Source organism: Rhinolophus sinicus, linkage group LG11, assembly GCF_036562045.2.
Source record: "Rhinolophus sinicus isolate RSC01 linkage group LG11, ASM3656204v1, whole genome shotgun sequence".
NCBI lineage: Eukaryota > Metazoa > Chordata > Mammalia > Chiroptera > Rhinolophidae > Rhinolophus > Rhinolophus sinicus.
Window position 1 is genome coordinate 4,182,780 of NC_133760.1, and position 68,517 is coordinate 4,251,296.

The 68,517-nt window shown below is 52.1% G+C and overlaps 6 protein-coding genes and 1 long non-coding RNA gene across 12 annotated transcripts; 3 read left to right on the top strand and 4 right to left on the bottom strand.

Annotated features, from left to right (window-relative positions):
- Positions 1-1,868: 1,868 nt before the first annotated feature.
- On the bottom strand, positions 1,869-18,284 carry A1BG (alpha-1-B glycoprotein). Of its 4 annotated transcripts, none has more exons than XM_074315514.1 (10): positions 18,249-18,284; positions 11,950-12,073; positions 6,204-6,353; positions 6,085-6,120; positions 5,683-5,961; positions 5,005-5,277; positions 4,429-4,725; positions 3,490-3,786; positions 2,387-2,674; positions 1,869-2,045 (listed from the first exon to the last, which is right to left on the bottom strand). In XM_074315514.1, exons 1-10 carry the CDS (start codon positions 18,267-18,269, stop codon positions 2,038-2,040), a joined length of 1,773 nt encoding a protein of 590 aa, XP_074171615.1. In that variant the 5' UTR covers positions 18,270-18,284; the 3' UTR covers positions 1,869-2,037. The 4 variants fall into 4 exon arrangements, with proteins under 4 accessions (XP_074171615.1, XP_074171614.1, XP_019567153.2 ...); XM_074315513.1 differs by having other exon boundaries at positions 18,228-18,284; XM_019711594.2 differs by lacking the exon at positions 18,249-18,284 and adding an exon at positions 17,120-17,245.
- A 1,007-nt stretch (positions 18,285-19,291) lies between these two features.
- On the bottom strand, positions 19,292-25,710 carry LOC141567607 (uncharacterized). Its single transcript, XR_012490399.1, has 2 exons — positions 23,119-25,710; positions 19,292-22,289 (listed from the first exon to the last, which is right to left on the bottom strand). It is a non-coding gene; the product is annotated as an uncharacterized LOC141567607 (long non-coding RNA).
- Positions 25,711-25,739: 29 nt separating this feature from the next.
- Positions 25,740-30,397, top strand: RPS5 (ribosomal protein S5). Its single transcript, XM_019711629.2, has 6 exons — positions 25,740-25,895; positions 26,678-26,786; positions 28,938-29,147; positions 29,300-29,428; positions 30,101-30,199; positions 30,277-30,397. The coding sequence occupies exons 2-6, from the start codon at positions 26,679-26,681 to the stop codon at positions 30,343-30,345; spliced, it is 615 nt and encodes a 204-aa protein (XP_019567188.1). The 5' UTR covers positions 25,740-25,895; position 26,678; the 3' UTR covers positions 30,346-30,397.
- Positions 30,398-30,406: 9 nt separating this feature from the next.
- Positions 30,407-36,399, top strand: RNF225 (ring finger protein 225). The gene has a single exon (XM_019711625.2). It carries the CDS (start codon positions 31,778-31,780, stop codon positions 32,762-32,764), a length of 987 nt encoding a protein of 328 aa, XP_019567184.1. The 5' UTR covers positions 30,407-31,777; the 3' UTR covers positions 32,765-36,399.
- A 1,992-nt stretch (positions 36,400-38,391) lies between these two features.
- Positions 38,392-44,763, top strand: ZNF584 (zinc finger protein 584). Its single transcript, XM_074315870.1, is given in 4 exon segments — positions 38,392-38,897; positions 43,063-43,183; positions 43,983-44,507; positions 44,509-44,763. Coding segments are annotated over 4 exon segments (963 nt in total). The 5' UTR covers positions 38,392-38,835.
- A 4,019-nt stretch (positions 44,764-48,782) lies between these two features.
- ZNF132 (zinc finger protein 132) lies at positions 48,783-54,735 on the bottom strand. The gene is given in 7 exon segments (XM_019711577.2): positions 48,783-50,328; positions 50,330-50,467; positions 50,469-51,111; positions 52,520-52,572; positions 52,574-52,677; positions 52,792-52,907; positions 54,160-54,735. Coding segments are annotated over 7 exon segments (2,214 nt in total). The 5' UTR covers positions 54,212-54,735; the 3' UTR covers positions 48,783-49,220.
- Positions 54,736-58,364: 3,629 nt separating this feature from the next.
- Positions 58,365-65,005, bottom strand: LOC109434553 (uncharacterized). Of its 3 annotated transcripts, none has more exons than XM_074315578.1 (4): positions 64,613-65,005; positions 63,090-63,171; positions 61,977-62,098; positions 58,365-61,335 (listed from the first exon to the last, which is right to left on the bottom strand). In XM_074315578.1, the coding sequence occupies exon 4, from the start codon at positions 60,686-60,688 to the stop codon at positions 59,729-59,731; it is 960 nt and encodes a 319-aa protein (XP_074171679.1). In that variant the 5' UTR covers positions 60,689-61,335; positions 61,977-62,098; positions 63,090-63,171; positions 64,613-65,005; the 3' UTR covers positions 58,365-59,728. The 3 variants fall into 3 exon arrangements, with proteins under 3 accessions (XP_074171679.1, XP_074171678.1, XP_074171677.1); XM_074315577.1 differs by having other exon boundaries at positions 63,090-63,213; XM_074315576.1 differs by lacking the exon at positions 63,090-63,171.
- Positions 65,006-68,517: the final 3,512 nt, after the last annotated feature.

A 68,517-nucleotide genomic window follows, 5' to 3' on the forward strand; every position in this document is an offset into this window, starting at 1 on the left:
GGACACTTGGGTTGTTTCCACTTTTTGGCTACTGTGAATAATGTTGCTATGAAGGTTAGTAAACAGGTTTCTCTGTGGCTGTATATTTTCATTTCTCTTGGCTACATACCTATGAGAGAATTGCTAGGTCATATAATAACTCTACATTTAACATTTTGAAGAACTGCCAAACTATTTTCCAAAGCAGCTGCACTGTTTTACATCCCCATCAGCAGTGTATGAGGGGTTCAACTTCTCCACATCCTCACCAACACTTGTTATTGTCTATCTTTTTTTTTTCTACAACCTAGAGGAAGTGAAGTGGTATCTCATTGTGGATTTTTTGTTTGTTTGTTTTCATCTTTATTATCAAAGTTTATTGTTGGGGTCAGTTCCTATCTACTGGAGAGTTATTGTGGTTTTGATTTTGACTTTGATTTTTTAAATTCAGTTTATTTAAACTGAAAAAAAAAGTTCACCCATTTCTCTCACCCCCCGCCTCTGGTGTTCTTCAGAAGAGACACACCTAAAACAAGGACATGGAAAAGTTGAAGGATATACAAGGCAGGAGTGAAGCTAAAGAAAGCCGATGGAGCTGTAGTAATTTCAGATATTAATGGGGACATTTAAACTCGTAGACTTGTTCACACACACAATATATAGATCTTGATTATGGTCATGGTTACATGGGTGTAGACATGTGTCAAACTCCATTAAACACTTGAAAGGTATGTATCTTATTGTATATAAATTAAACCTTAATAAAGTTGATTTTTAAAGAATAGGCTTGTATTCGGTTAAATCATAGGAAATTATTTGTGTTTTAAAAAAGGTCAAATAGTGGCACTTTCATAAAAAAGGTCAAATAGATCAAATAGTGGCAATTTCATGGCACTATTTGACCTTTTTTATCCACAAAAAATTTCCTATTATTTAAACGAATACAAACCTATTTTAACAACCTAATATTAAGCTGTTACTGATATCTGCCTCTCAAAATCAGTGATATAACTTTCCACCTGAAGTAAAAACAAACAAAAAATTAATTTGGTCGTAAAAAGAAGGGAATAGTGACACAAGTAGAGAACCACAAAATAGAAAAGACAGGAAAAAATGAGTAAAGGCAAGTTTGTTTTTTGAAAAGATTGACAGAAAGGGAGAAGGGGTGGGGACGAAGGGACACATCAGGCATGAAAGACGTGACATCACTATCCACCCTACAGGTTTTAAAAACTACACGAATATGTAAATCAGACCACAGAGATGAAATAGGCAAATTCCTTGAAAAACACAGCTTATTAAGTATTGGTTATATGTAGTTAGCATATTAGTTGTATACGGTTAGCCAGTACCTGGAGGGCCAAGCTCCAAGAAGGGGATGGGCAATGGTCCAGAAGGGTGTCTGTGGGGCAATGAGGGCTCAGAAATGAGGGACACCAGGGAAGAGCAGGAATGAGTCCCACCCTACCCACAGCTTCAAGCTTCGATGGTGGAGACCTGGCCTTTGGCTGGAGACACAGTCCAGCACCACCACCTGTTGGCCACTCAGACCAGGAGGACAGACTACAAAATGCAGCCTCTGAACTGCCTCCCAGTGTGGGGATCAATTTGGTCAAGGTGGGGGTTGAGTGTGTCTGGAGCCTCAAGCTACCTACCCATTATCTGATGGGGCCAGGCACAAGTGCCTGGGGAGTAGGAGGCTGCTTGATGGAAAAAGGCAGAAGAAGGGGGGGTCTTCAAAACTATGGCCCCAGGAGCCAGTCCTTAGCCCCTCTACCCTCAGGACTCAACCCAGAGTCCATCCACCTTCAAGGACACTATCCTAGCCCACTTCCCTCAGCCTTGGGCATCCAGCTCCTGCAGCAGGACTGCCATCAGCAAAAGAAACATTTTAAAGTCTCTCATCACATTTATTGGTTCCTAGGAGGAATTAGGGAGAGCCTTCCTGCCTCCCACCCCCAGGGGGGAGTCCAGCCTCTGGCTGCAGCAAAAAGGATCAGAGCCAGATGAGGAAGTACTTCTCCAGGATACCCTCAGCAGCCTGGGTCTGCAGCTCCATCAACTTCCTAGCCGAATTCAACAAAAGAGAAATGGTAGGGGAAGGAGGCATCCTGTGCGCAATCAGGGCAGACCTCACTGAGGCCCCACAGGAAGGAAGTGGCTTAGTCAGCTGCCAGCCAAAACCCCCCACACCCAGGCCTCCCTGGGTGCTCCAGCTGACCAAGCCACTCTGCCTCAGGTCCTATGCATGTGTTTCCCTGCCTGCAATTCTTCATGGACCTGGCAGAGGCTGGGCATACTAACCAACATGCTGAGAATAGGTGCAGGAAAGGGCACTCCCAGTGGAGGTCAGTCTAGGCAAAGGCAGGGGGAGGAACCCAGCCCTCAGAACCAAGAGGAACTTCACCTGCCACCTGGACCTCCACCGGGTTGCTGAGCTCGGACAGAAAGAGCTTGGGCCACCAGGAACGGTAACGACAGCTATAGTTGCCAGCATGTTGGGGTCCCACGTAAGTCAGCACAAGGTCCGCAGAGGGGTGGGCGACCCAGAGTGTGGTCGAAGCCACCGTTTCACCCACCCGCAGCAGCTCAAAGGTGACCTCGGGCACATGGCCCTCGCAGTGCAGGACAGCATCATGGCCCGGACTCACAGCCCCACTCCACAGGGGCCGGAGCTGCGGCCTGGGAAGGGGCCCTGGGTGGAACAGAGGGTCAGGCAAGTGAGGCCCTCCCTTCGGGCAGCAGCTGCCACCCCACACACACACACACACACACTAAAGCCCAGGCCTGCTGGCCTTTGTCCTCCACACCTTTTCCCCCTTTCTTGGCCCTGAGCGGAGACAGCTGCCATCACATCATGGCCACGACGCTGTAACTGTCTGTTTCCCTGCATGACTCCCTTCCCCTGGACCTTGTGTGTCCCCAGGCCAGCTCTGAGACTTTTTGGGGTCCCTGGTATGAGGTACATTGGGCCCCAGGACAGGTGAGGGGAAGGAAGAAATGACAAAGGTAAACGGTGTTCCCTGCAGAGCGCATGGCCCAGTCAAATGTCTGGAGGCAGGACCTGTGTGCCCATGGCCTCTGCCCCGTGGGGACATTGATGAGGAAATCAGATCAACAAACAGTCCCCAGGGATAGGGAGGGGTGGGGGGATTACACATTAACCCTCCACCCCTCAGGACGGGGACCCAGGCAGGGCAATAATCCCTGCCTGGGCAATAATCTGATGATGCAGGGAAACTGAGGCACAAGAGGGAGCAAAGCCTTCAGGGATTTGAACAGCGCTACACGCAGCCTACGCACTCACGTCGCAGGGAAATAAACCCGATGCAAGGCGTCCTCAGCACGGCCAACCCCGCATTCCCATAAGGAGTCGTGTACGTGGGCAGGACGCAGGACCAGAGCGCATCCCTTTGGCACCAGGAAAAGCAGGCATCTCACTGTACACCAGGCAGGAGGAGGCTCCAAAGTGCCTGGCCCGCCGGCGTGGACACAGCCTGGTCCACTTACCGTCCACCCGCAGCTCCACGCGCGCGCTGGGCGCCGAGCCCGCGAAAGGCGGTGCGGTGTCCACATAGACGCAGCTGTAGTTGGCCGAGTCCACCAGCGAGACGTCACGCAGCTCGAAGCGGGCCTCAGCCCCGGCGGGGCTCTGGAGACTGTGGACCCGGCATCTCGCATCGTCCTCGCGCAGCAAGGCGAAGCGCAAGCCCGCCCGGGGCCCGCGGCACCACAGCTGCACCAGTGCACCGGGCGCAGGGCGCAGGGTCGCTGGCTGTGCCGAGAGCTCGGGCACCGGCAGCGTCTCTACGGGGAGATGAGGGTGACCCTGGTGGCCAGGGGAGTCTTGGGCCGCACGCGCGATCTTGGCCGGGGCTGAGCCTTCTGCCCAAAATAGTCAGCTCTGCTCCCTCCGCCCCCGCCCGACGCCCTGAGGGACCACCCAGCTGAAAGCAGGGTCTCGCTCCCGACCTCTGGTGCCCTTCCTCCTTGGATCCCTTCCTGCACTGTTCCTTGTTAATTTGTCCATAAGAACAGACGGAGGGAGGGGGACGTGTTTTGTCATGGAGCCCGGGGCGGCCCTTGTACCGGCCCAGGGTCCTCTTCCGGGGTTGAACGCCCTGTGTGGGTCCTGTGCATATCCTGCAGCCCAGCCCGGTTGCCCTTTACAGGCAGGCCTCTGCGCCCACCTGCCCCCAGGAGCTGGGGGTGGGCTTGGGGGAGAGGTCCCCGGGCACGTGGCGTCCGCATGGCCTGTGCCAGGCTTGAGTGTTGACCCAATTATTCTTCACGGGGCCTCGAGGTTGCTGAGCTCATTGTCCCATTCTCAACCAGGGAAACTGAGGCCGGGCACATGAGTCGGGACTGAGCCCTGACTCACAGCCGTGCAGTTCTGGGGACCTTCCCTGGGTGTCTCCCCGGCTGCCCAGGGCGCAGCGCCAGGCTCACCATCGCTCAGTAGGAGTTCGACTGGTGAGCTGTCTGCGGACCAGGGCGTGAGCTCGTCGTTCAGGCGGTAGCGACAGGTGTAGAGTCCGCTGTCCCCCAAGGCCAACGCGTTCAGCTGGAAGAAGACGCGGTCTGGGCTGGTGCTGCTCATGGTCACGTGCAGCTCCTCCTTGCCGCGTCGCAGCTGGAAGTTCACGCTGCTCAGGGGCGCCTGGCAGACCAGGGTGACTCCCTCATCAGGGCGCAAAACTTTTGCAGACTCTCTGTTGACTCTCAGCGTGGGCGGTGGCAATGCCGCTACAAGGCAGAGGGTGGCTGGCACGGTGGACGCTTAACTTCCCTTTCGCTGAGAAAGCCCAGCCTCCGGACCTCCGCCCTGCCGATGGCAGCCCAGGAAGCCCCATCCCCAGGCCTCCCGACAGCACAGCAGTGTGGTGCTCAGGCCCCGCTGTGATCCAGGCAACTGTTTCCCAGTCCTGGGCAGGGGTGTCCAGGGTTGGGAGACAAGGTAAAGGCGGCTCAGTCCTCCAGGAACCTCTTTCCCCAGGAAGCCCTCCGGATGGTCCACACACTCACCCAGGTCCTCCACGGTCACAGTGGCACTGGGCTCAGAGAGGGTGCCAGCTGCATGGGTCCGGTAGCTACAGCTGTAGTTCCCAGCCTGGTAAACTGAGAAGGTGGCCTCCACGTCCTCAGGGGCCTCAGCCACCTCCAGAAACTGGTCATCACCTGTACGCCTCAGCAGGAAGGTCACACCCCGAAGTCCACCACGGCACAGCAGAGTCGTGTTCAGGCCCGGTGCGATCCAGGACACAGGCTCGCTTGACAGCAGGGGGGCGGGCAGGGACTCTGCAGGTGGGACAGGGTCGATGGTGGGTCTGCATGACTTGGGAGACATGGTGGATCACACTCATGAAAATGTGAGAAAGTAAGGGGTGGGGGTGAGGGGTGGACATGGATATAAAATGGGAGGAGGATGCATTAGGGAGTCTACTCTGTGCTATGCCTGCCCTAAGCACTTTGTGGGGACTCAGGCATTTCTTCCTCACAACCTTCTGGGTTCAGTACAAACATCACCGTCACTTTACAGATGGGGAAACTGAGGTTCAGAGATGTCAGGCGACTTGCCCAAGGTCACCTAGCTGCTTGGGGTGGGGGTGGAAGAGGAGGACAAGGAGTGAGGAGTGCAGGAAGCGGGGCCTCTCCAGCAGCCCCCTCTCCATTGCTGCTGGCCCCACAGAAGCCCCTGCTCACCTGCCCCAGTCACCTCCAGCAGGTTGCTCAGCTGGGTCCATCCACTGCCCAGGCCAGAGCGGCAGCGGTAAAGGCCCTGGTTGTCACCCGTCACTGCTCCTAGCGGGTACTGGTGCTGCATGGTGATTAAATCAAGGTGCACATGCTCCTGGGGCACCCCATCCCTGAACAGCTGGAAATCTGTGGTCCCCAGGCGGGCCCGGCATGTCAGTGTCACATTGGCCCAGGGTTCCAGCAGCGATTCTGCCTCTGCCCACAGGATCGGCTGTGTCTCGATTACTGTGTGTGGGGGGATTCAGAACTTGGCACCACTTGCATGTGCCCACTGTCCCCAGAGCATGCATGCGCACATCATGCAGGCCCCACATGCACCCACCATCCCCAGGCCTGGCCCAGGCTCACCTACAGCTGCTTGTGGCGCTGGGCTCAGGGAGAAACCTGTGGAGACGTACCTTTGAGGCCCACATTCTTGCCCCTTCCTGCCCTCCCACTCCAGGGGACCCAGGCACAGGATGCCTCACCCCAGAGCAGCAGGAAGGCCATCTGCATGGACATGGTGGTCAGCCTCAGTCCAGCCGGGTGAATGTCTGGGTGATAAGGCCTCAGTGACACTGCAAGAGCAGCGCTGGACACTGACCTCTTACCGCTGTTTGTCCTTGGGAGGCGGGAACCTGCAGAGGTTGGGGACAAAGGGCAAACGCCCACGGCTTCAGGAACCCCAGCAATAATGATAATTAGTATCATAATTAATAAACTAAATTAATAATAAAGAATAAAAATGATATAAAAATTAATCAGTAAAAATAGAAAACAATAACAAGTAAAGAAAATCAATAAATAGTAAAATAATTTAAATGAAAAAATTAAAAAACACAACTTAAAAAATAAAATAAATATTAGAACAAATAATGTAATAACAAATAACAAATAAATTGAAATAAATAAAATATAATGGAATAATGAACACAATTACTAATAAGTAATAAAATCATTAAAGTGAAAAAATTAAATAAAATTAATAATACTAGAAATAATAACACTAAATATTAAAAATAATACAATAAATGACAACAAATTAATAACAAAATACTAAATATTAAAAATAAATGATATAATGAATATATGAAATAATAAGTGAATATTAAAATTAATGGCTTGCTTATGGATAATAGTTAATAGTGATAAGATAACAAGCAATGAATAAAAGTAACTGATACAATTCCAAGGTACCTTCTGCCACATGTCCGCCATGTTCTGGATGGACAAACTTAGGGAGTAGGTGGTGTTGCCATCACACCTGTGTTAGGTGGGAAGGAGATGAGGCCCGGTATGCGCCTTCTTTGCATACTCCCTCATTTCCTGAACAGCGCTGGGACCCTTTTGTCCAAGGAGACCCTGAGCCCCACCAGTCACGGAGTGGCTGAGGTCACATGGGCAGAGAGCCCACCTCATTCATATCTCACATGTAACAGCCAAGTGGGATTCACCTGGTCTGGGTTTCCTATAGTTGACATGTCACAGCTTTCTGGAGGCATATCCTGGCCCTTCTGGGAGCTGTAGTTCCTTCTTCTCCATCACTGGTTAGTTCTGCACTGTGTGACCCGCTGTGGGTTTGTAGTCGATTTTGCACCCAGGATACTCAGTTCAGACCTGTGCTTCTGGCCCTGACACTGGACAAGCGCTCAGGCTGTGGACAGTGGCTGAGTTGCCTGTGATCACTTGTGTAGGTGTAGCCTCGGGGAGAGGCCAGGCCTCCCCTCACCCTGGCCTCCCCTTCTTGCTATCTACCCATGGCCTCCTCATCTCCCAAAAGCACAGCCCCATGGGATACAATGGGAGGGGTGAAAATAAGGTTTCCTCACACTGGACCTCTGAGGAAGTCCTATCATCCCACCCCTGGAGATCTGGTTTCCACCATGGGTGTCCAGGCTCAGGGCCCATGGAAACTTCCCAGCTCTCACCTCCCACCTGAACTGCCTTCCTCGTCACCCAGTCATTCCACAAGCATTTATTAAGCATCTCCTGTGTGCCTGACACAGAGAAGACAGTAGAACAGTGTCAACCCAGCCCTGCCCACATGGAGCCCAGACTGGTCGGGGAAATGGAGAAAGCAGAGGGTCGGCATTGGGAGGAACACAAATCCCCAGGACGTGGGGCTGAGGGGCCAATGTGGCATTGGAGGGCCAATGTGGCATTGGAGGGCCAATGTGGCATTGGAGGGCCAGAGAAGACTTCTCGGGAAGCAGAGAGCTGAGGAGGCAAGCAAGGAAGATGAGCCCTGTGGATAACTGGGGGAGGAGCATTCGGGCAGGGTGTGGGGCAGGATGTCGGGACTGGGGGAGGCAAGGGCCAGAGGGCAGGAAGAGAGCTCAGAGCTGTAATGGAGAGCAGTCACATTGGGCCTTTGGCTCTGCTGAGTGAGACGGGGATCTGGAAGACTCCCGATAATGTCTGGTTTCCTTTCCACATTTGCTAAGCACCTGCTGCACACTCACCAACCACAGCTCCAAGCCAGTGCCTAGAAGAAGGCTGCATGTTCCAGGCAGGAGCTGGGGAAGTCAAGGGCATTCCTTGCAGAAGGGACCACTGAATGCCAAGGCCTGAGGCACCCAGACAAGGACTGGTGGCCAGGCCAGAGTAGCAGAGCGGAGACCATCAAACACTGGCTGAACCTCAGGCCACGGGCATGGGACCACTCAGGTGGGCAGGGCATGGTCAGGTCAGAGGTTTGCAGAGATAAGGCTGGTCGCCGAGAGCAGGGAGCCTGTGAGTTTCTTTCAGCGCTCCCAACACCAGCCTCGCTGCACACTCCTGTTGGCCTCATGATTCTGGTGTCACCATGTCTTCCCTTGGGGTCCCCTTATGGGTGGTGGGGACTCCCTGAAAGTATTGATCTCTGAGTTTCAGCAACATCCCACATCTTTTGAGCCTTGCAAATCCTGCATAACCAACTCCCTTATTTAGTCCTGTTTGAAATATTTAGTGCAGTTTGTTTCCTGCCTAGACCCCAACTAATGTGATACTTAGTGTCAAGAGGGATCCCAAGAAACACACCCTCAAAGTTGGGATTCTGGGTTTGATTTGGTTCTGGAGCACAGTACCGAACTCCTTGCCAACACAATGGGGTGCTGGCAATCCATGGTAGGTGGGGGTGTAATTAAACTGTCACCTGTGGTGGCTTGAAATGAAGTGTCAGTTGAAATGAAGTGCCTTGGGAAACCGAGTGGCCACTGCACTGGGGAGTTGATGGCAGCATTGATGACTTTATGACTACTGCAGAAGTTACAGAAAGAAAATGACATGTTCAGGGCTCTAAATCCTTAGCAGGGAGAATCAGAGAGCTTCTAAGACCCTAAAAGAACTGACTCATTGTAGACAAAGGGAATACATAGCTGAAACTTAAATACAAAATTTAATTGCACGTATTTCAGAATTGCAAACTGGATTACGTCAAATTGTCATATGTGAAAATTAGGGCACTTCGTGGAAAGGAAGGGGACCCTGAGGCTTGGAACAGGGTTGACTAGGTGGATCACATGAAGCCAGATACCTTATGACACTTGTACCCGGAACTGAATTGACTTGCCAGATAAGATGACATATGTGGTACAGCTCAACAGCTGGAATCAGCACCTAGTAAGCTTACCCACTGTCATGCTCTAGGACCCACCGACCTTCTGCAAAGGCGGAACAGGAGGGTTGACTGACAGGGAGTCCAGTGGGAATCACCACCTCTGCGTCTTTCAGGTCCTCGATGGTGGCACTGATCTCTGCAGTTCTCCCCGGGATGTGGTGTTGCTTCTGCTTTGCCATCTTGGCAGGGAGGGAATGTTCGAAGGGGTTTCTGCTTGGACCTTCCTACCTTAAGGGTCCCCGCAGAGCCTCAGTGGGGATTCTACCATCGCTGAATATGTCTCTTCCAATTACTTACCCAGGAACTGGGGACATGACCACATGGGTGTGCACAGGGAGACAACGAGCCCAAACTCACTTTGTCATCTGACCACAATGAAACTCTGCTCTGTCCAGTGAACCACCGAGTACTTGAGGATTAGCCTCAAGATACTAAGTCTCTCTCCATCCCTGATCTGGGTATTTCCTCCCCCCACAAAAAATGGCACAGGCCCTTTGAGGAAAATCTGTTTATCCTTGTGGCAGGGCTGGTCTTTCCTTAAGAGGTATTGGTCTCCTTTCAATACAGAGACATTGCATCTGGGAACAACCTAGGTCTGGAATCTGGGTGACAAAATGAATCTTTATCGTCACATTTCAAGTCAGGCTTCTGAACACCAGATCTGGACAATTTGCCACATAGGTCAAATAGCTTTTTAGTAAGTTGACCATCAGTTTCATTCCTAAGTACATCCTTATCAATAGGCCACCACTTGAAGACATGTCTCAGCAGGGATGCACCCCTCTCAGGACAGTGAACCACCTCCTGGCCACACCTGTCCCCAGCCTGGCCCAGGATCACCAGCGGGACTACCATCGTAGGAAGTTTCTCCAGCCGTGATCCTCTGCACCGGATGTAGTGGCCCCTGCGCTCCCAGTACGTGCAGCTCCCATGGGGCCGGGTCCTAGGCCCATTGCCGCCCAATACAACCTCTCGCTCAGGGGCGTCCTCAGGTCAGGGCACAATAGGATGCCCCTTCTGGTGCTGGTTGAGGTTAGAGTGCTCGCTGAAAGCACGGCTGTACTGGGCGCGCGCGTAGGGCCGCTTGCTGGTGTGCGTGCGCCAGTGACGCACAGGGCTGCAGTTGCGCACGAAGGCTTTGCCGCACTTGTCACACATGCACAGCCTTTGGGACAAGGACCCAAGGCCAGGCCACACAGAGGACACACCAAGGGGACCTCGCCATCTGCTGCTGCTCGTCGAGGTCTAGGGGCTACTCTGCCGCCTGCCCCAGGTCCTGCGGGGCCAGCGGGGCCCTCCAGGCAAAGGCCTCACTACACCGTCCTGCGCCAACTACACCGTCTCGCACCAGACAGCCCTATCAGGGTGCTCTGGAGAACAGTAGGATGCAGGGTCCTCGGGAACCTCTAGGCGCCTGTGCCCTGTTTGCCAGACGGATAGTCTGTGTAGACCGGGCACAGGTGAGCCCAGGAGCAGCTCAAGAGCAACGCCTGGCCCCAGATTGGTCACACATGGGGGGCTTCTCCTCAGGGGGCGCTCTGTGATGCCAAGCCCAGCAAGAACTGTGGCTGGAAGCCCTGGCACCTTCTGGGCTCCGACAAGGGCCCTCCCCAGCATTCGGCCCCTGGGGGGTGACCAGGTCAGGTTCTTGAGAGGAGGTGGGGCCATGTCCCTCCTGCATGATGGGTCCAGCTCCTGCAGTCTGATGGGTTTCTGAGCTGGGACTCACACCAAGGCCCCAGCTCCCGGAGCCCCCACCTGGGGAACTCATCCTGCCGCCTGCTGTTCTTCCACGTAGGTCTCCCTCCTGAGAGAGGCATCTCTTAGCTAGGTCCTCTGCCAGAGGCTTCAGCTCTGTCTTGAGTCTCTCCTCTTGGCCCCTGGGGATCTGCCTTGGGAATGCCTCCCTGCCCAGAGTTCTGAGCCCAAGTCTCCATCCTGGGGCCAGCCCCCAACATGGTGTCCTGCTGTAGGATCTGGCAGAGCAGAGAAAGGGAGGTAGACAGTTCCCAAGAGGGAAGAGGTGGAGAACTGGGCCAAAGAATGAGGACCCCAGGACTGATGCTTGCTGGGTGACCCCCAGCTCTCCACAACCTAGGGAAAGGGAGAAGGAATGACACCAGGAAATGGGAACCCTGGAGCCTCCCACCCCTAGTCTCGGGTTGGCCATGCCCGAAACTGCCACCAAGGCACCAGCTTCCTTGCCTCTCTCTGGTCCCCAGCATCATCCTTCCTCTTCACCAGCTGCTGAACCACCATCACCCCTTGCTTGGGACTTCAGCAGTCCCCTCCTCCAAGCAACAGGGACATCCCAATTACTCAGCCACCCACCCCAGAATCCCCCTCCACTGCTGACCTCCAGCCTCCTGACAATGTGCTCTTCTGGGAGGTGAGCCAGATCCACCCCTCCCTACCTGTGCCCAGGAGCCTGGACTCTCAGCTCTGGTGACCTCACTGCAAATGCAAACAGCTGAGCGTAGGGCCCTGATCATTCCAGCAAGAGCCAACACCACGAAGGCCTGATAGCTACCATCTCAATTTCCATATTTCACTGTGACTGTTAGTTTCCTATTGCTGCTGTAGCAAACTACCACAATTTAGTGGCTTAAAGCAATGCAAGTTTATTGTCTTACAGCACTGGAGCTGAGTCCTAAACCAAGGCAGCATCGCTTCCTTCTGGAGGCAGGACCCACGTCTGCCAGCTTTAGATGCCACCTCTTTTCCTTGTCTCCTGGTCCCGTCTTCCATCTTCGGAGCCTGCAGCAAAACATCAAGTTTATCACTCTCTGCGTCTTTGTCACATCTCCTCCTTGGACTGAGCCTCCTCCCTCTTCTTGTACGGACCCTGGGATTACACAGTGTCATCATGACTAACCCAGGATGACTTCCCACATTGAGACCCTTAATCACACCACATGACCCCTTTTGCCGTGTGAGGTTACATACACACAGGGCTGGGGATGAGGGAAAGTGTGGGTACTACTATCCAGGGAAAGGATGGGTACTACTCTGCCTGCCACAGTTGCTTTTTCTGGCTTGCTGGGAAAACAAATTATGTGTGCCAAGATACCATTTAGGTGAAACCAAACTATAAATATTTAGCCTGAGATTGTGAAGGCCATACATTCGGCTCAGAATTGTTCCTTCTGGGTGGGGCTTGCTCGGTGGGGACAGCTGTACCACGCAGACCAGGGACGGTGACTCTCATGTGTAATCAACACACATGCAGGCGTCAGACAGAAGAGAAGGCCCACCTAGTGGTAGGAAAATGGAAAGGGAGAAGAAGACAGGACTTGCATGTGAGTCACGTTACTGATCAGTGATAGTCACTGATTTCAGAGAGCTGACCTACCATATTTCCCCAAAAATAAGACCGAGCCGGACAATCAGCTCTAATGCTTCTTTTGGAGCAAAAATTAATATAAGACCCAGTCTTATATTATGTTAGATAAGACTGGGTCTTATAATAAGTAAAATAAGACCAGATCTTATACTAATTTTTGCTCCAAAAGATGCATTAGAGCCGGTTGTCCGGCTCGGTCTTATTTTTTGGGAAACACGGTATTAAGGAGATCATGATTAAGAATGAGAATTTTCCCTTGGTTCTTGTTACTTCCAGAGCAAAGTTGGATCTGTCCAGCACAGCCTGTGGGACATGAATATGCGACCACAGAAAATCACCACCTCACTAAGCACAAGGGTGCAAGTTCTACTCCTTCTCTGTACAGACATCCTTTTATAAAAAATTCCACAAATCTGAGCATATTTAGTGAAATTGCTTGCTCCAACTCTCCCCTGACTCATTGTCCTTTTTCCGTCAGTTTTGCAAATTTCTAATAAACAGTTCCCCTGGGTCACCCAGTGGCCTGAAATAACATGACCAGGAACTAAAAGAATAAGGAAGCATTTAACTAAGACCCTCTACCCGTTTTCAGCAAGGACACTTCAGAGTGGGTGGACATGGTGCTTTCCAAGTTGCTGCTACTAACCATCTCTGGTGGATTCTTTTACCCTTGGACATCACAACCACAATGGCAAAGATGCACCAATGGTCAGTGCTCTGGGGGCAAATGTTTTTGAGTGGAAATAAGACACACTGGATTGTTTAAAGGTGAAATGCAGAGGTAGACACATCCCACAGATTGTGACAAGCCATAGAAGCAGCTCAGCTGTCGCTGCCATACTCTTAGGAGGCTGTTTTTCTGAGTGTGGGAGGTGAGGCTGTGACCTGAGGTTTCTCAAACAGCCCTCACTCCAGTCACACATGTGATAATTGCACAACCCGCCTGTCCCCTCCGGGCCTGTGGGAGGCTGACCTTCAACCATGGCAGGTGAGGCCCGCCTCGCACCTCACCCCCACCCCGTCTGCACCTCAAAGTCGCTCTCAGGGTCCGGGTTGACTAAGACTTCATGGAGCCACGAGGGCATGGATCCGTGCTGGCTCTCTTCCCTGTGGGTGGCACTGATCAGGACTTATTCCTTGGAAAGCCAACACCTTCCCACACTGTGGCAATGGCCATTTTGTGCCTTGGTTTCTCCACCTGACAAGCTAGCAGCTGGAGCTTAAGACCCAAGGAGAGGGGTGCTCAGAGCCCCTAGAGTTAGGAACTTCTCCCAGCAAATGTGAGCACATCTGAGTGACAATAAACACTAGCATGTCACAACCAATGCCAGACTGTCCACGGGACCCTTAGAGAGTGACCCATCACTGTGTGGGCCTGTGGGGGGATATGAGAGAGGAGCAAACATTGTGGATTAGAGTTCAAGGACATTCTTTCCAGATGGGAAGTGAGCTGGCTGCTCTCCTCACCTGTTTGTGTGTTTGCTGTCCACCCTAAGGTGCTGACGGTGCAGCTTCCAAGAACAGGGGTGGGGATGACAGGGTGTACTGGGTAGCTAGCAGCTGAGGGTCCCACCCCTACCAACGCTGGCCAGCCCAACAGTAGGTGCATATAAATCTAACCTACAGTGGAAACCATGCCCAGGGCTGATGGGCAGGCTCAGGGGCATGACTCCTGAGGGGTCCTCATGGGCCCCACCTGGGGGAGGTCAAAGGAGGTACTTGCTCTAGAATATGGAGCATAATACGGCAATTCTATTCCTAGGTTCTACCCAAGAGAAATGAAATTTGAGCAAAAACTTGTACACAAATTTTCATAGCAGCCTTTTTTATAATGGCCAAAAATGTGGAAACAACACAAATGTCCATCAACGATGAACGGATAAACAGAATGTGGTCCATCCATATAATGGAGTACTACTCAGCAAAAAAAAGGAACGAAGTACTGGTACATGGTTTGACCTCAGAAAACATACTCAATGAAAGAAGCCAGACACAAAAAGACCACATATTGTACAATTCCATTTATATGAGAAATCTAGAATAGGCAAATCCAAAGACAAAGAGTAGATTAGTGGTTGCCAGGGGTTGAGGGGAGGAAGAATGGGGAATAACTGTTTAGTGAGTATGGAGTTTAATTCTGGGGTGCTGAAAATATTCTGGAATTAGATAATGGTGATGGTTGTACACTTAGTAAATATATTAAAAACTAAAAAATATACTAAGAACCAACCTGAATTGTACACTTTAAAATGGTTCATTTGTTATGTGAATTGTATCTTTTTAAAAAATGGGATGCAGCCATGGCACAGAGTTCCTGCCGTAAGCGTGCCCTGCTGTGTGTCCTAGGGCAGCCTGGATGAGCGCATCCAGGATGTCATGTGGGCCCCGGCCACAGCAACAGCACTACATAGGGTGAACAGTTGTGTGTGTGTGTGTGTGTGTGTGTGTGTGTGTGTGAACAACACTTTCATAATAAGAAAAACAAGGTCTTTAAAATTGCCAGGTAAAAATATAACATTATCTTGGCCAAGCGGACTGCACACCAACCAAGCAGAATCTTCACATCAGAAGCTTAAACTCTAGGTTCACAGCATTCTCCCCCCAGGACACAGACTTTTCTTCAACCAGGTATCTCTTAAACCACTAATCTCAAGAAAGAAACTCTTTGTAGGGAGCTGGACACGCCTGCTGGGAATAACAGGCAGCATGCAGGGGCACAGGGTAATACCTTACAGTGTCCCGAGCCCCAGGGCACTGCTGGTACTGACTTACAGATAGGAAGCTGTGACTTGGCAAGGGCAAGACTCAGGCAGGACACGGGGCATGGGTACTCATGCCCCATTCCGTGTGACCATGGAACCCTGTCCTCCACCCTCAGGTTGCCCACTGCTTCCACAGAGAGCTGTGCAGAACAGGCCCATCCCACTCACCTCCCCAGTCTGCCCTGCACCCCAAGCCTCTGCTTCTGGGCATGGGAGGTTTTGCAGAGGCCAGGCTGACCCTGTGGGGGACCAACTGCACACCTGCTGGGGAGACTCCCACGACTCTCTACTAAGGGGATCAGTCCAGGGACACTACCAGGCTGGGATCCAAGATCCCCATACACAGGGAAAGGGGCTCCCTAGCCACGAGCACTGATGTGGGGATCCTGTCACTCCCTTCCTCCTTGTATAACTGTAACTCCAGGGCAAATTCGGGCCCCTCACACAGAGGAAAGGGCCCCACAGTGAGTGCTAAGCAGCAGGACGGCAGGCACCCGAGTTTCTGTGCATCATCCCTAGGGAAGGACCAGGGCTTCTACAGTTGTGCATCCCTGAAGCCCCACAGCTGGGATCTGGGTCCCTCTGACAGCACACAGGGTGCTCTGTGCCAGATGTGAGGGACAATGGAACCTGCGTGCCTGCCACGCTCCTGTCCCAGGGCTTCTAGTGTATGCAGGGTCATGGCTGCTGGCCTCGTGCCCTGGTTTGCATAGTAGCTGGCAGCCAGAGCAGGGCCCCAGGCCAACATTCAGCATGACCTCCTGGACCCCTAGGGGTCTGGAGGCCAAGGACCTATCAGGGTGGGAGAAGACACCCAGGATGGCCAATCACCATGGACTCCAAGGACAGGCCACAGGATGGTGTTCTAGGCATCTGGTCACCCACAATTGAGCAGGCTCCCCTGAAGGAGGTGGTAGTGGCTTGAGTGGTACCCCCACCCCTCAAAAGATACCTATACACCCTAATCTCCAGAACCTGTGAATGTGACCCCATTTGGGACAACTGTATTTGTAGATGTAAGGATCTTGACCTGAGGTTTTCCTGAATTCCCCGGTGGGGCCTAAACCCAATGACAGGTATGTTTATAAGAGGGAGGCAGAGAGAAGAGGAGGGGGCAGGGACTGGAGGGCAGTGACCATACGCCAAGGAACACCTGGAACTACCCGAAGTTAGGACATGGCATGCTTTCTGCCTCAGAGCTTCAGAGTGTCACTCTGTCAACACCATCATTGCAGACTTCTGGCCTCCAGAGCTGAGAGAATCCATTTCTGTTATTTTAAACCACCAAGTTGGTAGTAATTTGTTACAGCAGCCACCATAAACTGAGGAAGAGACTGGTCCAGACCCTCGACAAGATGGTTTGGTTGACAGGGACCTCCTGGGCCCTGGTCATGTGGAGTCAGATGCCTAGGCAGAGGGTCAGAGAAGACTGGACATTCCCAGGAAGAAAAACCAGCCCCCACCTGGCAGGAAGCGACATGGGCCGCGGGGTACCCGTCAGCCATGTACACAGGGCATCTCCAGAACTGTCACCAGATACCGTATGCCCACAGGTAGCTCCTCTGCTCATCTGCTGGGACAAAAACCTGCCTCCCAGCACCAGACACAGCAGGTGGAAGCCTCCAACGATGGCTGCGGCTCTGTCCCTCCCCCACCTGGCCCCATCCTGCTTCCAACCTGCACAGTCACACTACCTACCTGTACCTGGATGATCTGGAACCATTGGAGCAGAGCATGGCAAGGGACCCCAGGGGCATGTCCCAACCCTGCACTGCATCTGTCCCAGGTGTTCTGACAGTGACCTCCCATCTGCTCTGTACCCTGAGCTGCTAGGAATGGGACACAGAGCAGCCATCTTCCGGCAGACAGGAGGGCTGAGAAGTTAACGTGTCCCAGACTGAGCCCTGCAGAACCACATGGCAACAGCACACAGGAAAGCGGCCAGTGAGGCTGAACGTCCTCAGACCTTGGACTCAGCCTGCTGAAGCTGACAAGAGGATGTTGGTCGAGGTCAACATAGGCAGCTTTGAGGTGTGGAGGATGGACTCCATGCGAAGCCCAGGGTGGCTTCACCTCTCTGGGTCACAGACCAACTTTCACCCCCACTGATAGCCCCAGGGACACAGACCCTAGCCTGTCTGTCCTCTTTTACAGTACAACTCCCAGTAGGACAGGAGTGCCCTGAGTGCCAGCACAACTCCTTTCTGTGGCTACTGGTGCGTGGGCCCTGCTGACGAGCTTCAGCACTTGCAGGACGTCGACTGTGTCAGGGTGGGGCGACACAGCGGAGCCAAACCAGGCGCTTACAGGGAGTGACTAAGATAAGCACAGGCAAGAGAGGAATGAGGAGAAAATTAAAGAAAGTGACGTGAGAGCATGAGGGAGGGAGGCAGCGGCTTCTTCAGCCTCTTCGAGGAGGGGACATTGGGACTGAGGAGGAGCCGCCGGGTCTGGAGACAAGGGAATGGCAAGTGCAAAGCCCGGGGGGCAAAACCAGAGGCAGCGGGGAGGCCAGTGTCAGCCACGGGAGAAGATGGTCTTGATTCCGAGAGTCGCGACGAGGGGTCCTGGGCCTGGTGCCTCCCATCGTGGGCCTCATCTCCACACTCAAAATGCGGGACATGGGAACCAGAACCAGAATGATCACACCCGCCCGACGTGCCATGGCCAGCCGGAACCCTGAACATGAAGACCGAAGTGCGCGCGGGTCAGGCCTCGGCTCCGGACCCGAGCGCGGGGGTGGGGAGGGAATGGGCGTAAGCGCCTAACAGGCTGGGATAGCGGCTAGGAGCAGAACGCCACTTACTCGCTGGGGGCGGCCACTTACTCGCTGGGGGCGGCCGTACATGTCCTGGTCCCTGCCCCTCAAGCCACGCAGAGCCTTCCTCGCTCCTCCTCCCAGCTGCAGCGGCACTGATTTGGTACCGCCTCAAGAGTAGGCGGGAGCCCTCGCCGAGCCCTGCTGGGAAGCGCAGTCCCTTGGCACTCCGAAAGCCTGTCAAAGCAACTGAGGCAGTCTACACCCAATTAACGAGGCACAAACCTGTGTCGTCGCCAAGGAGACGGCATCCGGATGAGGAAAGTCCCGCCCACGGGACCCTGGCAAACCGGGTGATTGGCCATTACCATGATTCCTTGCTTCCAGTCAGACTTCTGGGAGATTCGGACCCAGAAACGATCGGCCCTTCTCAGCCTTGCTGGGGTGGAAAAAACCTGGAGGGCTTTGAAATGTTCCGTTGAGCGTGCTACTTGCCACACCGCTGGGAGTGGAGCTTGAGTGTCAAAGCTCCACTGTTGATTCTAATATTTGCAGCCCTGTTTGTGAACTACAGCCCCCCTAACCCCAAAGGTGATGTTAACCCCACTTGTTCATCGGGGTAGAATAAGCTGGTCAGGTTTCCCACCCTCATCTGTGCCCATCTATTCCTTGGCTCCTGCCCCACATAAACACACTGAGTTTTGTCAGCTGGTTTAGCTCACCAACCCAGCATGTGACGCTGCCCAATTGCTCCCATTGTGTGTCTCGGAGGCGTTGGGACTGTCCGGCTCCCTCTCTTGATCGAATGCCCTGCCTTGGGGTTTGTCTCCCTGTCCAAGGACAAAGTAAGGGCTTGGTTTGAAACTCTTGAGTGGGGCTTGCCATACTCAATGAGGTTGGAGGGAGTGGTGGCTGAAGGACACTCGGAAGGCCGCTTGCCCATGTGCCTACCCTGGTGCCTAATGAGGGCCTCGCCACAGTTGCCGCAGAGAACCAAACGCAATTGCTGGCTCTCTGTGTGGGTGTGTGTCATGCAGGGTCTCTGGTCCCGCTCCCCGCACAAGAACGCAGGATATGGTGAGGCCAAAAAGGAACACTAACGGAGTCATGGGTAGAGGGTTCATGCTACTACTTCTTGCTGGCAGCTGGGTTGGAGACACAGGAAGCAGGAGCCACACAATCCGCAATCTGTCATCCACTTCTCTGCCAACCAACCAACCAACCTGCTGGCGTAGCCACGGCAGTTATATCAGTGGCTAATGGCTAACCAGTAACAGCTGATGGCCCTCTACTACCTGAGCCAGCACCTTTTCACGTGAGGCCAACAGCCTGGAAACTGCTCTCTGGGACTCTGTCCCCACACTCCACCCCTCCAGGGTCTTGCCTCACAATCTACATGACAAGCGTCTTCCGCAACAGGCCGTGTATCAGGAACCCAGCTCATGAGAAAAAGTTTCAGTCCACTTCAAGTAATGTCCCAGGGGGTGTCCCTCGATGTCCACCTACTTTCTGGGCACAGCCAGGGTTCTCAGGGTACCACCAGTCTTTCTAGGCACAGCCAGACTTCCTGGGCACAGTAAGGGTTTCTCAGGGTACTGTGCTGGAATAATAGTGGCTCACAGCCAAGGTGTTTACATATTCTCGATGGCGGCCGGTCGCAAACATCCTCCTGCACCCCAACAAGGGGTCTTCCTGCACCACAGTCTTGCTGGCGGCCAGGCGAGACACAGGAAGCAAACATCCGCCAGTTCCACTACATGGTGTTATGTTCCCAAGCAAACAGTCAAGCGGTCCATCAAATCAGGGATGGAAAGCAATTCCCCATAGTCCACAGTTATTCACCAGAGCTGTGCATTGACCTCACAGTGTGTGCTCTCTCTGCAGGGTGAGGGCTCCAAGTCCTCCCCAACCTGGGGGTGAGGGACGACCTTGACCTCACCCGCATCCTCCACCGAGGACTCAGCAAGCATTTTTTCCTGGGACTAAAAGTCCCGCATCTGGGCTGCCTCAGCAAGCACTTCCCAGCCCACAGGGCCGCAACGACCTTTGCTTTCTCCAGCCTATGCTGGCTGGAGAACCGTCCACATCTTCCCACCCCTCCACAGGGGTCCAGCTCATGAAAACAGCGGCCACCGGGCACCACACACTGTGTGGGGGCCACATGTCCTCCTGGCCAGGGGCAGATGACTCTGTTACCTGACTGAGAGAACCCTGCTCACTGCGCCATGTGTCATGCAGGGACTCTGGTACCGCTCCCTGCACGAGAATGCAGGATATGTCTAGGCCAAAGGGAACAATGGAGCCATAGATAGGGGAGTCATACCACTATATTCTCGATGGCGGCTGGTCGAGACACAAAAGCAAACATCGGCCAGTACCCCAACAAGAGGTCTTCCTGCACCCCAGTCTCGCTGGCAGCTGGGCGAGACACAGGAAGTAGGATCAACACAATCCGCAATCCACAATCCGCTTCTCTGCCAACCAACCAACTCCCTAGCGTAGCCATGGCAGTTATATTAGAGGCTAATGGCTAACTGGTAACAGCTGATGGCCAACTAGTCACAGCTGACAGCCATCTACTTCCCAAGCCAGCACCTTTACATGTGAGGTCGAGAGCCCGGTAACTGCTCTCTGGGACCCTGCACCCACAGTGTACCAGTATGTGAGCAGATTCCACCACTGGCTGAAGGTTCAGTGTACTACCTGGGGCTTCTCACTGCTGGGTCCTCTGGTGCACAACAAGGCTCACCAAAACTGGGACTTCTCATGCCTGTGCGTGCCCTGCTGCTGGAGGATCACTGAGTTCTTCCAAAAGGAAGAGCTCTCTGGGTGCATACAAGGGGCCTCTCCCTGGAGTGAATTATCTGGTGCTGCCACATGGCTGCCCATCACACAAAAGCCTTATTCTGTCCAGGCAGGCGTGAGGTTGCTTGCACTCAAGGAGGTTGGAGGTCCAATTGAATGCAGGCACTGGTGTGGGGGACTTGTCTGGGTGGGGGCTGGCTGCAAGGTCTGTGGAAGGTCAGCATACCCTCTCCACTTTTATTGAAGTCTGTTCACTAAGTGGATCCTGCTCCCTCCCCAAGGCTAATGCTGGGAGTAGCAACAAAAACACCCCCACTACACTCACTGGTCACATACAGGGGGCTTCAGGAGCGAAACCCTTGGTCACACATGTACTGGAAAGGAAGTGGGGCTCCCACATGAGGAATCCAGCTCCTGCAAATTGTCAGGTACCTGGACTGGAGCTCATGCCAAGGCCACTGTGGGGACAGAACCCCAAAAAGCAGTTTCCAGGCTCTCGGCCTCACATAGACAGGTGCTGGCTCAGGTAGCAAATGGCCATCAACTGTGATTGCATGGCCATCAGCTGTGGCTAGTTGGCCGTCAGCTGTAACCAGTGAGCCATTGGCCACTAATATAACTGCTGTGGCTAGGCTAGCAGAAAAAATGGGGGCTAGCAAGAAGACGGTGGCTGAGCTAGCAAGCGCAGATTGCGGTTAGGATGGCGGGTTGTGGACAGTGTGGATCCAGCCTCCAGTGAGACTATAGTGCCGCTAGCAAGAATATACTAGTATGACTCCCCTACCTATGGCTCCGTGGGTGTTCCTTTTTGGCCTCACCATATCCTGCGTTCTAGTGTGGGGAGCAGGAGCAGAGACCCTGCAGGCCGCCTTGCAGGACAAATAGCACAGCGAGCAGGGTCTCCCGCATGACAGCCACAACCCTGGACGCCTGTGCCCTGGGGAAGTTGTCCTGCTGCCTGCTGTCCCTCCACACCCGTCCCCCTCCTGAGAGGGGGGGTTTCCCAGCTCTGTCCTCTGTGGAGGGTGCTCAGTTCCACCTCAGGCCTCTCCTGAGGGCCCAGGACAACTCAGTGGGAATCAGCCTAGGTACTCTTCCATGGTCAGCGTTCTGGGCTGCTGGAACTTCCAAGTAGAGGCTGGCCTCCAACTCAGAGAACTGGTTGCAGGATCTGGACAAGCTGAGTAAAAATGGAGAGGCCAGTAGTTTCCAGGAGGGGAAAAGGTAGCAGGAGCCATGAAAGCAAACCCCAGCAGCTGAGGCGTTCTGGATGGCTTAGCCAAATTTGGTCAAGAGTCTTGAAAGCTGTAAAAAGGGCAGAGACATAAAGGAATTTCAGCAGGAACTGAAGGCAGCCAGCTAGCTCAGTGGGTGAGGTGGTCAGGGAGTGACCTCCTTGCCTCTCCAGGCTTGGTTCCTCCCCTCTCCTCTACTGTCCTCTATCATCTGTCCTGGAGTGGGGGAGGGGGTTAGGACAAAGTCCAGCACTTGACCTAGCTGTCGAATGTGGCTCTGAGTCTGGCTGCATGGATTCAGCCTGGGATGCATGGTTTTCCTGCCTAGGCCTGTTTCCCCACCTGTAAAGTGGGGAAACATGGGCAACCATCTCATGAGGGGGTTGTGAGCTCTAGCTCTTTCCAGGTGGCCTCAATCTGCATTTGAAGCCCTGCAGTGGCTCTGGGCGGTAAAATGTCCAGATTCCTGAAGAACTGAAGGCTTCCTCTCTTTGAACCCTCATTTCCCCACCTGTAAAATGGACGGGATGCTGCCGCCTTCCTAGACTTGGAGTGAGGACAAAATGAATCAATCTGTTTAACAGTCTTGGCCCAGGGCTGGATAGTGCCTCAGAAAATTGTAGCTGCTTTTAGCTAATTTATAAAATGGTTGTCCATTGAGCAGACATTTATGGAACGCTACTGGGTGCCAGGCTCCAGACACTGCCTCAGCCATCTCCAGCTTTTGGAGCTACCCCAGCTGATTCTCTTGTGAGTATAGAGCTTTCTCCAAATCCTGATCTCTACACACTGGGCCCCGAAAGCAACCTCGAACCGGAGGCCTAGACGCAGCAAGTGGCCCAGGCCGGTTGCTCCCTCCAAACCGCTGCCCATCCCAGGCCAGCCAGAGTCCTACCCACCTCCTCCAATCCAAAACAACTCCTCCCGAACCTGAAGTGCAGGGGCCCAGCCGCTCGCTCCATAGCGTCACCCCGAGTGGGCTGCTCTGGGGGAGGACTTCCGTCTCACTGGTTCTCCAGTGGTTCTCGGTGGTTCTTCGGCACGGTGTCCAGGGTCCCTTTCTGCCCCCCTCCACCCCACAAAGAGACCTCCAGAGGAGGCCAGGATGCAGACTTCCTCCTGCCTTCTTTCAGGCCTAAAGGAACCTGTAGCAAAGGCCTGTAGGAGGCAGCTCAGAGGCTTGAGGGAAATATAGTTCCGCCTGGGAGCCGATGCAGTGGAGAAACGGGCAGGAAAGGAATGAGCGAACTTGTCGAGGCTTGACTGAGCACCATGGTTACCGTGGCGACCGCCAAGCCTACGGGGAAGGGTGGAGACGTCCGCTTCGGAGGAAAGCTGCAGGTTTCCTGCGACTCGCTATTGCCTTAGAGACGCCTCACATCATCCCGCCTTCCAATTACTTGGATGCTGGTGATTGGTCACTCCCAGGGGAGGGGAAGGACTTCCAGTCTGGGTCCACACGTCTGCACGTCCCTTGTGCAGGAGTGAGGAATGCCTGAGCGCCCATGAGTGAGGAATGCCTGAGCGCCCCGCGAAGATTTAGGCCTTGTCCTTAGACTCCCCCCTCCCGAAGCCCGGGTCCTCCCGGCTCTGTGACCTATAATTTCCTAAATTCCCGTTTCAGGTTACGCCACATTTCGATGCCTGGTTCTTCCCCAATATTCGTCTCTAGTCGTTCTCCAATTCCTGCCTCTGGGTCTTCCAAAACCCAGGTCCCTGCTTTTCCAGTTAAGGCCTTAGATTTCCCCCTCAAGTCTAGGTCCCTGTTTGTCCCCCAATTTGTGCCTTGTACCCCCAAATCGCAGCCATCACGAATCTGTGAGACTGTTCTAAATTCATATCCCTCCAAAGCACGGCGGCGGGTCACCTGGTGATGTCTATAAAGATGTCCATTATCAAGTGACCACCAGTGGCCAGGCCACAAGCTCCAAACTGGCCTTGTCTGATTCTGTTCTCATTTCCATGCTGAAGGGGGAAACTGAGGTTCAGAGGGGTGGGTCCCTGTCAGCTTTTGAAGAGAAAGAGGCAGGTGGAGCCCCTCTGGATCCCGCTCAGTATGAGGGTGAATGGTGTCACTAACTTTGCCCAGCCTCCCTGCTTTCCAAGTCAGCACCTCCCCAGGGGCAGCCCCCAGGAAGAGGCAGGGCCCCCAAGGATCAGAGAGGATCCCTCCAGGACCAGGGAGGAACCCACTTATCCCCTCTCCATCCCCACAAACCCCAGTGGGAAGCCCAAGGCTGCTGCTCTGCATATACCAGGGTGGAGAGCAGAGGTAAGGGCCTTGGCTTCTGGAAGCAGCTCCTGTGCCCCTGCCAGAGCCTGAGGTCTAACCCCCAACCCAGGCCAGCTTCAGGGCCTGAGTCCTGAACTGTTACTAATGACATTCCTGTTATTAATGACAGTCCAAAGGTACCCAGAGTCCCCGGTCTGAGATGCTCCTGGAATTGGGATAGGGCTGGTGCGAACCCTCACAATCCCTCAGTAAACAAACAATGCAGCTGAGTACCTGCTATGTGTATGCCCAAGGGTGGGCAAGTGGGGTCGGTAGGGACAAATGGAAGCCCTCCTGAGTCAATTTGCAGGGCCCCTTGGTGTCGGCACCCCTTTGGAGGCTCAGGTGGGCACCGGGAGGTGGGGAGCCCCATAGTCCACTAGATACCGCCCCATGCCATCCTACCGGCCAGCATGAGTATATAGCCATTGTGGTCGCTGCCTATGAGAAGACCACCAGGATGGAGTCCACGTTCCAACTCAGCTAGTGTCTAGGTTTGGAATGTACCAAACAGGCAGGGCGTGCATGCGTGCGTGCGTGCAAAGGCTGGCATGTGCCTCCGGGGTCAATGGGGATGGCTGCAGAGTGGGCAGGGCACCCACCAAGGAGAGTGGGGGCTGTCCCTCAGGCCAGCTGCTGGGGACAGCCCTAGGCCCCTCGTGCAGCGATCCTCCCCCACCTCAGCCCGCACGCGATGAACCCGGATCGAGGAGACAAGGGGGGAAATCGACATGGGGTGAAGGGAAGGATCAAGCCAGAAAATGTCCCTTCTCCGAGGCTCAGGCCCGCTGAAGCCCCGAGCGCACTATTGTGGGAGGCGGACTCATGAGTGATGCGCACGTGGGGATCGGAACCAGCGGGAGGCAGTCGTGGCCACCTGACCCACTCCACAGCCCGGGACTGCGGCGCGCGTTGCCTGAGACGCTGTCGTGACCCGACCGAGAATTGAGGAGGCGCCGAACTGGCTACCCGCGCTCGAAACCTGCGGTAGGTGGGATGTGAAGACAGTGGCCGAACAAAGCGGCGAGCCCGAGCCGGACTTCTGTCCTCATTAGACATGGCGGCGCTGGCCTCATGGCGACCTCCGCGCTCGTGCTGAGGTCCCCAAGTCCGGACAAATACTGGATGTCAGACTTCCGCCAGGCACGCTGGTGGGGACTCTTTTGCAAATGCTCATGCGCTCTGCATTTACGTATTCCGTCTGGCGCAGAGGACGCTCTTACATTCTTGTTCCAGATTGGCCCATAAATACACTGTTCCTATTGCGCGCGGGTAGCCTCGCTGACCCGGAAGTTTTTGCTCCCATTAAAAGCGTAGGCAGGCAGCCTGCGGCCTTTTCCTGTCTGTGCCCAGGCGGCGCGTGGTGCACGCCGAGCGATAGAGACGCACCTGCTGCGCGCTGAGGTGAGGCCGCCGTAGGGTCGGGGATCTGAAGGACGATCAGGAATCTTACAGGGAGCCGTGTGGTGGGTCCCGAAGCCCCGGGCTTCCTTTGTGGGGCCTCACCTCTCCCTCCGGAAAACGCGCGGAGGAACCAGGTGGAGACGCAGGGTGTGTGCGTCTTGCCTCGTTGCTGGTTCCCCGCTGCCTCCGTAGCTCTGCCGGAAGCGGAGCTCTGGATTGTGGGTTTGTTCTCTGTAACGGCACATTGAGATAGGAAGTTTGCGTTATTCTGAGATGCACGATACACTCTCGACTTGTGTAGTTTTCCCCTGAAGAACAGACCCTAGTGCCTCGTTGGTATCAATCACGAACCGCAACCTTTACCTTGATAATGCGCAGAGTTCGTGCAGTAATCTTTGATGGCCGGTAACGTTTCTGTATTACTGAGGAAGATGAGTCCAAAGCAGTTAGTTGACTTTGCCAGCGTCGCAGAGCTCGTTAATGACATGGTCGGGATTTGAACTCCAGTGGAATGCCTTTTCAGGGCATTTGGCATCACCTGTCCAGCTGTGGTCCATGCTACAGCTGTGGCCCCGATGCCTGCCAGTTCTTGGCCCCAGGAGTCCTGGGGGAGAGACAGGTGCATCTTGCTGGCAGCTAAGTGGTTTCTCTAGGGCTCAGAAAGGTGGATCCAGAATTTCACAGCCGGGTTGGTTCCTCATAACATCCGAATTCACGGTATGTGGTCAGGTTTTGGAGTCAGTGGTGGGTGTGCCTGGGCTCTTAACAATTGCTGTCCCTAGGATGACGGAGTGGGAGACTGCTGCACCTGCAGTAGCAGAGACCCCTGACATCAAGCTCTTTGGGAAGTGGAGCACCGATGATGTGCAGATCAATGACATTTCTCTGCAGGTGAGGAGGGATGTGGTGGTTGTACTTCTCACCTGGGGGTGGGGACACTTGAAACTTGTAGCTGTCCTACTAAGTCAGGAGTTGAAGACATGACAGGTGAAAGGGTGATCCCTGGACCACCACGTCCATTTTTCCTTGTGTCCTATTTAGAGGTTGCTACAGTTTTTGTACACAAGATGGTTCTTTAGGAGCTTCACATCTCATGGGTTGTTTTTTGTTTTGTGGTAACATACACATAAAATCACCATTGTTACCACTTTAAAGTGTAAGGGTCCAACACCATTTTTTTGCATGTAAAATCCAGTTGCCCAGCACCATCTAGTTTTTGTTTTGATCTTTTACACTTGGCCTTATTAGGACTTTCGTGGGCCCTTTATAAAACAAGTTATATTTTGTGACTGTATTAGTACAAAGGTGAGTAAAAGTAAGGTTGGATTAGATTCATTGTTGTCCTTTTTTTTTTCTTTTTTTTTTTAAAGATTTTATTGGGGAAGGGGAACAGGACTTTATTGGGGAACAGTGTGTACTTCCAGGCATTTTTCCAAGTCAAGTTCTTGTCCTTTCAGTCTTAGTTGTGGAAGGCACAGCTCAGCTCCAGGTCCAGTTGCCGTTTCTAGTTGCAGGGGGCACAGCCCACCATCCCTTGTGGGAGTCGAACCGGCAACCTTGTAGTTGAGAGCCCTTGCTCCAACCAACTGAGCTATCTGGGAGCTCAGCGGCAGCTCAGCTCAAGGTGCCGTGTTCAATCTTAGTTGCAGGGGGCGGAGCCCACCATCCCTTGCGGGACTCGAGGAATTGAACCGACAACCTTGTGGTTGAGAGCCCACTGGCCCATGTGGGAATCGAACCAGCAGCCTTCGGAGTTAGGAGCATGGAGCTCTAGCTGCATGAGCCACCGGGCCGACCCTGTTGTCCCTTTTTTGTTTTAGAAGAAATTAAAACATTTCCTTGCTTCTCAGAGCAGAGAGACTGAGTACCCTGATACTGTCATTAGTAACAGCCCTGTTTTTCACTCTCAATGTCTTGTAGACATTTATGGGTTTGTTGGGGGTTCTGCAAACTTAAAGCGACACACAGTAAATGTTTTAGTCTTTGTGGGTCACATGTAGTTTTTGTCATATATGTGTTTACTTCCTGGTTCTCTCTTTTTGTACAACCCTTGAAAAATGTAAAAAATATTTTTCACTTTTCCCTGGTGCTGTCTTAGGGGCTGGGGAAGCAGAAGTCCGCAGTACCAGTGTTCTCCCTGTTTTGAAAGCTGTGCAGGGCTCTAGTGTGAGACAGGACAGTTGGTGCTTGCATTTTTTCCTGCATGAAGACACGCGTGGTTTACTTGCTTGTTTGTGCAGGTGGTTCTCTAGCATAGGTAACAATCAATCCAGTATCAGAATCTCCTGTCCTTTTCCTGTTGTTGGTTGTATTTGTAGCAAAATATGGCTTGTAGATATCCTCACGTGTAAATAATAGGATGACCTTGGGTATGTTTCATAGTGGACTGTCCTCTAAACATACACATAGTTCCTCTGATTCACCCCCACCACCACCATTTTGGTGTTTTCCAAACATTTTCTTAAGCAGTGTTTGTATGTGTAGGAAGGATTGTTGTATGATTCTTTTAAAAAACAAGTGTTCTCTGGAGTGATTCCCACCCCCCGTGGGACATTTGGCGATGTCAGTAACATTTTTTGGTGTCAAAACTGAGGGGTGTTCCTGGCATACTGGGTGCTGTTAAATGTCCTGCAGTGCACAGGACAGCCCGCCCACCCTCTGCCCCACCCCAATAATCTAAGACATCCATTGTGCGGAGTTTGAGGAACATTTAAAATGGGTCATGGGCTATATTCCCAGTAGTTCTCGAGCCCACTCCCATTAAGAAGGAAGTGCTGGGGTGGCCGGTTAGCTCAGTTGGTTGGAGCGTGGTGCTGATAACATCAAGGTTGCCGGTTTGATCCCCACATGGGCCACTGAGCTGTGCCCTCCTTTTAAAAAAAATAAAAAAACAAAAACCTCTTTTTAGTGACTTAGTATAGTTACTTGTTTAGGTCTTATTTTTTCATGGCAGCAGAGGCTCACAGCTAAGCCCACACAGGCGGGTGGGGACTGCCCTGAGTGGGTGCTCCTGACCACTGTCCTCTCTTTCTCTTGCCCCAGGATTACATCGCTGTGAAGGAGAAGTATGCCAAATACCTGCCCCACAGTGCAGGGCGCTATGCAGCCAAGCGCTTCCGCAAGGCACAGTGCCCCATTGTGGAGCGCCTTACCAACTCCATGATGATGCATGGCCGCAACAACGGCAAGAAGCTCATGACTGTGCGCATCGTCAAGCATGCCTTTGAGATCATCCATCTGCTCACTGGTGAGGTAGGCCCTGAGTCCTGTGGGGCCGAGCGCCCTAGTGCACCCTAAAGCCAGCAGCCACCCCACAGCACATGCTGGGCTCTTCCAGGTCATAGGGCTGAGGAATGGGAGGGATGCGGGCTGGCCGTCAGGCTTATGGCCATCCTGTCTCCTAGAATCCCCTGCAGGTCCTGGTGAATGCCATCATCAACAGTGGCCCTCGGGAGGACTCCACCCGCATTGGGCGAGCTGGAACAGTGAGGCGACAGGCTGTGGATGTGTCTCCTCTGCGCCGTGTAAATCAGGTGGGCCTAGGGCTTTTGGCACATGCGGCTGGGTTGGAGCAGCATTCAGGCCTTGGTGGAGTCCTTCCCAGGCCAGAGCTGGCAAGTGGGAAGGCTCATCCCTGTCTGCATGTTTTACCTGAAGTGTCATTTCCTCCAGGAAGCCTTCCTGGATTCCCACCAGTGCAGGGCAGGTCTTAGCTCTAAGCCTTTTCCTGGGTCACACTGGCTGAGGTGCAGTTTCATTTGGGTATATATTTTTACACACTGTGTGTGTGTGTTTCTTGGACCATTTGAGAATCAATTGCAGACATTATAACCATTTCCCCCTGAACACTTCGTGGTTGTCTCTAGGAACACGGATGTTTTATCCTCACCATCACTCCCGAAGAATTTAATAGCAGTCAAATAGCCAGTGTTCCCTCAGTGTCCCATTTATGGAGCTGTCCCCATCATGCCCTTTGCAGCTTGTTTGTTTTCAGTCAAGGGTCCAGGCCAAGAGCACTATCATGGCAGGTCTCAAGTTTGTCATCGGGGACCTAATCTCAGCCTCTGTGTCTACACTTATTTTTGAGGGCTCCTGCTGTGCCTTGTCTCAGTGGGCAACAGCATGGTAGCCAACATTTGTTGGGAGCCCTGCCTGGTTTGGGGACATCCCCTGCCCCAGGCTTAGCTGAGCCCTGTACTCCCTAGGCCATCTGGCTGCTGTGCACAGGTGCTCGTGAGGCTGCCTTCCGGAACATCAAGACCATCGCCGAGTGCCTGGCAGATGAGCTCATTAATGCAGCCAAGGTAGGTGAGGACATGGTGGGAAGTCGGGGTGGGGGGATTCCTCCAACACCCAGAGCTGACTATGTGCCTCCTTGCAGGGCTCCTCCAACTCCTACGCGATCAAGAAGAAAGATGAGCTGGAGCGTGTGGCCAAGTCCAACCGTTGATCGCGTGGCTATAGCCCCAATAAATCTGTTTGCCCTTTGGGGCAGTGCCACCCGCCAGTGCCACTGTCTGTCCTTGAGGGGCTCTTGGAGCTGGGGGGGGGGGGGGGGCAAGATGGCCCTAGTGTCCTGAGGACCTGCTCACATTTCTGGCATGTCTTTTGGCCTGTGGAGACCTGGATTCCCCAGGGAAGCACAACTGACTCAGAACCATGGCATTCTGGGGTGCAGGCCTAGCCGCCTAGAGTGTCCCAGCAGGTGTTGGAAATGAGAGGGTGGGATCATCCTGCTGGAGATGTCACTCTGGCCTGGGGAGGGTACCCATGTGGCAGTCCCCCATCTTGAGAGGCCTGTTACGTGGAAGCCAAGACCTGGGGTCTAGGCCATGACTGGTTCCTGCCCCTTTGTTGGCTGGCAGGGGCCAGCCCTGTCCAGTCCACGGTGGGGTATGCCCACACTCCATCCCAAGGACTCCGTAAGTCCACCCATCCTTGTCACTGGACAGTTTGGCCAGGGATTGAAGGCTGCCTCCCCAGCCACTTTGTGTGGTTTTGGCTATAGCCTAGCCACCTCCCTCCCCCACCAGGTTCTTCAGTAGCTACCAGATGGACGGGTGTTGAATGAGGGGGGCTCACTGGAGGGACCTGGGCTGTCAGTGCTCTGTCAACCTGTGCTATCATCTTCACACCACCCCCGACATCCGGCTTGGTGTTCACCATCCTGGTGGGTGGGACAAGCAGTCAGACCAGTCTGCCAGGAACCTGGGACCTGAATGAAGTGGCCCCACCACAGGCACCCTCCCATAGGGAGGGGCACTTAGTGTCCAGCTGCCAGTAGGCCATGGATTTGGGTCAGAACTGGCAGGGACGTGCCAGCTAGAGGGAGGATACACCAACAGGTAAGAGCCTAGTGGCCAGCTGGGGTCTGTCATTGGTGGGGAACCTCGGATCCCTGTTAGGGGCTTCCATTCTTGGTCTGCTGGGCACCTGAGGCTTGGGTGTCTGTCTTTCCCTTGGAGTCCTGCAGTGTCACTGCCCCTCTCCTGGGAGTCTGTCTTTGCTCCTGCCTGCCTGGGGTCCTACCTGGAGCCACTCAGTTCCTCTCAGGGTTCCCCTTCTCTGGGGCCTCCCAAGTCTAGCTCATCTGTGCTACTCCTGGGTTCATCTCTGGTCCATCCCAGGTTCCCTCCCTGTCCCTAATTCCCTTCAGGTCCGCTGTCTTGCCATCTGTACACCCCCCACCAAGTCCAATCCTGCCTCTACACCCCGCGTTGGACACCCTCTACAACTACCCCATCCAGTCTGCTCCTCCTGGGCACTGCTCTTCGTTGGGTAATCCCCTCCAGAGTCCAGCCCATGACCCTCCCCAGACCCCCCTGTATCCTTCTGACGCCTCTGTCCCGACCTGACCACCTCTCCTGGCAGGTACGGTCCGGATGCCCTGCCCTCGGCTGCCCTGGCTCCGCCCCCGGGCCCCTCAGGGCATGGGCCCCAGCTCCCTGGGCTCGCTCTCTGCGCCCTGCTCCCCCAGCGGGGGGACAGACGAGAATGAGGACGAGGAAGAGGGGGACAGCAGCCAGGGCTTGGGCCCCATTCTGCCCCCCGCGTCCCCTGTGGAGTGCCTCATCTGTGTGTCACCCTTCGACGGCGTGTTCAAGCTGCCTAAGCGCCTGAACTGCGGCCACGTCTTCTGTCTCGAGTGCCTGGCTCGCCTGTCTCTGGCCACGGCGGGCGGCGGCGATGCGGTGGCCTGTCCAGTGTGCCGAGCGCCCACACGCCTAACCCCGCGCGGGGGGCTGCCCGCACTGCCCACGCAACCCAGCCTGCTGCCCCCCGACGCGCGTGCACCCTCAGTGCGCCAGGGCTCTGTGCGCTTCGACCGGCGCCGTGGGCTGCTCTACCTGCGCCCGCCCGCCGCACCTGGGCGGCGCAAGGCCCGCAACTCGCGCCCTTCGGCCCCACCACCGCTGCGCCTCGGCCGCCCCCTGTCGCGCCGCCTGACGCTGAACAGCCCGACCTGGGCCTTCAACGCGGCAGTGGCATTGGCTGTGCTGGTGGCCGCAGGCCTCGTTGTCTCTGGCGTCTACATCTTCTTCCTCATCCCGCATGCCGCCTCCTCTGGCCCCGCGCGGCCCCAGCTCGTGGCACTCGCCCCGGCGCCTGGCCTCTCCTGGTTCCCGCCACGGCCCATGCTCGGGACACCCTGGACCCCGACCTGGACGCCGCACCCCACGGACGGTGACCTGGTCGCCGCCCTGCCAGGGGCTGCGGAGGACACGCTGGAGCCCAACGGGAGCCCCGAGGACCCAGCAGAGGCCAAGGGGACGCTGGACAGGCCCTCGGACAGCATGTGGGGGACAGAGGGTGGCCCAGTCTGGGCCCCACGGGCACGGGGCAGGAGAAGGGTGTGGAGGCCACAGTAAACTCATCTGTGCTGCAGGCCCTGTCTTCAGGCCTGGAGACCTCTGCATCATGCTGGTGGGGCCCTGCCAGGACCACTTGCCATGATCCCCTGAGGCTTAGCAAGGCGCAATAGCAGGCACCCATTTCTCCATAGGGAAGCCTGGCAAGATCATCGCTGTGGGGAGAGGACCTTCTCAGGAAGTAATGCCTACTGTCATTCTCACAGGGACGCTCTGGAAGCATCCCAATCCCAATCTCTGGGGGCATCCAGCTGAGGGAGCCCTGACCCCATCATTGTAAAGGTTTTGCTGGGAGACGCTCCTAAACCTGGTTTCCATGAGGGTCCAGTGGGAGTCTCCTAATCCTCATCCCTCATGGGGAGGGCCTGCTAGGGACACCCCAGCCCTGACCCTCACAAAGGTCCTACTGAGTACACCCCCAGGCATTATCAGAGCCCTGGGGGAGCATCCTCAGCGGCACCAGGGGCTGAAGGCTCTGAAAACCCCTGCAGGTGGCTAGGGGCCCCCCATCCTTAGAGGGCAAAGCTGCTGCTGCTGTTATTTCCGAGCCAAGCCCCCTGACCGGGTCATTGTAGAGCCAATAGCCCCCAGGACATGGAATTTGTTTTCTACTCTGCTGCCCGCAGGCTGGACCCTGGTGGGATTCAGCTGTCTCCATGCTGGTACTAGTTTGCCACCCTATACATCTGGCTGGGGCTTGGGCTTGGAGGGGCAGGGGTGCCCTGCCCAGGGTTGGGGAGGGACAGGTAGGGTTTGAGCCTCGAAGACTGGCTCCCACCTGGTTGTTGAGTACCAACTTGCCATGGGAGCCTTGACTTCCCCTATGGGTCCTGGCTTCTGGGATCCTCCTGATAAACTATGGGACAGCTGTGGTCACAGGTTCAAAGAGGCCAAGGTTGTCCTCTGGGTCAGACAGAGTCATGTGATTTGGGAGTTTGCTCCTGGACATCCCTGGCCTGCCCAAGGGGTACTGGACCCTCTTTCTAGCTGCTACAGCCCCTATTACTCCTGTCTCCACTCACTGATTTCTCAGGACTAATTACCTCCTCTCCGGGGCTCCCTCAGTGTTTCGTGGCATCCCTGTTGTGCCTCCAGGTGAAGCCTTAGTCCTCTCTGTGGACAGCAGCCTCCAGGGAGAGCCGCTCTTGGGTTCCTTTCCTCTTCTCAGAAGCCTTCTCAGAAGCCTGGGTTAGTCACAGCAGAGTAGATGGCAGCCACCCTCTGCACAAACTGAACATGAATCATCTCCCCTGTCCTCAGCCGTGGGCCCCGCCATCCTGCCTCACTTAACCCAGGGTTGGGATGCTGTGCAGCCAGTGGGCATCAGCATTTTCCACTGTGGCTTCTATGTGGCTGGAGGGTCCTGTTTAGTTTATTTATATGTGTGTTCTCTGCGCCTGGTATACAGTGTGTGCCAAATGGTTCTCAGTGGAGTGACTGCATTGCAGGTGACCAGAAAGCAGCCTGGGAATGCCTATAGGCACCCTGGACTCACCTGGTTGCCAGCCACAGCCTTCCTCCCTGTCCTAACCAGCTTCCTCCTGGGGGCTACAAGGAAGCTTGGCTTCCCCACCCTCCCATCTGGGAGCCAGAGGCCTCAGTTTCTCCTCCTGTGAAATGAGGCCAATGACAGAGCCCAGGGGTCGCTGAGCATCCCTGTCTGATTACTACCTTGATGCCTGCCTGCCCACTACCCAGGAACAAAGGGGCTGCCCGACACCACCCAAGGGTCCAGGATCATGAGGGACTCCTCCCCATCCTTGCTTATTCTCTGTGGCCACCTGGAGCTGTGCCCTCCCAGTCCCTCCCCCTGCCTATTCCATCCTTGCTGGACCCCCAACTCCAGGTCCTGCAAACACCCAGAGAGCAGGTCAGCCTCAGTGCCTAGCATGGTGCCAGAGAGGCCTAAACCCGCCAGCTTTTGGTTCTCTCTTCTGTGAAACAGGCAACAATAAACACCCTACTTTCGGGGAGAATTGATTAATCCACAAGTATTTATTGAGCACCTGCTGTGTACCAAGGGCGCACTGGGGGCACCTCAGGCATGAGGGACCTCATGTGACAGATGATGTCCAGAGGGTTTAGAGGAGCCTCCATCTCGGCCACACTGCCTCCCCCGCCACACTCTTGGGGTCCCAACTCCCCAAACCTTTCCTGGGTCCTCCCACAGGTCTCCTCACTTGTCCCCAAAGGGCACACCCGTTCTGGGCCATCGGGGCATCTTCGTGTGTTCAGGCCGAGGGAACAACGGCCATGGGGGGCCTCACTGGACCCTGGGAGCGGTAGTGTTCATATTAACAGATGGGGAAACTGAGGCTGACAGGCTGGGCAGGGCATGGATTCGAACGGGAACCAGAGAGCTTTCTGCAAAACACCTCTCAACTCCGTGCTCTGGTTCGATCTGGCAACTCGGTTTTGCATCCCGCCCCCACTCCACCCGTCTCCGCAGTTGCAGTTCTCTCCTCTGCCTTAGCTCTCCTTGCTAACACCCGCGGTGGACCACGCAGGGAAAGCGAGGTTGTCAGACACCGGGGACCAATCTGAGGCCACATTCCGGGCCCGGGCATGACTTGTTGCTATAGTAACTCGGCTCTCCTTCATGCGGCTGTGCGGTGGTTGCGAGCGCATGGTAGGTACCCCTCCGCAGAGGCGGGTGGAAGAAGCAAGGAAGGTGCGCCAGAACTGATGGCCAATTCTTCTCTATCTCATACTTTCAGCTAGTTGCAAAATGCAACACAGAGGCAGAGGGGTCATAGCTTACATGGTCAGGGTGACCCCAGTTTGTACCTGGGTTCCCAGGTGACTGTGGTTACAATGCCTCACCTATCTTCGTCCCATCCCTTATCTATCAAATGGGGAAATTACAACCTCAGCCCCTGGTGGGTGGGAACAGTAACATCCAACTGCTCCTATAGGAAGTTTGGCATCACTGCTCAGGCCTTCTACAGCTGTGTGGACACTCCCACCTCTGGTCACACTGCACAGCCCTTCACAGCTAGCTGGCAGGTAGCATCTCCCTGTGGTCACACAGCAGCCTAGCTGTCCGACCCAACCTTTCCCTAAGGAAAAAAGAAGTGGAACTGTGCATCTCTGGGATTAAGTTTATAATATCCTGAGTCTCTCCATCTGGTCTTCAAGAGAAGGGTCTGCGGTCAAAGACGAGTAAGATTCCTCACGGGAGGAACAACTCAAGTCAGACGGGACCCCGTTGAGACCCCAATGAGCTGTAATAAGAAATAATAAAAAGGAGCCTTGCCCCTCCTTCCTCTTGTTCTTGTGGGAAGCTGCTGCTTGCCACTGCCACTCCCTCTCACCTTATTGTGAGAGAGGCCCATTAGAGGATAAGATCAAGCTCTTTCTGCTCAGCTCATGGGACAGTTTCACTGTGAGAGACTCTCTCCCCCAAGGTGGTGCATACCGCACCTTAGTCATCTTGGGACGACATGCTTCGGCTGCTTTGGGATAAATAATTGGGTATTGAAATCATTTTTTTTGAATTGGTGTGAGTTTCACAGACCCTGCCTCTAATCATGTGATGCTCATTGTTTGTAATCAATAAATACTGTCAGTGACCCAATTCGGGGCTCCAGTCTCTTGAGGCTGCGAGTCCCTTGGTCCTCTGTGATTTAACTGTATATGAGTCTCTGTCTCTTTATTATAGTTTAACCCTCGCCGCCTCCCTCACCTTCCCACGGCTTGTGTTGTGCAGGACGCAAGACGCAACATCTCCCAAATGCCATCAGCTTCCCATGCTGCACTGATCGCGACCTTTTCCGGTGTCTGCCTGCAACCCAAACTTCATCCTCCTCCTGCCACTCTTCAGGCAGCCAGCCCTAGTCCCCTCCCCAGGAAGACTCCATTATCTCATTACCTGACCTTGTAGTGCCTAAGAAGCACTAAACCTAAAATCTGAAAAATGAAACTGTCACTGGAGAGGGCCAGCGAGATGCCCAGGCTTGGCTATCACACAGGTGGTCGAACCCAGTGGGGTCTGGGCTAGCTTCCACACCGGGGGTCGAACCCAGTGCTCAGGGAGGAAAACTGGGAAACTTAGCCGCTATGTTACTAGAGGATGGGCCCTCCTTGGCACGGTCTCCAGGTTCTTGGCATCTCGAGCAAAGAATTGAACGAGACACAGAGGTAAAGTGATGAGAGAAGTTTATTAGAAAAGACAGTATACTCCAAAGAACTAGGAGCGGGCCAAGCACAAAGAAAAGCGGCTAAAGACTCATTATTAGAAGAAAAAGTACACTTCAAAGAGTTTGGAGCAGGCCCTGAGCAAAAGCAAGGCTCAAGAGGCTCAAAGGGCTCAATGGCTCAAGGTGGCATTATTTGGAGAAAAAGTACACTCCAAAGAATTTGGAGCAGGCTGAGCAAAAGAAGCTGCTCAAAAGGCAGCTGCTCGCAGAAGCCTGGGGGTTTTATCTTTCTTTTTCAGGGATTGACTGTTCCGCTCTGGGCACAGGGGGGCCACTTACTTGACACCTGTGATTGATAAGGGGCCATTACCTCACCCTCTTAGATTGCACTCATCCCTTCCCAGAGTTCAGTCTGTTACAATGATATTAATGAACTTCTGGGCATATGTATGATATTATAATGACAGTATAATGATGCTAGGGTGAGATGGAGGTTGTGGTGGCCTCTACCAGTGGTTAGTGCTTAGGGAAGACAAGGGAAGAATTTGGGAGGTCTCCAGGCGGTGCTCCCCCTAGGTTGTGTTGGACGTGCAGGAATGCAGAGACCCAATTACCTGTCTCTAACTGCCTGCCTTATTTTCCCTGAGAGACATGGTCCCCATAAATCTCTGTGGGGAGTTGAGGGGCAGGGCTCTCTTCTTCTGTATCTGCTTCAAGCTGAGAAGGGGGTAGAGCTGTCCCTACCTAATGGGAATTCACAAAACTCTCACCCTATCTTATCTTAAATAATAAAGAGGGGTCTCTTCTTCCTTGGCCAGGGTGCAGTGAGGGTGGGTGGGTGGGGGGAAAAACATGTGGCAAATTAAGTCTGAGACCTTTGGGGGTCAAAATGTAGTGCTGCCTCCTACAGCCATGACCCAGAGTAAGCACTGGGCCTCTCAGATCTGTGTCAACCACACCTCTGCCCACACCCATGGAAGGGAACAGCCTATCCCACAGAGGAACGGGCTTTCTAGACATGTTTAAAGATATGTATCAGCCCAGAACATGTTAAGAGGTGGCCAATGTTAGAGACACAGCTCAGGTACAGGCATGAGAACAGTCTAACCCCAGGGCCACTCCTGCCCATTTGTAATCTCCATGGCTGAGCCTCTTCCGGACCTCTCATGCCATCCCTGGTTTCAAGTCTACCAGGTCCATCAATCAGTGCTCCTTGACTGAACTCCAATCGAGTGACAGTTGTGGGGTGTGAAGGTGCACTTGTCACACTCACGGCACGTACAGGACGTGGTGGGACCTCCCTGACTCTCGTACTTACCCGGCTCGCACGTCAGTGGGCCTGGGTACCGCCTGGACGCCGTCAGCCGCCCGCCGCCTCCCGCCTCCCGCCCGGAAACGTCCCGTCCTGGGCCGTCATTAGTTACGTCACTACGGACTCCCTGCGAGGACACTTATGGGAAATGTAGTTCGCGTGCGTCCAGCAGCAGCTGGTAGCTCCATCCCCTTGGCAATGAGCAAGGGGCACCGCGGGGGCAGCTGGAAAATGAAGTGAACAATCTGAGGCAGGCACGGAGTCAATGGAGGCGCAGGCAAGCACCCGCCGGGCGGGACTTCCGGCATTGCTCGCTCGCTCGGTCGGCCGCGGGTGGGTCCCTGCGGGTTCTTGGGGCGCGCCGCGCGGGCGGGGCGACTCCCCTCGAGCCCCGCCAGCGGAGGAGAAGGGCGAGAACCCTGGCCGCGTTTTTGCATGCGCCGTGGCCGCCGGGGTGTCTCCTACTTCCTGAGGCTCGCGTGTCCCGCGCCCCCGGAGGCGGCTCCGCAGTCCTCGGCACGTAGTACCCGGGGGAGACCGAATTTAGAAGTTTCCACGCCGGCTGGAGGTTGCTGCGCCCGAGGCGGGGGTCGGGTACTTACCCTGACTCCGCCGAGTCGATGCTCGTCCTGGTCAGCCCCGGTGGCGGCCACGCTGGGCCCGCGGGGCCGAGGAGGCGCAGGCGAGTGGATGGGATCCGGGTTCTGAGCACAGCAGTAAGGAAAGTTGTGGCAGGGGAGGGGACAGCCATGCAAAGCCAGGCGGAGGAGGGCCAGGTCTCAGAGATGCGTGTGTAGTTCCGGGTTGAAGCTGGGAACGGATACTGGGGGGAGGTTCAGTGCAGAGCTGGGGGAGGAGGCCATTGAGGTATAGGGCTGGACTGGTTTAGGATGGGATTGTGGGTGCTCTCCGTGGTGTCACTCTGGAGACACCATGTGCAGAACTGGCGTGTGGGGAGTCCAGCGAATTGCCAGTGGGATGAACTGGTGAGGTTGTGCACGGGGTGTGGCGTTCTGATATGCTGTGGTACAAAGACTTACATGCCTGCTGGGCAGAAAGGCAAACTGAAGGGCCCTGGGAGGGTACTTGTGCCTGAGAGGGAAAGGTGCGCATGGATTTGGTTGTCTCTGAGAGGTGATCTGTGGGACACAGGGATTTGGTTGGCAGGGGCTAGGGTGGGTCCTGTGTGCCCAACCAAGTACATGGATGGTGTCTGTCTGGTCACCAGCCTGTTGTGGGCTGGGTGCAGAATCCAGTAGTGACATGAGGAGAGAGGCACCAGTGATACTGGGGGGGCTGGGTGAACCTCTGAGGTAGGGGCCCTGGGAGGAAGAAGGTATGTGTAAAATGGGGGTGGGGGTGGAGTAGGCGGGGCTCAAATAGAAAGATGTCAGCGAGAGATGTGCCAGACACTGAGCCACAGGTCAAGGGCCTGGATGTGTTCCTCTATATTTTGGATGGCTTCTCTGTCCACTGTTGACCCTAAGGCTCAGCTGAATCCATCATTTGAGGACCTGGTGACCTTTGAGGATGCGGCTGTGTATTTCTTCCGGGAGGAGTGGTGTCTCCTTAATTTGACTCAGAGGAGCCTGTACAGGGATGTGATGCTGGAGAACTTTGCATTCACTATCTCGCTGGGTATGTCTCTCACACGCTCCCCCAGCAAACTGACCGTCTCTGCCTTTTCCCAGATGGAAGTTCTGTCCATTCTAAAGCCCCACCACAGAGGCAGGTTTCTTCCCAGGTTCCCTGTGGTTGGTGCTCTAAGCACCGGGACTGGGCTGTGTGCTCTTCCTGCCTCGTGGGGCAGCGCTGTTAGCCTCAACACCTGTTGCCCCACAGTCTTCTGGAGTAGGACTTGGGGTTCATCTATTTACAGTTTTCCCAACAAATCCCACCAGCTCTGCCTCTCTCTGGCCTTGTGACTCTGCTGAAGCCACTGCCTCTCTGTGCTCTGGGTTTCGCCTTCTTCCTCCAAAAGAAATTTGATAGGGCCCTCCCTGCGTCAGACTTGAGCCATGAATTCGAATCAGATCAGTTTGGGGAGTTTTGCCATCTTAATCTCTTTCAATTCATGAACATAAGATGTCTTTCCACTTATTTAGCTCTTCTTTAATTTTTTTCGACAGTGGTTTGTAGTTTTTAGTGTACAAGGCCAAATTTACTTTAATCTTAAGGATTTTATTCTTTTGATGCTGTTACATGGAATTGTTTTCTTAATTTCATGTTAGATTGTTCATTGCTAGTATATAGAAATATAATTGATTTTCGCATGCTGATCTTGTATCCTGCAATCTTGCTCTACTCAGTTCTAATAGATTTTTAAAAAATTTTTAGTGGGTTTCTCAGTGTTTTCCATATATATATATATATATATATATATATATATATATATATATATATATATATATGGTGTCGTGTCATCTACAAATACTTTTACCTCTTCCTTTGCCTAACTGACCTGGGTAGAACATCCAATACTTTATTGGATAGAGTTGGTAAGAGGAGACATCCTTGTTTTGTTCCCAATCTTATGGGGAAAGCTTTCAATCTTTCACTAGCAAGTATGATGTTAGCTGTAGGTTTTTTGCAGATGCCCATTTCAGGTGAGGAAGTTCCCTTCTTTTCCTAGTTTGTTGAATGCATTTGTCGTGGAAGTTTCTTAGATTGTGTCTAAGGCTTTCCCATGTATATCGGAATGATTATAATTTTTGTCCTCCATTCTGTTAACAGGATGTATTACAGTAATTGGTTTTCATATGTTTAACCTTGCCTTACTAGGATAAATCCCACTCTGTCATGGCTTATAATCCTTTTTATATAATTCTGGATTTAGTTTGCTAGTATTTTGTTAATGAGGAGTTTTGTATCTCTATTCATAAGAGTTATCAATGGTATAGTTTTCTCATAATGTCTTTGTTTGGATTGAGTATGAGGGTAAATTTGGCTTCAGTGGATGGGAAATGGTCCCTTCTCTTCTGTTTTCTGGAAGAGTTGTGAAGTATTGGTGTTAATTCTTATTTCAGTGTTAATATTCACCAGTGAAACCATCTGGACCTAGGTATTGTTGTTTTTTTTCCTGTGCAGGGATTTAAAAAAATCTTTTTAAACCTATTCAGATTTTCTATTTTTTCTTGAGTCACCTTTGGTAATTTGTCCATTTTATCTAAATTATTTAACATGTGGGCATATAGTTGTTCATAGAACTTCCTCAAATCTTTTCTATTTTTGTAAGATTGTTAGTGATATCTTTTTTCATTCCTGTTTGAAATAAATTGAGTGTTCTATTTTTTTCTTGTCAGTGTAACAGTTTGTCAATTTTGTTGATCTTTTCCATCTCTATTTCATTTATCTCTGCGCTTTATTATTTCCTTCTTCTACCTTTGGGTGTAGTTGCTTTTCTGTTTCCTGTTCCTTAAGGTGTAAAGTTAGGTTTTTGGTTTGAGATCTTTTTTAATATGGGTGTTGTGACATAATAAGAAATATGTTTATCTTTTGTCTTTGTTTCCAGGTCCTGGCACACAGCTCCTAAAACTCTTGGAATCTCTGGAGTGATGAGAGTGTCTTTTGCATGCTAATGGGATGACTGGTGGTGGGGACCACTAGATAGCTTCAGGATGGTGTTTGGTCACCAGAAAGACCAAGCTATGATTGGAAGTTTGGATTTTCAGCCACCCCTCCCCCGAAAGCTTCCCACCCATCTCCCACCTCCTACCCTCAACCCATAGAGAGGAGAGGGGCTGATCACCAGTCACCAGTGATTTAATCAATCATGCCTAGCAGTGAAACGTCCATAAGAATTTCAAAACAACGGTGTTTGGAGAGATTCTGTGTTGGTGACCAAACATATTGAGGTGCTAGGAATGTAGTGCCACCGAATCTAAGTAAACTTTTCCTGAGTCCTGTGATCCTACGTTCTAGCAAGTTATTGAACCTGAAGAGGGATCAATAATTGTGGGAATCCCTGACTCATAGCCAGTGGGTCAGAAGTACCGGAGGCCTAGGACTTTCAATTGATGTCTGAAGTGGGGGCAGTCTTGTGGGACTGAGCCCTTAACCTGTAGGGTCTGTCACTAATTCTGGGTACTTAGTGTCAGAGTGTTGGAGAAGTTGGAGAAACTCCCCACACATTGGGTGTCAGAAGTGATGTAAGTAAAACAGCGTGGAGGTGTTCGTAACTATAATTTTCCCTCTAAGCGCTGCTGTTTCCCATAACTTTTATATGATGCATTTTCATTTTAATTTATCTCCAAGTGCTTTGTAATTTTCTTTGTGGTTACTTGAGTGTTTTATTTAAAGTCCATAAATTTGTGAGTTTCCCAGATTTCTTTCTGTCATTGATTTCTATTTTTAATTCCTTTGTAGTCAGAGAACATACTTTGTAGTCATTCCTCCAAAATCCATTGAGGCTTGTTTTATGTCCCAGCAAATGGTCTGTTCTGGAGAATGCACATGAGAATGTGAGAAGAATGTGTATCTGCTGTCATTGGGTGGCATGTTTTAGTGATGTCTCTTAGATTTAATTGATATTTGGTGTTATTCAAGTCTATGTCCTTGTTCATTTTCTGTCTATTCATTATTGAAAGTTAGAAATTGACGTCACCAACTGTTACTTATTTCTTACTTATGTCAGTTTTCCTTCATAGGAGGTTTTTTTAAAAAAAAATTTGTGGTAAAACATGTAACGCGAGATTTGTCCTCTCAACAAATTTTTAAATGTACACTGGAGGTTCATTGTCTGATACTGTTTCCTTCCTGGTTGCCATGATGACACGCACTTCCTGTGGTGTTCAGGGGGCTGGGTCAGCATTGGCTTGGGCTGGCCTCTCATACTTTCTCTCTCCTAGGATTTGCACCTTTGAGATCACATGTGATTGCCCAACTGGAGGGCGAAGAAGAGCCCTGAGTGCCCAGCATAATGGACATGACTCTGGTCAGCAGAGCAGAGGCCAGGAGAGGTCCAGTTTGGTGAGTGGGGCTGGGGGATGTCTTGGTTTCAGTGATGGACTCATAGTCCACTGGGTGTGCTGGTATTTTGGCGCTGAGGCCAGTGACCACAACTTCCCACCTCTCCTGTCCCTTCTGGACACTCTGTGTGGTCTTGCCATCTGTATCATGATTCAGGCCCTGGATGATGCACCTCTGGCCTATGTCCTATCCTTTCCCCTTCTCTGTGCAGTGCAGAGATGTCCAGGAGTGACCTAGTTTGCATGTGACTTGAGATGCGTACGTATCCTTAAACTTGAACACTAGCTACTCTGTCATCAAGAGTACACACATCCTCTTCACAATGCAGCTAAGGCTCTGCTTGAAACCCGTCACGGGAGTATCGTGGAGGCCCCATCGTTCATCCTGCACTGCTCCTGTCTTTGTGTCCTCATCCCTGTTGAGGTGTTCCCTATCCTGTGATCTGGCAGACCCTATTGTGCTGGGCACTCTTTCCTCCCAGACCTTTCCCAGATACCTCCTGGTAATTCTGTGGTCCCCTTTCTGGGTGTGCCCACTGGGCACTGGTGGTGAAGGTGCCCCGCCCCCTGATCCAGCTCTGGGTAGCTGACTGCTCTGGTTCAGGTTGTGTGGGCAGGGCAGAGGAGGCCCCTCCCTGGCAGGTGGTGAGCTATGGCGGCTACCTGTCAGACAAGCACCCTCTGCGTGGGGAGTCTGGGAAGAACATGCCTGCCATCCTGGGCCAGCCCCACAGTGAAGGGGAACCATGCAGGAGCCCAGGGCACAGGGAAACCCCCTCATACAGCCCTCCTGTCAGCAGCAGCAGGGAATCCATGCTGTACAGAAGCCCCTTAAGTGTGGCATCTGTGGGAAGGCCTTCCTGAAGGCCCTCATGCTCCTCAACCACCTGCTGACTGACTCCACAGGGATACCCTTCAGCTGCCCAGCAGGTGGGAACACCCCCACGGAGAATGCAACCCTTGTTCATCACCGAAAAGTTCACATTGGAGACGTACCACACGTGTGCAAGGCCTGCGGGAAGCTGAAGGGTCCATCTAAGCTGAGGATGCACCAGGAGGGTCACACAGGCATAAAACCCTTCAAACGTGCTGAGTGTGGGAAGGCCTTCACCTGCAAAGATGCACTTGTCCTGCACCAGAGAGTCCACAGTGGAGAGTGGCCAGACCCCTGCAGCCAGTGTGGGAAATCCTTCAGGGTGTTGTCCACCCTCATTTGGAAGGTCCACACTGGGAAGAGGCCGTACATGTACTGGGAATGTGGGAAGTTTTTTAAATACAACCACAGCTGCGTGCTGCACCAGAGAGTCCATACTGGAGAGTGGGCTGTACACCTGCAGCCAGTGTGGGAAGGCACATGTGACCCGCTCTGGCCTGTACCAGCACTGGAAGGTCCACACCAGAAAGCGGTCCTATGCGTGCAGCCTATGCGGGAAGGCCTTCACCACCAGGTCCTACCATAACTGGCACCAGCAGTTCCACACCAAAGGCAGGCCCTACGAGTGTGCAAAGTGTGGGAAGTCCTTCAAACATAGCTCTACCCTCCTCCAGCACCAGTAAATCCACACTGAAGAGTGGCTGTAGGACGGGGTGTGGACACACGAGGTCTCACTCCAGACAGGAGGCTGAGGGGAGGAGCTATGCGAAGGTGCACTGGGCACACCCCAGCACCCACGTTGGGGGTGGGGGGGTGCCAGGTATGTGGGAAACTTTTTGGAGCTGTGTTGCTATTACAGCTTCCCAGGCTGTAATAGAAGCCATCCCACCTCTACCACCTGGCAGGTCCCCATGATGTGCATCCATCACCCCAGTGTGCTTAGGGACATTTAATATTGGGCAGACATTCATGCTCTCTGCTTTACATAGGAGAGAATCGTGAGTGGTGGAGCCCATGTTGGTCCTCTTTTCTCCTGAGTGGTTTAGGTGTGGATATTACCTGGCTCTGGCCATGAGTAGCTGAGCAGTGTCTACTGGGGGCTTCCAGGGAAGGTTAACTATTTTCAAGGACGTGTTGATGCTACACTTGGTACCTGTTGTGTATTTCTCCGACCCTGGAACTGTCTCACACTGCTCTGGGATGCACAGCAATAAAGGCTTTGTTATTTAAGCCACCTTTAACCTTGGGGGTTCTGATCCCTGTGTGAGGGGATAGAGAAAAAATTGGGCTCCTGAATAGAGGGAAAGTCTTCTGTGGGATTCCCTAACTTTTGTCTGCCTCAGTGGGAACAGCAGGATGGCAGAGAACAGCCCCAGTCAAGGTGGGCCTAATCTGCATTGGGGTCTGAGACTTCCAGGGAGAGACTGAAGGGCTCTGTGGGTGAATCGTGTACCCTGGACGTCAGGTTTATTTCTGGTTCCCAGGTCACCTTAAGAATGGGAGAGTTGGTATAAGATCCTCCATGTGTCTAGGGACAATGTGAGCTGGGGCCCTTGTTCCCAGGGGATGTTCCTCAACCTCCAGCATTGGTCAAAGTCAGCTCAGAAGCTATGTTCTGAAATTTGGAACATGGAGGTGAGTTCTGGATTGAACGTAAGACCCACAGGGGCCTGTTGGAAAGCAAGTGGGCAAAGAAACACTGAATGGAGTGATAAGGACTGGGGAGTCTGTTGTGCTACTGTGTTTCCCCAAAAATAAGACCTAACCGGAAAATAAGCCGTAGCATGATTTTTCAGGATGCTCGTAATATAAAATAAGCCCTAATGCGTCTTTTGGAGCAAGAATTAATGTAAGACCCGGTCTTATTTTCAGGGAAATATAATAGGGCTTATTTTATATTATGAGCATCCTGAAAAATCATGCTAGGGCTAATTTTCTGGTTAGGTCTTATTTTTTGGGAAACATGGTAGAGGTCAGAGCTGATTCTAAAGAGGCAAGATAACTTACAGGTCTTCTGGATTCTGCTCATCTTCCTGGGCTTGTTTACCTCATGGCTGTCACCCTGGGACTGAGAAAGAAGATCCTGTGGCCCTGGGGCGTGGCCATACTTCCTGGTGTCTGCACACCATGGCATTCACTGTTTTTGCTGCCACTGTCCCCGGGCTCAAGGGAGAGAAGTGGCTGAATCAACATGTGGATTGGCATCTGGTTCATGGGGCCTTTTGATTTTAAAAAATGTTGGAAACTCTTTTTTCTAAAAAGTAAATAAAATGTCAGTTCAGCAAAATTGGTATGTCTGGCTGTAGCTGTGTCCCTGGTCCTGAAACTGCTTCCTGTCAAGAGAATGTCAGTGGAAGGTGTGATTAGAGAACCGGCGACCCTGGACTTGAAGGGCTCTGGGCCACAGTGCTCAGCCAGTGCCACGTTTTGGGGCTGGAAACCACTGCTGCCTCCTCTAATTGGGGTGGTTCCTCGTTCACCCTCCTGAAGGCAGGTGGGGTGCTGACCACACAGGGTGGAACCACAGGAACACTTGCAATTGGATCTTCAGCCAATCTGCTGTTTCCCTCCAGCACCGTGAAGTTTAATGCCTACCTCCAGGTCTGCTCGGGCCCTCCTCCCTGGCAGTGATAACTGCCTCCAACATAGGGCTCTGTGTGTGGGCAGACTTAGAGTCAGCTCTCAGATCTCCAAGCAAATGGGGGTCTGTAGATATTGGGTATTACAGCTCAACCCTCCATGCCCTGTATGGGTGGCCTTGGCTAGACCTCAGGATGGCTCCTAGCATGTGGGTGAGATCCTCTACACTTGCCCTGAACCAGTCTTCTGGTCTCCTGCTGGGGGTCTGTACACAGCCAATGTGTTGGGGAGCAGACGGAGGGTAAAATTTTCCTGGAGATGCTGGGACATCTGGAACAAAGCCTGGTGGCTCTGACCCTTTGACCTGCTCAGGGTACCAGTTTGGGCTGGATTCACTCATTCTATCACTTTAGCCCAAACCTCCCATGGCAAGCCAGCGCCAGCAGCCAGCCCATGGTTGCAGGCGCTGTCTTGGTTGCCCCAAGATTGTCCTCTCTCCAGCCAGTGGTGGCTCTCCTCTGGAATCCACCAGAAGTTCCTGGCTCCTGGACAGTGTTTTGTGCCCTCCCATCCTTCCTGAATCTCCTAGTAACACCGTTTCAACCACTATGCTATGATATCCCCTCTTCATGAGGCTTCTCACTCATTGTCCCATTTAGAGTTACTTTCTCCCTCTCTCTGTCCTCCATGCCTTGACGTCAGGCCAGACATCAACCCTCTGCTACCGGTTTGTCCTCATGGACATGAAATCAAGAGACACATTTGTGTTTTTTGAAGACTTAGCAACATAAACATACCAGGGCCCAAGGCTTCAGTGATATTGGGGGCTAGTGACACCATGTTTCTTGCCTTTTAAAGTTCATCTACAGGGCGGACGGGTGGCTCAGTTGGTGAGAGCACAAGCTCTGGGCAACAGGGCTCCCAGTTCGATTCCCACATGGGCCAGCAAGCTGCGCCCTCAGCAACTAGAATGATGACGAGCTGCAGCTGGACGCATGCTGTCAACCACAAGGTTGCTGGTTCAACCCCCACAAGGGATGGTGGGCTGCTGCACCCCCTGCAACTAAGATTGAACACAGCACCTTGGGCTGAGCTCCCGGGTGGCTGGATGGCTCAATTGGTTGGAGCATGTGTTCTCAACTACAAGGTTTCCAGTTCGACTCCCACAAGGAATTGGGAACATTTTCAATTTAATACCATCCCTGCAACTAACAACTCCATCCAAGTCAAGTTGGCGACTGGACTTGGAGCTGAGCTGCACCCTCCACAACTAAGATTGAAAGGACAACAACTTCACTAGGATGGAGCTGATGGGTCCTGGGAAAAAAACACAATTCCCCAATGAAAAGTCCTGGAAATACACACTGTTCCCCTTCCCCAATAAAATCTTAAAAAAAAAAAAAAGTTAATCTACAGAGGCAAAGTGCTTATTTCACTGTGGTATGTGACAGCAGGGCAGTGTCAATTTATTTTCTCACAGTCAACGAATAATTTAGTGACAGTTATGAACAAACATGCATGTCTTCATAGTAATTAGAGAGCAGGACTGAAATTCTGAACATCCTTAGTTTGATACCTGGTCTTATAAGACTGCCAACACCATTTTTGCTTTGAGGAAGCCCGTGAGAGGGACCTTCCTCATCTCTTAGTGTCTCAGTCTGTTCTAGCTGCTGAAATAAAATAACACAGACTGAGCAGTTTTAGAGGCTGGAAGTTCAGGATCCAGGTGTTGGCCAATTTCAATCCCGGTTTCTTGATGAGAACTCTCTTCCTGGCTTGTAGATGGCCGTTTTTTGGTTTTTTGTTTTTTGTTTTTTGCTGTCCTCACAAGGTGGGGAGAAAGGATGCTCTGGGATCTCTTCATTTCTTATAAGGACACTAATCCCATCACAGTCCCTACCCTCATGACCTCACCTGAACCTTGGTTATTACTGTCATATATGGGGCTGGGACTTTTGACATATGAATTTGGGGGCATGCAAGCATCCAGTCTATAACATCATATAAGGAAGCAAACTAATTCTTTGTGACTCTGGTACATAAAGAACTTAAGTCTTCACAGTGACAGGACACGATGTCAGTTTTATAAAATAAAACAAATTGGTGACAGTTGTGAATATTAACACCAGAAGAACAACACTGGAACTATTGGGAACATTTTCAATTTAATACCATCCATCCATGAGGAACATGCATCTTCCCAAGAAGACCAAACTGGACATCCCTCAAGGGCCTTCAACCAGTATGGGTTCAGTTCATTCCCTAACCCTGTCAGAGGCAATGGAAATGAAGCCATTCTAATGGGGCAAGGACAATCTTGATTCCCTCCAGAAAACCGGAAGGAAGGCACAGGGAGCCTTCTCCATGCATATGCAGATAACTGCTACAAATATTTGGATCCAGGCAGTCTGGAAAGAGGATTATGCTCCGACAGGGAGACAACTCTGCCCAGGTTCCTGGGCTGCTCAGACAGGCGTTTTCACATCAGTGGTACATGCAGGTAATTTCTCTATGGGAATTCTGGGGCATGAAGTTTTGACTTGGCTGAAGATTTTCTCACAATGCTATTTCCATAAGGCTCCACTCAGATATGAATCCTTTTATGCTGAGTAAGGTTGCAGAGGCGGCTGAAGATTTTCCCACAGTGGCCACACTCATAAGTCCTTTCTCTGGTGTGAACTATCTGGTGTCGCACAAGGGTGGACCTTTCACTAAAAGCTTTCCCACACTGGCTGCACTTGTAAGGCCTTTCTTGTGTGTGAATTCTGTGGTGACGAACCAGGTGAGAGTTATTGCTGAAGGCTCTTCCGCACTCACTGCACTCATAAGGCCTTTCTCCAGTGTGAACTCTCCAGTGATAAATGAGGCTGGACTTTCGGCTAAAGAATTTCCCACACTCACTGCACTCATAAGGCCTTTCTCCAGTGTGAACCTTCTGGTGTTTAATGAGAATGGAGTTTTGGCTAAAGAATTTCCCACATTCATTGCACTCATAAGGCCTTTCCCTTGTGTGAATTCTCCAGTGCTCAATGAGACTGGAACTGTGAGCAAAGGATTTTCCACACTCACTGCAGTCATAAGGCCTTTCTCCGGTGTGACTCCTCCAGTGTTGAATTAGGCTGGAGCTGCGGCTGAAGGCTTTCCCACACTCACTGCACTCATAAGGCTTTTGTCCAGTGTGAACTTTCTGGTGCTGAATGAGGGTGGTGCTGTTGCTGAAGGATTTCCCACATTCACTGCACACAAAAGGCCGTTCTCCAGTGTGAACTTTCTGATGTTGCAAGAGGTGGGAGCTTTGGCTGAAGTCTCTCCCACACTCACTACATCCAAAAGGTCGTTCTCCAGTGTGAACTTTCTGGTGCTGTATGAGGGTGGAGCTATTGCTGAAGGATTTCCCACATTCGCTGCATTCAAAAGGCCGTTCTCCAGTGTGAACTCTCCAGTGCTGAATGAGAGCAGAGCTGTGGCTGAAGGCTTTACCACATTGAGTGCATTCATATGGTGTTACTTGGGTGTGAACTTTCTGATGTCGAAGGAAATTGGAGCTTTGGCTGAAGGCTCTTCCACATTTGCTGCACTGAAAAGGCCTTTCTCCAGTGTGAACTTTCTCATGTCGAGTGAGGTGTGACCTGTTATTGAAGGTTTTCCCACACTCACTGCACTCGTAAAGCCTTTCTCCTGTGTGAACTCTGATGATGAACAAGTGTGATTTTGTGGCTGAAAGTTTTCCCACAGTTGCTACACTCATAGTATTTTACTCCACTGTGAAATTTCTTGTGCTTCCTCAGTTTAGATGCGTGACTAAAGGCCTTCCCACACTCCTTACACACGAGATGCTTCTCCAGTGTGAAACTTTTGGTAATTATCAAGGGTTGATTTCTCCTCTAAGAAATTTCCAATTATTGGACATCTAAACAGTATCTCTTCAGAGTGCATTTTCAGGTGGTTTAGGAGGGCGGAGCTCTTCTGGAAGTCTGTGCCACAGTCACTGCACTTGAGGAGCTGCACAGGATGGGAACTGTGTGGGAAGGCCCCCCTGCACTCTGTGCTTCTATGTGGCTTCCCACCGCTGTCGATGGCCGAGTGCCAGAGGAGGTCATGGCTGTCTGAGACATCCTTACTACCTTGCCTGCAAGTGAAGGGCTTCTCTGACAGACAGACTACAGTACTCTTCACAAACGCATCCCCGTCCTTGTTCCGTCTGAAGGGGTTGTCTCTACTGTGCTCCTTCTGGTACTGGGGAAGGCTTGCACTAAACCCAGATTCTCTTCTACATGTGTAGGGGGTCTCCTCAGGATGTGCTCCTTGCTGCCCATCTAGGTGCAAAATGTCTTTCAGGAATGGGCCACATGTGTCACAGATATCAGTCTTCTGGGTGAAAGAATGTGCACTGGGGATCCTGATCTGTGACACCCCTTCTACAGAAGCATTCTGCTTGGAACAGGCCTCCTCATCTTCCACTCCATGCCAACAACCTGAAAGCAGAGAAATTTACAGTTAATGGAGTGTCCCATTTGATGGAAAGGTGACTTCATTAGAAATGTGTAACTGACATATAGGAATGGCTCCAAGGGATTACTGACAGGCCAAGGGGGCCAGAATAAGAATGAAGGGCCTGCTGTGCAGGACAGTGCACAGCCAAACCACAGAACAGAGACCTCACCAGAGGCAAGGACTGCTATGGGCAAAGGACTTGAATGAACATTCCTCAAAAAAAAAAGATACACAGTTGGCTAATAAACATATGCAAAGATGTTCAACATCATTAGTGATTAGAAAAATGCAAATCCAAACCTGAGTGAGTTACCACTTCACACCCACTAGGGTAACTGTAGGAAAAAAAGACAATAATAAGTGTTGATGAAGTAGGAAATTGGAATGTTCACACTCTGCAGTGGGAATATAAAATGGTGCTGCCAGTTTGGAAAACAGTTTGGCAATTGCACTCCTATGTACCACCCAAGAGAAATGAAAATATAGCCACACAAAAACCTGCATGTGAATGTTCATAGCAGCATTTTTTATAATAGCCAAAAAGTGAAAACAAGCCAAATGCCCATCAACTGATGAATGCTTAAACAAACTGTAGTATTTCCCTAGAATGGAATATTTTTCAGCCATAAAAAGGAATGAAGGACTGATATGAGCTAGAACATGGATGAACCTCAAAAACACTACGCTAAGTGAAAGCCAGTCACAGGAAAACATATATTGTGTAAATCCACTTATATGAAATGTCCAGAATAAGCAAATCTATATATAATCAAAAAGGAGGCTGCCCGTCACTGGGGGGAAAGGGATGAGGGAAGATGGGGAATGACTGCTAATGGGTACAAAGTTTCCCTTCACGTGATGAAAATGTTCTAAAATTACGTTTTGATATTTATACAACTATACAAACATACTTATTTTTGTTTTTTAAGATTTTCAGTTTACAGTTATTACAATGATAAAATTTGGTTTGCTTTAATTTCAGGTTATTCTTTTTCATTTTTCCTCTGATAGTGTAGATAAAACATACACTTTAAAAGGGTGAACTTTATGGTTTATCTCAATAAAGCTGTTTTTTAAAAAGTCTCGGGGGAGGGGTAGGACCTGGGTATGGCCCCAAATTGGGTCAAGCTCAGTGGGATCCGTTAGGCCAACTAGAGATGCCTGAATCCGAACCTCTGCTCCCACAATGCCCCTGGGCATCAACTATTAGGATTGCTCATGAGGCTGCTCAGAGACAAAGCCTGGTCCCAGTACCCACAGCACCTATAACAGGAAACCTAGGAAAGAAGCAGCATCCATGGTCTGGCTTTGGGACAAACAGAACTTTCTATGGGAAAAAGCCTGGGCAGAAGTTGGTTACCACAGTGGAGCAGGGCATAAGGACCTTACCAAGAGAGGTCATGAGCTCAAAGTTCTCCAGCATCACATCGTGGTACAGGTGCATCAAGGAGGCCCCACTCCTCCTTGGAGAAGTACACGGCCACATCCTCAAAAGTCACTGGGCTCTGCAATGATGGGAGAGCTGAGTCAGGGTGCCAATAGATGAGCTGAAAAACAAAGAAACAAAATAGTCAAATGGACTCGTCCAGGCCCTTAACCTGTGACTACATTTACCACTGGCATCTCCTTGTAACCCCTCAGTCCATCTTCCCCTTCCCCACCTGCAACTGATCCTCCTTCTCAGGCCCCCACTTCAGAGGAGGTAACAGGTTCTGGCACCATTGGTCTCTCTCTCCCCTTGTAGTCCCACTGATAACTGCTTCCAGGTCACTCCAACCTAGAGGAACAAAAGGCAGGTGGGCATGCTTTCTGAGCTCTGGACTGGCATGCAGCCCCCCTCCCCTCACTGGCCAATTTCCAGATATGAGAAAATTGGGGCTATTCTTTCTCCCTTAAGCCTCTAGTACGAGGGCCCATTAGTTCACATTCCCTAACCTTGTACACATTATGCTTTCGACCATACCATCCTCCTATTTCCACCGACCCACACCCCTTGACCACACCACAGGCATCTCCCTAGAGTCCCCACATCCCACTATGCACATGGCATACCTGAGAAAGACAACCAGGATCCAATACTGAACTTGACCTGCCCCAGGATTCCCACCATCCCCACTGCCAGAGACAGTCATCACCCCTCTAGTTAATGCCTCCCCTCCTTGCCCAGCTGTTTCAACATTCAGCTCCCTGGAACCATTAGTATATCTTAAACACCCCTGGTTCTCTTCCACCTCTGCACTTGTACATATTGTCCCCTGCCCAGTCAGAGCTGTCCTCCCTCTTCCTAATACACAAATCCCAGACCCATGGGCCCCCAACCTTGGCTTGGGGACTCAGCTTGGCCTGACTCTTTCCCTGCTACTCCACCAGACGGACAAAATCCCCAGGCCCCAAAAACCTGATGAGCTGTAGAAAGGTAAACCAATCTAATCTCAGGCCTCACTGTCATCCTACCTCTGTTGCTTCTATTCTTCATTTTGTAAAAATTCCAGGTCTACTCTCTGCTCAGAGGCTTGGTCACCATCCTGAACCCAAGCCACAGCTGCACACAGTGTCCACACCCAAGCCTCCACTCCTTGGATGTCTCCAGCCTGGACATGTCATAAAGCACACTTGTTACCTCAATTTGGCAGTCTCTGGGACATCTCAAATACAATATGGTCAAAACTCAACGCTTTATCTTCCCTGTGAAATTTCCTCACACCAACTTCCACATCTGAAAAACCTATCAGCGTCAACCCTGATATCTCTCTGCTCCACATAAGGAAATCTAGTCCACCCTCTTTAAACTTATATGCACCTCCAAGCAATTTGCACATGCTGGTCCTTGTGCCTGGACACTCTTCCAGACCTTTTCCCATGGGATTCCAGAAACGTGAACCCCACCATATAACCTCTGGCCTGGACTCAGGATGCTAGGGGAAAGTAATGATCAAGGCCCCGGATTCATGTGTAGGCGGAGGTCCAGAACACAACCAGTTCCTAAACCGGGGATCCCGCGGGTGAGGGTCTGAGGCACCTCCACTCACCTGTGGCGAGTCCATCAGCGACGGCCAGCCTGGCCGAAACCTGCGGGCTCATCCGAACCCCACATACCACTGGACTGGGCGGCCGCAGGCTGACAGTCGCACTCAAGACGAAGACACAAAGCGTCGGTTCCACATCCGGGAAAACCGAGACTCAGGAAGGATGAATCATTAACTGCGAGTGAAAGCGCGTGCAAATGTGCGGCGAAAGTCCCGGAACTTCCCTGCTTCCTTCTCCTCGGGTTCCAGCGGCCCGCCTGTGCAGCGACCCACCGGGAGAAAAAAGAACACAGCAATGGCGACGACGGAAGTCCCGTCTAGTCCGCTGCTTCCCCCACGGAAACGCTCCACTCGTAGCCTGATTGGCTCAAGGCCCGCAGCGGACTATGACACTTTCCTTGAGTCAATCGCGGCTTGATCGTTGCCTAGGTGACCAACAGGGAGGCACCTCTCATCGCTGCTCACGATACACGAACTACATTACCCAGAAAGCCCCTCACCGTGCGTTGCAACAGTGCTGACCAATGAGAGCTCAGAAGAGGGGCATTTCTGGGCGGACCGCACGTACTGTGGTCAATGATAGCCTAGGGGTGGATGTTTTGGAAACCGCCACGCAGGCTGGAGTGGGACTTCCAGTGTCGGACCATTGTTTGGCGTCTCCCTATTATGTCCTTACAGGGCTGACGCACCAGATTGCCGGGCTGTGGGCGGCGCCCGAGAGGCTTCCCGGGAGCGGAGAAGGCGCGAGAGACTGGAGGTCCCGCCTCTGTTCCCTGTAACCCAGCGATTGTCATGCCTCCGCGAGCCCTCGTGTCCCGAGCCGTAGCGGGGCGGCCCCGGGCCCTCTGGCCGCACCAGACTGGGGTGTCCGCCAGGGCCTCCGCCAAAGCTCGTACGTGTCCTCAGTGTGGTGTGCGCTTTACCGAGCGGGAGACGGAGGCACAACAGTCACCCGTCCGGATCCAGCATATGGCTGGACTGCGAACGTGACCAGTGAGCTGATCGACTAGGCACAGACAGGTGAGGAAGTGTCTCCTGGCCCCTACCCAGCTGCACTCCAACCCCCGTGTCCTAAGTTCCCCACTGAGTCTCAGGCGTCGGCGTTCAGGACCGTGGAGCGTTCACAGGTAGGGGTCTCCATTTCAGAATCCAGCATGGTAAGATGTAGGGGATACAGGCAGGTCTGCACGTGCAATAAATGGCTCGCCGTGAGACCCAGAGCGTTTGGAAAAGTCCTCGTGTCCCCACTGCAGGGAACCAAGGGGGTGAGGAGAGGAGTCCTGCCTCTGTTGGCGGGCTGAGTAGAAAATTTTGAATAGAAGAAGGATGACCATGATCTAGGGTAGGATTTTGCAAGTATCCCAATGGATAGTGAGTGAACACACTACACTGGTGGGAGAGGGGTTGCAGAGGGGCTGAGAATAAGGAGATTCATGAGGATGCTGCTGCAATATTCTTCAAGACGGTTATAATGGTGGCCTGTCTGGAATAGTAGTAGCAGGAGAAGTGAGAAATTACGATTCCGGATCGATTTTCAGATGGAGTCGATGGGGTTTCCTGCTGTACTTGGGGAGTGAATGTAATTGAGGGATGAAGGGCCATCCCACATGTTTAGGAAGAATGAAGATGGAGGTTGGCAGGAGGAGAATGTTTTGGGGAAGATTAGCAGTTGGATTTTATAGGTATAGAGTCTGAATTGTCTGGAGACCTCTGAGTGGAGGTGACACATACGCCGGTGAACACACAGGGAGTTCCTGTTTGGCTACCGGGTGTCGAGGTTTCAGTGCACTGGTGGCTGGGACTTAGAGAAGGGGCTGAGAATGGGATTTTGGAAGGCGAGTCGTAGGCTGTGATTACAGATGGGCCATGAAGTGAGTGTGGGGTGTCCAGTTTAAGGACCAGTGACTGAGTGGAAGAGGTGGGTGCAAAAAGAGAAGCACTGTCCCAAGACCAGTAGATCTTGGAAAAGTGCACATGCAGGAAGAGGGCCAATGCTCTCAGATACCTCAGAGGTCAGGGTTTGGGAGACATAATGGGAGGTGGCTGGTAGGACAGAGACTGGGGTCCCAGGTCCCGTGCCCAGTGCTTAGATCACATCTATCTGCTCCACGACCTGGTGTTGTAGGAACCAGTGACCTTCCAGGACAAGGTCATATTCCTCTTTCAGAAAAAGGGGAGCTCATTAGTGAAGTCCAGTGCGGCTCCTACTGTGACGTGATTCTGCCCTCACCAGGTCAGGCTGCTGTGCTCCCTGTGGGAGGTGCTGTTGGCCCTGGAGCTGGCCCATCTCCTGCTACCTCTTTTCCGAGACTGCTATATAAACAACCCCAACACCTTTTGCCTTGGCTTCTTGACAACCGTGGTCCAGGGTCAAAAGTATCATAACCCAAGTAGCAGATCACATCCAGCTCAATGATTTTCTAGCCAGGTAACCCAGACAGGGTCTGTGGCTTTTCTGTCCCCTCTATCACACTTCTTCAGTCCAGCAGAAATTTTCTGCCAGCTACCCCTTGTCAGCCCCCATATGGCATCATGGGCACTGACATGACCATTGATTATGAGGCCACTGAGCTTTTCCAGTGAGATCTTCCCTGGCTGTTCATTTTGTGAGGTTCAGTTCTCCCAGAGGCATACATGATCCTTACCCACCTTGGTCTGTCATGGGGTGAATCACCCTATCCTGGGGCTGACCTCTCACAAACCACTTGATCTCCTATAAGAATTACTTCCTCCACCCCAGTGTGGTCACCCAACTTGAATACTGCAAGGAGTCCTGGCTGGTGGACATGGCAGCTCGAATCAGTCCATGACCAGAGAGGCCCACAGAGCACCAGTCCTGGTGAGTGCAAGGCTGGTGTGGGAGGGCCTGGTCTCTGATCTTGTATCTGACCTGTGACCTCTGTTCCCTTAGTATCAAAGTGAATAGCCATGCTTCTTTTCTGTCTTTCTGACCCCTTCTAACACTTCATCCTACTACCCCCTGACTCCTGTTCCCTAGCTGACTCCTCTCTGTCATCTGCCTCACAGCTTTTCTCCTTCTCCCCTCTATGGCTAGGTCCTCCACCACTGGCATGTCCTCTCCTTAACATGTGCTGAGCTGATACTTATCTTTATATAGTTCTTTAAACCTGCTCCTTTGTTTGGTAAGCTCTGGCATAACCAGGGAAATACTAAGATTCCGATAAGCTGGCGGTGTGTACAGAGCCCTGGTGGGGAGAGCAGAAGGCAGGTTCAAGACACCACCCATGCACTGCAGGCAGCCATAGCCACACAGGTACAAGGAGCTGTGCTTCTGAATATCCATGTCTACCCTGAGGCCCCAAGTTTCACTTGGACTTTAACTCTGATCTCAAAACCTCCATGTTAATAGAAGACAATTATTATACCCAGAAGGGACAGCCTGAGTCAAAGGGTGCCCTCACCCCTAGGGATGCTGGGGAGAGCTGAGGCCAACTTGCCAAATGCTTGGCTGACCACAAGCCTGCCTGGGATGCTATCCCTTATGTGGTCAGCTTCAGGAAATGAGGGAAGAGAGTCACCGTGAGTGTGGTGGCTGCAGTGCCACTGCCCATGCTACATGCTATGGGGTAAATTCTGTGGGCCCACAGCCTTCATGTCTGGAGGCCTGGTTTGCTTATTTTCTGAGAGTCACAAATGTTGGCCCAGGAACACATGTGCAGCTTATATACCTTTAAACTTTGTATAAGTTTCTGGGAAATCGTTCTCAACATTTATACAATCAAAAGGCTCCACATAAAAATATGATCTCTCACTCCTCTAGGAAAACCAGAAAATGGGGAAACAACCATATGTTGATTCCACTATTTCTGACCCCTATACTCAAGGACAGCTCTGCCTCAGTGGCAGCAAAAGCCAGCATGTGGTGAAGACTGTAGCCACCACACTCACCTGGAATACTCGCAGGGCCACAGCAATCCTGGACTACTGGGTCGCTTCTCAGTCCCTTGTTCCTGCCTGTGCAGTGATTGCCTTGCAGTGAACAGCCCAGGGAGGATGTAGGAGTTCTTTATCGGACTCTTCGCTCGGGGAGTGAGCAGCAAACTGCTGGCCGTGCCTGTTCTAAAGGGGCACCCACACTTGTTCCAGAGGACAAGATGAGAGTGTGCAGGACTTCCCAAGACCTGCAGAGCTGAGTCTCTTCTGTGGCCAAAGTCACTATCAGCAAATTGTGCACAATGCAAATCAGGTTTTCCCAGGGTTTTGTTTTGAGATTTTATTACAGAGAGCTATTGCTTGCTAATTTTTGTGGTATAAATTCCACTATGGCTGATTTCAGGCTACCCATGTGATGTCATTAAATGTGGACTCGAGCACAAACAGCTCCTATGAGTGGCTGTGATGTGGCCCAGGCACGCCCTGATGATAGATACCTCCTCCATTTGCCAGAATCTCCAGTTCCCTGACCTTAGAGCCACTGTTTCTGCACTCACTTATGGTCCCACCTGGCCCTGCAGATCTTACACCTACCTACAAATTCTGAACTCCAGGGTCCTTACTCATGGGCAGGTCCCAGGAGCCAGTCAGAAATTTCTGACAGGAAAGGGGGACAAAGAGCGGTGTGCACAAGCCCAGGAAATCCAGCTGCAACTTAACAGTACTGGGCCCCTTGACAGTACTGAGCAATGTGGGACATTCCCAGGAATAAGGGAATCCTGCCCAGAAAGTACTAGAAATTGCCACATCAAATACCCAATTTCCAAAAAGCTCTGGGCCCAACAGGTAGTCCTGGCTTCCACAAACAAGATAGCCCAGAGACCTTCAGTCTGTCCCAGGAGGCCTTGCGCCACAAGGCAAATTAGATTAAGCCATTCCTTGACATCCTGCTGTCGAAGTTGGGCCCCCTACAAAAGCCCTTCCCCGTTTTTGCTCTGTTAAAGCCCAGGTCTATTCTCAGTCTCGCCCACAACAAGAATGGAGCCCCAGGATTAAAGATGGCTTCAACAATAAGGCCTTTATCATCACACTCAAGGCAGGTGGTTCCAGGGCTGGGGAATTTGGAGACTGGATAGACCTACTGTCAGCATCCTCTGTAGATTCAACCATGCCTACAAAGAAAGGAAACCTAGTCAAGAAATCCTCAGACTCCAGTCCAGATACTGCTGGAACTAGGCCAGGACAAAGCCTGACCTACTGGGGACAGAAGGGAGGTGGAAATGAGGCCACACCAAAGGGCTCCCATCACTCACAGCTCCTTCCAGGGAATCAGAGAGCACAAGGTCTGCCTTCCCTGAGTATGCTGAGATGACAGGCACATGCTGTGGGGACCTGCCAGCTGGTAGAGGTGAGATGGCATCTGGCAGTGACATTATCTGGCAAACGACCTGGACAGGTTAGAAAGTGCAGTACAGCCCCCACATATCTGGAAGTAAAGCTTCCCACATATCTGGCACTCATGGCAATCTCCCAGTAGGGGTGTGGGGATGTGTAAGTTTACATTTTTGGCTGATGGCTTCCTCACAGAGGTTCCTTTCACAGTTTTCTCAGGAGCAAGTCCTTTTATGGTAAACAAGGAGAAAGCCCAAGCTCATGGTTTTCCACATTTGCCATACCTCTAAGGCCTTTCTCTGTTGTGACCCCTCTGGTGCTGAGTGAGGCTGGAGCTCTGGCTGAAGGCATTCCTGTGTCCTCTGCACTCCAAAGGCTCTTTTCCAGTGTGACCCTTCTGATGCTTAGAGAGGTTTGAGCTGTAGCGGAAAGCTTTTCCGCATTTGTTGCACTTGTAAGGTTTTACTCCAGTGTGAACTCTCTGGTGCTGACTGAGGATGGCGCTTTCGCTGAAGGCCTTCCCACACTGGCTGCACTCATAAGGCCTTTTTCCAGTGTGGACTTTGCGGTGCTTAACAAGGTTAGAGCTGTAGCTGAAAGCTTTCCCGCACTCACTGCATTCATAGGGCCTTTCTCTGGTGTGAACCTTCTGGTGCTGAATGAGGGCAGAGCTTTGACTGAAGGCTTTTCCACATTCGGAGCACTCATAAGGCTTTTCTCCAGTGTGAATTCGCTGGTGTGGGATGAGGTTGGAGGGGCAGCTAAAGGCTTTCCCACACTGGCTACATTTATAAGGCCTTTCTCCGGTGTGACTCCTCTGATGCAGAATAAGTTTGGAGGTCTGTCGGAAGGCTTTCCCACATTTACTGCATGCAAAAGGCCTTTCTGTGTTGTGCACTTTCTGGTGCCGGACCAGATGAGAGCTGTTAATGAAGGCTTTCCCACACTCACTGCACTCGTAAGGCCGTTCTCCGGTGTGGATTTTCTGATGCTCAACAAAGTTGGAGATACAGCTGAAGACTCGCCGGCACTGTCTACACTCATAAGGCCGGTCTGTGTTGTGCACTTTCTGGTGCCGAACCACATGGAAGCTGCGAGTGAAGGCCTTCCCGCACTGTGCACACTCATATGGCCACTCTCCAGTGTGGACTCTCTGATGCTGGACCAGCAAGTGTTTGCGGGTGAAGGCCTTCCCACACTCACTGCAACTGTGATTTGTTTTTCCAGCATGAACATTCTGGTGCATCCTCAACTTAGATGGGTGGCTGAAGGCCTTCCCACAGGCGTTGCACACGTGTGGTGCTTCTCCAGTGTGAACTTTTCGGTGATGAACAAGGGTCGCATTCTCTGTGGGGGCATTTTGACCTACTGGGCAGCTGAAGGGTGTCCCTGTGGAGTGAGTCAGCAGGTGATCAAGGAGCACGAGGGCCTTCAGGAAGGCCTTTCCACAGCCACCACACTTGAGGGGCTTCTGTACAGCATGGATCCCCTGCTGCTGGTGACAGGGGCTGGGTCAGGGGGATTCCCCGTGCCCCGGGCTCCTGCATGGCTCCCCCTCACTGTGGGAGGCCTGGAGGAGATAGTGGCTGTCCATGATGTCCTTACAACACTCCCTGCATGTGATGGTTTTCTCCCCACTGTGCTCCTCGTGCTGGCGAGAGTTTGCACTGAGTAGGAAGCCTTTCCCGCACACCTCAAACTTGTATGGTTTGTGCCTAGTGTGTGTTCCCTGGTGTTCAGCCATATGCAACATGCCTTTCAAGACCAGGCCACACATGTCACAGGGATTGACCTTCTGGGTGGAAAGACCTGCCTCAGGGGTCCTCAACTGGAGCACTCCTTGTATAGAAACACCCTGCTCAGGAGGGGTTTCCTCTGCTCCACACCGACAACCTGAAAGCAGAGAAATGCTGGTGATGTATATGTCCTACATTTGTTGAAAGGGGGAAGCCCCTTCACAGATGTGTGTCTAACACATTCAGAAATGAGTCTGTAGGATGAAGTCAGGGTGAAGTATAGCCAGTAGTGCAGGATGGGGCTCAGGAAGGCCACAGAAGGCAAGGCCTCAGCATGTGTGACAATGCAGGGCTGGGGTTCAGGCTGGGAGCAGAGGCAGGGACTCCAACTCATTCCTCAGCTCTTAGCAGGACCCAGTACAGGCAAGCCCCAGGAAATTTCTGACAGGAAAGGGGGACAAAGAGTAATGTGCACAAGCCCAGGAAATCCAGCTGCAACTGGGCATCTGGTGCTCAAGTCTATGAAGATAGGTGCACATTCCTGATACATTGACTGTAGGCAAGTGTGGGATGACCCTACAAAGGGACTGGAGGAGGAAAATGAGGGAAATGTAGAGATCAGAGCAGTGGGGTCATCTGTCATCCAGGACCCAGGGACAAAGTAGAAATAGCAAGAAGGTAGTGTCCAAGAAGGTGTGGCTACTGGCCCCAGCAACAAACACTAGTGGACACAGGGCAAACGCCAAGTACAATGTGAACCCAGCCCCGATGTCACCTCTGCCCCCAGCTCCCACTCACCAGAGCTAGGCCCCCTCCTGGCCTCTCTTGCAGTGGCTGGAGACATGTCCACTCTATTGGGTACCCAGGGCTCTTTGCCCTGTTTCAAGTGGACAACCACACAGGACTTGGTCCTATAAGTCCTAGGAGAAAGACAGGGTGGGTAAGTGGCTGGCCCAGCTCAGGGCAACCCACTCTGTGACAGACTAAAGGGAGCTCATGCCATTTTTCCAACTGGGAAGAAAACAATATTAAAAAATAAGCCTCTGAGGAGTGCCTCACAGGAACAGCCCAATGGTCAGTGTCTGCAGTCCATGGCATAGCCAGGTTCCTGGAAATGTCTGACAGAAAAAGGGGACAGTTAGGGCGGACAGGTGGCTCAGTTGGTTAGAGTGCAAGTTCTGGGCAACACGGCTGCTGGTTCGATTCCCATATGGGCCAGTGAGCTGCACCCTCTACAACTAGAATGAAGTCAATGAGCTGCCGCTCAGCTCCCAAGTGGCCAGGTGGCTCAGTTGGTTGGAGCACAGGCTCTCAACCACAAGGTTGCTGGTTCGACTCCTCGATTCCCTCAAGGGATGGTGGGCTCTGCCCCCCGCAACTAAGATTGAACACAGCACCTTGAGCTGAGCTGCTGCTAAGTTCCCGGATGGCTCAGTTAGTTAGAGCGCATCCTCTCAACCACAAGGTTGCCGGTTTGACTCCTGCAATGAATGGTGGGTTGCGCCCCCTGCAACTAACAACGGCAACTGGACCTGGAGCGGAGCTGCACCCTCCACAACTAAAATTGAAAGGACAACAACTTGACTTGGAAAAAGTCCCAGAAGTATACACTATTCTCCAATAAAGTCCTGTTTCCCTTCCCCAATAATAATAATAAGGGGTGGGGGTTACAGAAACTGGGCACAGAGGTCCCACCAATTTGGACAGACTCAGCCAGCCAGACTAAGGCTCCCAGCTGGGGAAGGCTTCAGAAGCAGGTGTTGGGGCTCCTCTGGCCCAGTTCTGCACACACAGTAGACAGTCCAGGGGAGAAAGCAGTGTCTGTGCTCAGCTGTGGGAAGACAGCTGCTCCTGGGAGAAGAGGAAGGGCAGAGCCTAGAACAGGAGTCTGGGTGGGTAGGAGGGCCTTACGCAGCGAGGCCACAAGTGCCAAGTTCTGCAGCATCACATTGTAGTACAAGCATCTTTGAGCCTCATCCAGGAGCTCCCACTCCTGAGAGAAGAACACAGCCACGTCCTCAAAGGTTCCCCAGCCCTGCCATGTTGAAGACAGCTAAGTCAACCAGACCAAAAGGCGGCAGACAAATGAACAACAAAATAAACACACACAGATGAACCCATCCGGACCTGTGCCTGTAAACCTACTCTCTCCGCCTCTTGTGGGCAGTCTGGGATCCCCAAACAATGCCCCTAACACACTCGTAGGTCACCCTCCTCCCCAAGCTCCAGTGCCATGAGTGTCACTGTCTCCTCATATTCCATTGATCACAGTGTCCTTCAAACAGCAGGCAGGTGGGCAGTAGATGCCATCTAAGCTGTGAGGATCAAGAACAGCTGGTGAGCCCATGAGGCCCAATCCCACTGGGGCTGAATAAGCACCAACGCCAGTCCCACTGTCATCCTACCTCTACCTCCAATATGCTTCAACCTCCACCCCAGGGACCTTGGTCACCTTGTGGACCCTCCTCTCCCACACACACCTTCCCTCGTAGCTGTTCCTCCCTGCATCTGACTTTGTGATACCCAGCACCGCTGCCCAGGTACACAGGCCAGCCACCCAGTCCTCAGCTGTCCTGTAGGGCATCCATTACCATGACCCAAAGATGCCCCCTCTTAAATCTGAACCAGAGTTCTACCTCAGGTCACAGGCTGGCTACTGCCAACTGGTTATCTCCAAGCCCAACCCCTCTGTACAACTTAGACCACATTCAGCACCCATTCAATGCTCAGGAGTCCCTGGGGCATCTCAGCCTTAACATGGTCAAAATCCATGTGCTGATCTTCCCTGAAGCCTGCTCCTCCCACCAACTTCCCCATCTCAGTTCATTCTCTTCTGCTTTCTCGTTGCTGAGGCCAAAATCCAGGGGGATGCCCCTACCTCCTCTGCTTCTCTCTCTCATCCTCCACATCATAAAATCTGGCTGGCTTAAGTTAAAAGATCCAAAATCCAACCCCTCCCAACTCCTCACAGCTCTAGCCCAGCAGCCACCATAACCCTTTCTCCTCCATCTGTTTTCCATTCTGCAGCCACAGGAAACCTGTGAACACCTGAGTCAAATCACCTCCCTCCTCTGATCCAAACCTTCCAGGGCTCCCACCCCTCTCACATTCCAAGCCTGACTCCACCAGTCATAAGGGAGACCTGCAGTTCCCTGAACACTCCCAGCTCAGCCTGGCTTCCAAACATTTGCACATTCGGGTCCCTATGCCTGTAGCAGCTTTCCACACCTTATTCCACTGGACTCCAGAAATGAACCTTTCCACCTAACCCCTGGCCAGGACTCAGGACCTTGGGCTTGGGGTGACTCTAGGGTCTCCAGTAGCACAGGAAGGGGTGGAAGAGAAGAGTCCAGGGATATCCCTCTCCCCTCTATCTGGGGTCCTGGGCCATCTGGGTAGGAGTCCGAGTGAGAGGGCCGCGGGGCGCCACTCACCCGCGCCGGGTCCATCAGCGCCGCCGCTGCCGCCATTGGACCTGGACTGGACCTGTGGGGTCAGCCAACCCCACACCTGCACTGGACTAGGTGCCCGCCCGCCGCCCGTCACACTCGGGGACTCAGTCTCCACGGTATAAACGCGCACGAGTCCAAGGGCACCGTCTCCGGGGGCCGCGGGGATCCAGAGCGGGGCGGAGGACGCCTCGTTACAGAAGATCATCTCGTAGAATGCGAGGGGTTCGGTCCCATCCTGCTGTCTGTCTGGTCCCGAGGAGACGCCTGAACAGCGGCTGGGACCCAGCGTTAGAGTTCCCAAAGGCGGCGTAAAACGACCTGTAAAGAGCAAAAAGAACGTCCGCAGGGGCGCTACCGGAAGTCCCGCACCCACCTACTAGAACCACAGGAAATAGCTCTTCTTGTAGGCTGGCTGTGATTGCTCCAGGGGCCGCCGCCATCCCCCCGGAGCCTTCTGGTCAATGTAGTTCGGCCCCAGCGGCTCCGCGAGGGTCGCTAGGAAAAGGAGTCCCGACATGAAGAATGGCAAAGTCGCGTTTTAGCTTCTTAAAGGATCCGCTCCTGGATTTTCTCCTTCAGAGACGTCCAGCAAGCGACCGGTGTACTAGGCGTGGGACTACTTTTCTCCAAGGATGTGAAATGATAATGTCTCCCTCACGGAGACTGCTCTGTAACATTAAATGTTTCTAATTCATAGGTCCCTAACTGTGGTCAATGAGTCAGTAGCATCAGCATCACTGGAGAACTTGCTAGAAATATAAGTTCTTGCCGCCACCCCTACAGAATCTGAAACTAAGGTGAGCCCCAGCACTGTGCCTTGACAAGCCTTCCTGGGGATTCTGATGCTTACTCAGAATTAGCTCTACTTCAGAGTATAGTGAGAAAATTTGGAAAATATAACTTTGCTTCTGAGTGGTGACATGAAACTTTATAGCACAGGGCCAGGCACGTAGTGCTAAATATATGAGAGCTATTAGTGCTCTCATGAACATCATCCTCGTACAAAGGCTCACACACACTGCTCGGAAGGGGAAATTGGAGATGCCTCTATAGAATCACAAGGGTCCTTAAAACTGGAAGAGGAAAGCAGTGGAGACAGAGAGAGAGTCGAAGTGATACAATGTGAGGAAGACTAAAGTCACCATTGCTGGTTTTGAAGATGGAAAGAGCCACAAACCCAGAGATCCTGGAAACCTCTAGAGTCTGGAATAGGCAAGACAACAGATTCTTCCCCAGAACCTCTGAAGGGAACACAGCACTGCTGACACCTTGATTTTTAGAGCAGTTGACATAAGTGTCAGACTTCTGACCTCCAGAACTAAATATTTTTTATAATTTGGGTTGTGTTTCTTTACTTTCAAAGCCTCATGTGATTACACTGGACTCACTCAGATAATCCTGAATAACCTTCCCATCTCATGATCCTTAACTTAATCACACCTGTAAAATCCACCACGTGAGGTAACATATTAGCAGATTCTGGACATCATTGAGGAACCCTGATTCTGCTTACCACACTGAATTCACATGGCTATTAGATATTTTAAAACAGGTGTCAAAATTATAAAAGCAGAAATTTCCACACAGAAATCTGAAGCTCTGGCTCCTCCAGACACACGATCTGGCAACCACCTTGAAATTTCCTGCCTTCCTTCCCTTCTCCATCCCTGTGTTGGGCCGACCATGCCTCAGTGGCCATGAGACTGGACAACCATGAAGGTCACATTTTCTTAGGTCACCAGGAACCCAGCCTGGACAACAGAAGCCTCTTGGTTCCTGCTGGAGGGGTGATGGCTATCAGGAAGACACCTCAGAAGAATACAGGAGGCAGGACAAATTTATTTCCTCATGCAATGACCTTGGCTGTGGTAGATAGAAGCTCAGACCCTGTAGTTCTCTTGGTATCCCCATTATCTATGACCTACACCCACCACTGTCCATCGACTCTCAGTTCTGACCTGCCCCTGCAGGTTTTACAGCTGAGCTGGTTTTCCTGACCAGGCACAGAAAGACAGCTTCATCTCAAGCTTGTGGCTGAGACATGCCTGGGATAAGGAACCTGCTTCCTCATTTTCTCAGACCACTGTACCTCTGAGATCATCTACTTGCTCCTCAGGTGAGCTCTGGGCACACAGATAACTATGAAATCCATGTCACAGGTTCTTTCTGCAAAGTCTTTAGTCTCTCCCTGGACGCCTTGAGGCAGCAAAGCCTCTTGAACCACAATAAGACAGAGTGCCACCTCCTCGCCCTCCCCCTACATCCTCAGAGGCAGATGTTGTCACCACCGAGAATCCTACCCCTCTACTCACAGGCAGTGACCAATTCATGTACCCTGCCTCCCCAACCATACCCCTGGCTCAGAGGTGAGATAATCAACCTGGCTTTTATTGTCAGAGTCTGAAGCAGTCCCAGGTGTGGATGGAAAGGAAAGCTCAGGAGATTGAAAATAACCACATAAGATGGCGTGAGCATAAAAAAAATTTATAACTAAGTGGGACATGGCAGGAAGTCACATCTTTAGCTTCCTTCATAAAGTTAATCTGTGCCTTTAAGTGGGCCTGTTGTCGTTTTGCACCTAAGATAACAACGTTGGAATGTCAGTAATCCTTTTTCCGAGGATGAGGGCTGGAAACTGCAAAATTCTTCAATATTATGCTTGTCTCCTGATTACCATCTCCATATGCTGTAAAAAATGAACTGTTAACTATCCTGTTACCCACCTATGTAAAAGAAGTACCTGTCTCTCCAATTTATTTTTATCCAATCCCAGAGATTTCCCCCTTTTCTCGCACCCCCTTAATCTATGAACAATAGATTTCATGTAACCTTCCTCCTTTGATTTTATGTATAAAATAAGCTGCAAACCGCCATTTCGCTGAGCATTTTCTCAATCCATTGAGATTTTGCTTCCCAGCAATTGTCGTTCAGTTTGACTCAGATAAACTCATATAAGCGTTCTCTTAGGTTGGATGTTTTTTGTCGATGTTACTTGGTATAGTCGGCAGGATTCCAAAGAAGCCCACCCAGGACCACCCTGCAGACCCAGATTCGGTGCTAGGTACCAGCAGGAGCCCATTGTGCCCCACTGGCTTCCTGCTTCACATCATGCGAATTTGAGTGAGTTTTTCTGGAATCCTGGATCTCCCTGTTTTAAAGTAGGGGGACCTGACTTTATTTGAGCTGTTTGTTTGTTTCTTTCTTTGTTTGTTTGTTTATAAGTTTATAAATCCTGGAGGTGGCGTTAAAGGTTAAGGGTTGAGATAACCCAGGCTAAGGACAAAAGTTAAAGATAGCAAAAGGACAGAAGGGAAAAAATGCGTGGCTGGTTTTAATTTTGGCTTTTCAATTGGAATTGGTTACTGAGAGTCTGAACAAAACTTTTTGCTGGATAAATGAAAATCTAAACTTGTTCAACTCCAAAGTTAAGTAGCATTTACTCCCTCCAGCTTGAATTTCAGATATTTTTATGTGACTAAGAATCTTTGTGAAAAGAAAAAAAGAATCTTTGTGGAGGTGTTTGAGGGTTCTCCTCAAAGTGTGCAGTGGCCCCATAGGAATTCCAACACAACTGTAATTAAATATTTGACTCGTCCAGGGATGTGCACATAAAGGCTGGTTACCTAGTGCTCCAAGTCCTCACGGTTGTACTAGACAACCAGGGAGAGAAACTGAGGCACATAAGAGGTTTGAAGCGACTTGGGAGGTGACAGCCCCTTGGAGTTCAACCCATAAGCAGCACACTTCAAACCACTACATAATATCACTAGAAATTTGTTCAGACTCTGTAGATCTAAAAAAACAACCCCAAAAACAAACAAAAAAAACCCTAAAAATTAACATGGGAAATTGTGCCTCAAAGGCCAACAAGCTCCCCGACCCCAGCC

Excerpts from the sequence above, each read along its gene's own strand:
- RNF225 (XM_019711625.2), top strand. The coding sequence starts at position 31,778 with ATGCCCTGCCCTCGGCTGCCCTGGCTCCGCCCCCGGGCCCCTCAGGGC.
- RPS5 (XM_019711629.2), top strand. The coding sequence starts at position 26,679 with ATGACGGAGTGGGAGACTGCTGCACCTGCAGTAGCAGAGACCCCTGAC. Across the intron at positions 26,787-28,937 it reads TCAATGACATTTCTCTGCAG|GATTACATCGCTGTGAAGGA; the intron begins GTGAGGAGGGAT and ends CTCTTGCCCCAG. Across the intron at positions 30,200-30,276 it reads AGCTCATTAATGCAGCCAAG|GGCTCCTCCAACTCCTACGC; the intron begins GTAGGTGAGGAC and ends GCCTCCTTGCAG.
- LOC109434553 (XM_074315576.1), bottom strand. The coding sequence starts at position 60,688 with ATGCACCAGAATGTTCATGCTGGAAAAACAAATCACAGTTGCAGTGAG.
- A1BG (XM_019711594.2), bottom strand. The coding sequence starts at position 17,230 with ATGGGAGGTCACTGTCAGAACACCTGGGACAGATGCAGTGCAGGGTTG. Across the intron at positions 5,962-6,084 it reads AGCGCCACAAGCAGCTGTAG|TAATCGAGACACAGCCGATC; the intron begins GTGAGCCTGGGC and ends CCCCACACACAG. Across the intron at positions 5,278-5,682 it reads GCTGGAGGTGACTGGGGCAG|AGTCCCTGCCCGCCCCCCTG; the intron begins GTGAGCAGGGGC and ends TCCCACCTGCAG.